Raw genomic sequence first — 72,089 nt, 5'->3', positions numbered from 1 at the left:
TAAAAGAGAATTTAACATCATTCTTAAACAGAATTCTGCTTTTTGTCAAAGTCATACAATCTGCATATATGATTATTTGACTCATTGCACTTTACAGAAGTGTTTGCATCCGGATAAGGTGTTTGATTTTCAAAAAACCTAAAAAGTAGCTCAAAATTAGTTTAAGGAAACATAGGCTGAGACTTTTCACCTTGAACATCTCAACATCACACTCTTTCCATATGATTTTCTACCAGTAAATGAATTTTTCCAATTATTTAAAAAATTAATTATTGTCTAATTGACAGCTAAGTATTGCTTGTTTACATCAACACTAAGGCGTTTTGGAATGAAAGATATCACATACAAAATTAATAAGTGAGTGACTTAATAGGAAATTTGTGTAACATCAAAAACTAAAGTCAAAGGATTAATACTACAATATACAAGGAAATCAAGCAAATCAACAAGAAAAAGAAAGGAGAAATAGGAAAATGGGCAATTTGTATGAAAAAGAAAGACACAGAAAGAGAATTCTAAATGGGCAAACAAGAATAAGAAGACATGCTCAACCTCAGATAATGCAAAGTAAAACAGCAATACACCTTTATTCTCATTTTATTGTCAAAAAATAAGTCTGAAAATTCCAAGTATTTGTGAAAAGGTGAGGAAATCGAAACGCATGCACTACTGGCATGCAGTAGACTGGTGCAGTTATTGTGGACAAAAGCATTGGTATCCTAAGAGAAATTATGCAAATCCCCAATGAGCTGGCAATCCCACTCCTCTATATATGTGATAACACCCTCACACACACTTGTAATTGCATATGAATAAACTTATTCATTGGAGCATTGTTGCCATCCATCACTAGGGAAATGGATAAATGAAATGCATACTATTCAGGAATTAGGAGCAATTGCATTGTGGAAAGATCTTAAAAATGCACTCTCAAGTTAAAAAAAAAAAGAAATATGATATCTACAAGACAATACCATTATATGAATTTAAATACATACATTTTATAGTTTGCAAAAATGTATATATGTCAAAGGAGATATAACAGATATGTTCAAGTGGGTTTCTGGTTTGAGTGGAAATGGAGCCACAGGGCTGCTAACTGGTGATGAAAGAAAATAAAAGAAAGCAAAACAAGAGAGTGACTATGTACCACCCTGTGGTGACAGTATTTCCCCCAGTCTAGGGAAAGAAAGGACTCAAATTCTGTATCTGGAATTCAATAAAAAGTGATTAATTTTTTTCTGTTTTTGTTATCAGCCTTCATTCTTATTGAACTCTTTTATTCGTACCTGTAATTATTCATTGTAATGTCTTAACTTTTAAGATAATATGCATGTTAATTGGGGTTAACTTTGTTTCCGTTCCCTCTTTTCATATATAACTTACTTTCCCTGTCTCATTAAATAGCCTTGCACTTTCATAATGTTTTAAAATATTTACATTGTGAGGGAACAAAAATTCTGTGCTAAAGAATTTTCTTTTGTGCTGCCATTAACCTTTTCAGTATAAATTCTACTATCACAGGCTACATAGGAGATAACAGAGTTTTAACTTAAAACCCATTGTAAACACATTGTATTGATGACATAGACTTCACACTATGTGTGTCTATTAAATGAGTCCATAAACTTCACTAACAGAATTGCAGGATGTTTAAGTTTGAAGATACTGCTTGATCCATCGTTTCACAGAGAAAGAAGCTGAGGTTCAGAGGAGGTAATTGGCCTGCCTGACGACATACAGCTCTAGTTTTAGAGCCCAGACTAGAGCCATCTAATGCCCTTCACATCTAACTTCCTTAGAGATGCATTTACCATGAAGCCACTAAAGCTTAAGCTTCAGGCCCCTCAATTGCAGAGGCCTCTTCCATGCCCCTGGCAGAACATGAGCAATGTGTTGTCATGGCCATATAGGTTTTGTAAAATCTGAAAAAGAAAGATATTTTAAACAGGATCAGTTAAGAACACTCTCTTTCCATTCTGACTTCTCCATCACACTTCCCCTCATGTAAAGGAGCATTGGAGTGGCCAAGGATATTGAACGTGTATAACTTCATATTACTTTTCCAAAAGAAGTCCCTACAAAACCTGGATCCACCTCACCTGCATTTATAATGTTAATAATACATGTTATTTATTATTCCATGACCATCCATGAACCTGCTATTTAATGCAGAAATTTGAACATACCAAAAACTTATTTTAACTCTGTATTCTGCCCCTCTCCCATCCTGCCTCTCCCTCAGAGATAGCCACTATATTAATATTGTGTTTATTGTCCCATTGTCTTTTTGTTTTGTTTGGACACGTGTCATAAGCTTTAATATAAATACATGTTTTGACTTGCACTGAACTTTGTGAAAGAATATTGTACTTGGTCTTCACTCAACATATTGTTGCAAGTAGTTGTGGTTCCATCATTTTCACTGCTGTTTAATATTCCATTGTGTGAATGTATCATAATTAGTTTACCCATTCTCCTGTCATGGGCATTTGGGTTGTTTCAAAAAGTTTTGCTATTTTGAAAGGTGCTGATATAAACATTTTTGTATATATTTTTGAATAACCATGTGCAAGAGTTTCCTTTGGGTATATACCTGGCAGTAGAATTGCTGTTTCACAGAGTTTAAAACTGTTCAACTTTATGATATAATGTTATGTTGTTTTCCAAATCATTTGGAACAATATACAATGTATGAGCGATACATTACATAAGAGACCTATTGCTTCATCTCCTTTTCAATACTTGATATTGTCAGGCTTCCTATTTTCCCAATTGTATGGGTGTAGAATGGTATGTCTTTGCAGTCTGGCTTTCTGTTTCTTTAATTACTAGTTAAGTTGTGCATCTCCTCATGTCATTTGCAATTCTTACGACACTCTTGTAAGTTAGGGATTATCATCACAATGTGATAGATACAGAAAATATGACCCAGAGAGGTTAAGTAACATATCCAAAGTTACCCAGCTAGTAAGTGGCAGACCAAGGATTCATACCTAGTGTAAGCAAAGTTCTCACAACAATTCTGTTACATTAACCACCTTATTTCTTTGCTACATATAGTATGGAATAAAGAATCTTGGAGAAGTTGCTGGTCCAGGTCTTGCAAGATTGAAAACCTAATCATTAGTAAGGCTTTCTTTCCACAACATTGAATTAGTAGCCATTAATCCACCATTAATGAAATGACCTAATCTGTGTAGTTCTCTGGGTTTGTGAAGTGGGAACATCATTCTGTTTGCTTCATGATGAATTCTTGAACTAATACTTAAATCATTCCACAAATATAGAGTGAGGCTGAGGAACCAGGAGACACAGAGCTAAGAAAAAGTTGGCTTTTAATATTCTCTGAACCATTAATCTGTCAGGAAAGATGAAAAGATGTCATATTTTATTACAAAGGTGCCTAGAATATTCGATTAATCTAGTTACTACAGTTATTATTATTTTTTTAAAAATCAGTGCTTCCTATGCCCTGGGCTCCATAATCCCTCCAGCCCATGAAGTGACTTAACTGGGGAGAGTGGTATTGGATCACCAGCCCTATCTGTTTCTACCCTGGAATGTTCCCAAGAAGCCACAGTCCAATCAAGGTGTCTGTGAGACACCTTGAAAGAAAGGGAGCTGTGTGGGACTACCAATTTTTATTTGCCTACCTCTCCGCTCTGCCTCAGGGATATAGGAACAGAGTAAACAAATGCTATAAATTCCTGCCGTAGGCACTGATTTTTGAAGGAATTGAAAAGACAAACAACAACTGCAACCCTGTAATTTTGGATGCAAAACAGTCATAGCTTCAAGGTGTCCTGTGTATCCTCAGTCCAGATGCTTTCAATAAGCAGCCAAGAGATAAAGAATGGGTTCCTTTGTGGGAAGTTTGAAAATAAATATGTCTGCATCTTCACTTTGTAATCTCTGGAAAGGGATGCTCACAGGTATTTAAACAAGCTGGCTCTGGGCAGCTGAAAAGGCAGGGAGAAAAGCCCACTTCATTTTTTTAAAAAAATAGCTTTAATGATAATTCATATGCTATAAAATTTACCTTTTGGAAATATATCTGTGATTTTTAGTATATTCACAGAATTGTGCAACCGGCATCACTATCTAATTTTAAAACACCCCAATCACCTCAAAAAGAAACCTTGTGCTGGTTAGCAGTCACTTGTATATTTTACATGGAAGTCCCTTATCAGATAAATGATTTGCAAATATTTTCCCCATTCTGTGGGTTGTCTTTTCACTTTCTTGATATTATTTTGAAGCACAAAAGTTTTTAATTTTGATAAGGTTCCATTTGTCTCTTTTTTCTATTGTCACTTATGCTTTTGGTGTCATATCTAATAAACCGTCATCTAATCATAGGTCAGGATTTACTTCTACGTTTTCTTTTAAGAGTTTTATAGTTTTATCTCTTATTTTTAGGTCTATAATCCATTTGGAGTTATTTTTGTATATGAAGTGAGTTAGGACTCCAAATTTAGTCTTTTGCGTGTAGATATCTAGTTGACCCAGCACCATTTGTTGAAAAGACTATTATTTCCCCATTTAATTTTCTTGGTATTCTTGTTGAAATGAATTGACCACAAATATAATGGTTAATTTCTAGACTCTCAATTCTGCTCCATTGATCTATATGTCTATTCATATGTGAGTATTACACTATTTTGATTACTGTAGCTTTGTAGTAAGTTTTGAAATCAAGAAATATTACTTTTCCATCTTTGTGCTTTTTCAGATTTTTTTTTTTTCTATTCTGAGTCCCTCGTACTTAAGGAAAATTGGCAATTGCCTTCAAACAGGCAATTTGGATTTTGATAGGGATTGCATTGAATCTGTAAGATCAATTTGGGGAGTATCGCCATCTTAACAATATTAAGCCTTTCGATCCATAAACATGGTCTGTCTTTTATTTACATTCTTTCAGTGATGTTCTGTAGTTTTCGGCATACAAGTCTTGTGTTTCCTTTGTTAAATTTATTCCCAAGTATTTTATTCTTTTCGATGCTATTATAAATGGAGTGGTATTCTTAATTTCCTTTTTGGATTGTTTATAGCTAGTGTATAGAAATAAAATTGATTGCTGCATATTGATCTTGTATCCTGATCAAGTATCCTAATTACTGAACTCATGTATTAGTTCTAATAATTTTTTGTGGATCCCTTAGGATTTTCTATATACAAGATTATATCATCTGCTAATAGAGATAGCTTTACATCTTCCTTTTCAAACCGATGCCTTTATTTCTTTTCTTTGCCTAACTTCTCTGGCTAGAACCTCCACTACAAGGTTGACTAGAAGTAGCAAGAGCAGATATTCTTGTATTGTTTCTCATCTTAAGCAGAAACTTTCACCATCAAATATGATTTAACTGTCAGTTTTTTATAAGCGCCCTTCATTTGCCTGAGGAAGTTCTCTTCTATTCCTGGTTTGTTAAGTGTGTTTATTTAATTTTTAAAAAGTGTTAGATTTTGTCATGCTTTTTCTTTTGCTTGTTTGTTTGTTTGTTTTGTTTTGAGACAAGTTTTCACTCTGTCGCCCAGGCTGGAGTGCAGTGGTGCAATCTTGGCTCACTTCAACCTCTGCTTCCCAGGTTCAAGTGATTCTCCTATCTCAGCCTCCCGAGTAACTGGAATTACAGACACGCGCCACCACACCTGGCTAATTTTTGTGTTTCTAGTAGAGATGGAGTTTTGCCATTTTGGCAGGGCTTGTCTCAAACTCATGAATCAAGTGATCTACCTGCCTCGGCCTCCCAAAGTGCTGGGATTACAGGCATGAGCCACCACGCCCAGCTTTTTTTAAAAAGAATTATTTTTTATTTTTTTACTTTAAGTTCTGGGATACATGTGCAGAACATGCAGGTTTTGTTACACAGGTATACGTGTGCCATGGTGGTTTGCTGCATCTATCAACCAGTCATCTAGGTTTTAAGGCCTGCGTGCATTAGCTATTGATGCTGATGCTCTCCCTCCCCTCACCCCCCTCCCGCTGACAGGCCCCGGTGTGTGATGTTCCCCTCCCTGTGTCCATGTGTTCTCATTGTTCAACTCCCACTTATGAGTGAGAACAAGTAGGAATGCTTTTACACTGTTGGTGGAATGTAAATTAGTTCAAACATTATGGAAGGCAGTGTGGCGATTCCTCAAGGATCTAGAACCAGAAATACCATTTGACCCAGTAATTCAATTACTGGGTGTATACCCAAAAGAATATAAATCATTCTACTATTAAGACACATGCACACGTATGTTTATTGCAGAACTATTTACAATAGCAAAGACATGGGACCAACCCAAATGCCCATCAATGATAGACTGGATAAAGAAAATGTGGTACATATACACCATGGAATATTATTCAGCCATAAAAAGGAATGAGATCATGTCTTTTGCAGGGGCATGGATGAAACTGGAAGCCATCATCCTCAGCAAACTAACACAGGAACAGAAAGTCAAATGCTTTCTATGCATCTATGAAGATGATCATGTGGATTTTGTCCTTCAGTCTATGAATATAATGTCTTAAATTAATTTACACATGTTAAGCCAAGTTTGCATTCCTGGAATAGGTTAGATTTGGTCATGGTGTATAGTCCTTTTTGTATGTTGCTGGATTTAGTTTGCTAGTATTTTGTTGGGATTTTTTTTGTGTCTATATTCATTTGGGATATGGGTCTATAGTTTTATTTTTCTTTTCTTGTGATATCTTGTTCGGGTTTTAGTGTCAGGACCTCATAGAATGAGTTGTGAAGTGTTCCTTCTTCTGTTTTTTTTTTTTTTTTTTGGAAGGGTTTATGAATAGTTGGCATTACTTTTTCTTCAAATGTTTGGTAGTATTTACCAGTGAAGACATTTGAGCTTGAGCTTTTTCTTTGTAGACAGTTTTTATTATTATTATTTCAATCTCTTTCTCCTACTTAATAGGTCTATTAAGTTTTCAGTCATTTCTGGAGTTAGTTATGACAGTTTTTGTCTTTTTAGTATTGGTCCATTTTATCTAGGCTATGCTAATATGTTGGCACATAATTGTTCAATTGTTCATAGAATATACTTATAATTTTTTTTTATTTCTGTAAGGTTAGTGATGATGTCCCTTTTTTTCATTCCTGGTTTTAGAGTATTCTCCTTATTTCTCTTGGTCTGTATAGCTAAAGGTTTGTCAGTTTCATTGATCTTCTTAAATAACCCACTTTTGGTTTCATTGATTTTCTTTATTGTTTTTCTATTCTCTCTCTCATCTATTTCTGTTCTAATCTTTATTATTTCCTTCCTTCTGCTTGCTTTGAGATTAGCTTGCTCTTCTTTTGATAATTTTTGAGGTGGAAGATTAGGTTATTAACTTGAGATTGTCCTTTCTTAATATAAGCCTTTACAACTGTAAATTTCTGAGTACTGCTTTAGCGGTATCTCGTAAGTTTTTGTATGTTGTATTTCCGTTCTCATTCACCTCAAAATATTTTCTAATTTCTATTGTGATTGTTTTCTTTGACCTACTGGTTATTTAGGAGTATGTTATTTAGTTCTTACAAGTGTATGAATTTCCTAAATTTCCTTCTGTTAATTGATTTCTAATTTCCTTTCACTGTGTTTGGAGAATGTACTTTGTATAATTTTTAGTTTTAAAAAATTTATTGAGATGTGTTTTTGTGGCCCAACATATGGTCTGTTTTTGACAATGCTCCATGTGCACTTGACATGAACATGTATTCTGATTTCGTTGGATGAGGTATGTTAGGTCTAGTTTGTTTACAGTGTTGCTTGAACTTTTTATGTAGAAGTGAATTTTCAGATGTTCTTATACCACCATTCTGGAAGTGGTTTTTCACTACAGTTAACAGAAAATAGCTTTAATGTGATGTCCTTAAATAAAGAACAAGGATTTTCCTTAGGTTGACAATGTAGGCAATAATAAAATAACTTACTTAGCTTGCACTTATCAGTTGTTCAGGAGGTGCCTGGTTAAGATGTAACCTTGTCATTGATCATTTCTGTTAAATGCTGTGGTATTTTCTTTGACAACTTCTCAAACTATACTTATTAGTTGAAGAAGTCAAACTATTTTCCTGGCAGTATCTAATGCCAAAAGCTATGATCAAATCTTTAAGAAACCCCTGAATATAAAAAATCAAAGACTGAACGTGTGATTTTGCCATCCAGAATACATTTGGCCATGTCTGGAGATATTTTTGGTTATCAGAACTGGAGAGTGGTACAAGCATCTAATCAGTAGAGGCCAGGGATGCTGCTGAACAACCTATGATGCACAGGGCAGTCCCCCATGACAAAGAATGATCTGGTTCAAAATATCAATAGTGGCAAGATTGAGAAACCTTGGTCAAAGATTAAATCTAATCTGTGAGATCAAAATGAAAGAAATTTTAAAATTTTGTTACCAAAACCATCAATCATATACTAGGTGTCTTTATTTTGTTTCATTGAGGAAAGGAATTCAGAGGCACAAGATAGAAATATGTTTTTGAAGGTGATAGATGACAAACTTGAGATTCAGGGTGTATTACCAAAATCAGCAAGAGATTAGCATAGGACAAACAGTGTTAATAGAAATAGTCTCTCTCTTTTTTTTTAGTGGTCACCATAATTTTATTTCTTTTTTAAAAAATACAATTTCAACTTTTACTTCACCTTCAGGGGGTACATGTACAGGTTTATTACATGGGTATGTTGCATGATGCTGAAGTTTGGGGTATGAATAATCCCATCACCCAGGTGGTGAGCATAGTACCCAATAGGTAGTTTTTCAGCCTTTGCTCGCTGCCCCCCGCCCCCGCCCCCCGCAGTAGTTCCTGGTATCTATTGATCCCATCTTTATGTCCATGTGTACTCAGTGCTTAGCTCCCACTTATAAGTGAGAACATGTGGTATTTGCTTTTCTTTTCCTGCATTAGTTCGCTAGGATAATGGCCTTCAGCTGCATCCATATTGCTGCAAAAGACATGATTTTGTTCTTTTATATGGCTGCTTAGTATTCCATAGTGTATATGTACCACATTTTCTTTATCCAATCCACTGTTGATGGGCACCTAGGCTGATTCCATATCTTTTCTACTGTGAATAGTGCTGTGATGAACATATAAGTGCATGTGTCTTTTTTGTAGAATGATTTATTTTCCTTTGGGTGTATATCCAGTAATGGGATTGCTGGGTCGAATGGTAGTTCTGTTTTAAGTTCTTTGAGAAATTTCAAAACTGCTCTTTCCACGGTGGCTGAACTAATTTGCATTCCCACTAACAGTGTGAAAGTGTTCCCTTTTCTCCACAGCCTTGCCAGCATCTGTTATTTTTTGACTTTTTAATAATCGCCATTCTGACTAGTATGAGAAGGTATCTCATAATGGTTTTGATTTGCATTTCTCTGATGATTAGTGATGAAGAGCATTTTTTTCATATGTTTCTTGGCCACTTGTATGTCTTTTTTTTTTTTTGAGAAACATCTGTTCACATCCTTTGCCCATTTTTAATAATTATTTTTATTTTATTTTATTTCATTTTAAGTTCCGGGGTGCATGTGCAGGATGTGCAGGTTTGTTACATAGGTAAATGTGTGCCATGGTGGTTTGCTGCACCTATCAACCCATCATCTAGGTATTAAGCCCCACGTGCATTAGCTATTGATCCTAATGCTCTCCCTCCCCCCACCCCCTGACAGTCCCCAGTGTTTGTTGTTCCCTTCCCTGTGTCCACGTGTTCTCATTGTTCAGCTCCCACTTATAAGTGAGAACATGTGGTGTGTTTGGTTTTCTGTTCCTTTGTTAGCTTGCTGAGGATAATGGCTTCCAGTTCCATCCATATCCCTACAAAGGACATGATCTTATTCCTTTTTTATGGTCACATAGTATTCCGTGGTATATATGTACCACATTTGCTTTCTTTTTTTTTTTTTTTTGAGACGGAGTCTCACTCTGTCACCCAGGCTGGAGTGCAATGGCATGATCTCAGCTCACTACAACCTCCACCTCCCAGGTTCAAGCGATTCTAACCACCTCAGTCTCCCAAGAAACTGGGATTACAGGCATGCACCACCATGCCTGGCTAATTTTTGTATTATTAGTAGAGATGGGGTTTCACCATGTTGGCCAGGCTGGTCTCAAACTGCTCACCTCAAGTGTTCCACCCACCACAGCCTCCCAAAGTGCTGGGATTACAGGCATGAGCCACCATGGCATTTTCTTTATCCGATCTATCATTGATGGGCATTTGGGTTGATTCCATGTCTTTGCTATTGTGAATAGTGCTACAATGAACATACGAGTGTATGTATCTTTATGATAGAGTGATTTATATTCCTTTGGGTATATACCCAGTAATGGGATTGCTGGGTCAAATGGTATTTCTGGTTCTGTGTCTTTGACGAATTGCCACACTACCTTCCACAATGGTTGAACTAATTTACATTCCCACCAACAGTGTAAAAAGCGTTCCTATTTCTCCACAGCCTCACCAGCATCTGTTGTTTTTTGACTTTTTAATAATCGCCATTCTGACTGGCATGAGATGGTATCTCACTGGGGTTTTGATTTGCATTTCTCTAACGATCAGTGATGTTGAGCTTTTTTTTCATATATTTGTTGGCCGCATGAATGTATTCTTTTGAGAAGTGTCCTTTCATGTCCTTTGCCCATTTTTAATGGGGTTATTTGCTTTTTTCTTTTAAATTTGTTTAAGCTTCTGTGGATTCTGGGTATTAGACCTTTGTCAGATGGATAGATTGCAAAAATATTCTCCCATTCTGTAGGTTGTCTGTTCACTCTGATGATAGCTTCTTTTGCTGTGCAGAATCTCTTTAGTTTAACTAGATCCCATTTGTCAATTTTTGCTTTTGTTGCAATTGCTTTTGACGTTTCCATCATGAAATCTTTGCCCATGCCTCCTGAATGGTATTGCCTAGATTTTCTTCTAGGGATTTTATAGTTTTGGGTTTTACATTTAAGTCTTTAATCCATCTTGAGTTAATTTTTGTATAAGGTGTAAAGAAGGGGTCCAGTTTCAATTCTCTGCATATGGCTAGCCAATTTTCCCAGCACCATTTATTAAATGGGAAATCATTTCCCCATTGCTTGTTTTGTCGTATTTGTCAAAGATCAGATGGTTGTAGATGTGAAGTCTTATTTCTGAGATCTCTATTCTGTTCCATTGGTCTATGTGTCTATTTTTATACCAGTTCCATGCTATTTTGGTTACTGTAGCCTTGTAGAATAGTTTGAAGTCAGGTAGCGTGATGCCTCCAGCTTTGTTCTTTTTGCTTAGGATTGTCTTGGCTATACGCTTTGCCCATTTTTTAATGGGGTTGTTTATTGCTTGTTGATTTGTTTAAGTTCCTTATAGATTCTAAATATTAGATCTTTGTCTGATGCATATTTTGTGAATATTTTCTCCCATTCTGTAGGTTGCCTGCTTACTCTGCTGATCATTTCTTATGTTGTGCAGAAGCTCTTTTGTTTAATTAGGTCCCACTTGTCAATTTTTGTTTTTGTTGCAATTGCTTTTGGGGACTTAGCCATAAATTATTTGCCAAAGCCTATATCAAGAAGGTATTTCCTAGGTTTTCTTCTAGGATTTTTGTAGTTTGAGGTATTACATTCAAATCTTTAGTTCATGTTAAGTTAATTTTTGCATATGGTAAAAGGTAGGGGTCTAGTTTCATTCTTCTGCATATGGCTAGCCAGTTATGCTAGCACCATTTATTGACTAGGTAGTCCTTTTCCCCATGGCTTGTTTCTGTTAGCACTGTCAAAGATCAGATGATAGTAGCTGTGCAGCTTTATATCTGAGTTTTCTATTCTTTTTCTTGGTCTTCTTGTCTGTTTTTGTACCAATACCATGCTGTTTTGGTTATTGTGGCCTTATAGTGTAGTTTGAAGTCAGGTAACGTGATGCCTCCGGCTTTGTTTCATTTACTTAGGATTGCTTTGACTATTCAGGTTCTTTTTTGGTTCTATATGAATTTTAGAATAGTTTTTTTCTAATTCTGTGAAAAATGACATTGATATTTTGATAAGAATACTGTTGAATGTGTATAATGCTTTGAACATTGTGGCCATTTATTGATTCTTCCAATCCATGAGCATGGAATGTTTTTCTATTTGTTTGTGTCATCTATGCTTTCTTTCAGCAGTGTTTTGTAATTCTCCTTGTTGGGAGCTTTCACTTCCGTGGTTAGATGTATTTCTAGGTATTTTATTTGTGTGTGTGTGTGTGTGTGTGTCTGTGTGTGTGGCTATTGTAAATGGGATTGTGTTCTGTAGGGACTACAGACGTGAGCCACCATGCCCAGCTAATTTTTTTATTTTTAGTAGAGATGGGATTTTGCAATGTTGGCCTGGTTGGTCTGGAACTCCTGTCCTCCAGTAATCTGCCTGCCTCAGCCTCCCAGAGTGCTGGGATTACAGGCGTGAGCCACCATGCCCGGCCTATAAATGCTTATTTTTTTATGCCACTGAGTTTAAGGATGGGTTGTTACTCAGCATTATTATGGCAATAGCTAACTGATATTCTTTCTTCATCTTTTACAGTGATTTTATCTTTTTGTTCTTGTCATCTAGAAGATATATTTAGAGACATTGTCTTTGAATATTATAAAAGTTAAAATAATCCTTTGGTCTCTTGATTTTGCTTATGGCATTTTGTTGCCATGAAAATATTTTTGCATGTATTTGTCTTTTTAAAGTGGTGCATTACTTATAATGGCTTTATGCACTATATATTTTTTTAAAGGACTCTGTTTTTTTCTAGTATTTTTGTAGTACCAAGTTTTTTGTTTAAAAGTTTAGTGCATGTTTATATTTATTTATATTTGCATGTTGCATGGCATTTATTTACATACATGTTCTGTCATATTTATTTATGTTTGAATAGTGCACATTCATATTTACTTATATTTGTGAGATATGCTGTAAAGAACCGAGATGGAGTCTCACCCTGTTGCCCAGGCTGGAGTACATTGGTGTGACCTCGGATCACTACAACCTCCGCCTCCCGGGTTCAAGCGATTCTCTTGCCTCAGCCTCCTGAGTAGCTGGGATTATGGGTGCGTGCCACCATGCCTGGCTGTACAGACGAGGTTTCACCATGTTGGCCAGGCTGGTCTCGAACTCCTGACCTCGTGATCCGCCCATCTCAGCCTCTCAAAGTGCTGAGATTACAGGCATGAGCCACGGCGCCCGGCCCCAAAATACATTTTTAAAGATACTACCCTGTTGTTCCAGCATCGTTTATTAGTCAATCCATCTTTTCCACACTGATTTAAAATGTTGTCTTTATCATCTACTAAATTATCATGTGTACTTAGATTTATTTCTGAAATTTCTCATGTGTTCAACTGATCCCTATACTCATGCATTACTTTTAATACTTTTATACTTTTACAACATTTTAATATCTGATAGACCTAGTCCCCCCATTAGAACTTTTACATTTCAGAGATTTACTGGGTTTTCTTGCTTGTTAATTTTTTCATAAAAACTTTAGATTCGACTTCTATATTTTCCCCAAAAGTCCATAGAATTTTTATTGAGGATCTGCTAAATTTATAGATTAATTTAGAGAGAACCAACATTTTTATGATATTGAGTCATTCTATCCAAGGATATAGTATATATTTCTTTTATCCCTCAAGATCCTTTAAACATTTTCTTTATATACATTTTGTATATTTCTTATTATTTCCAGGCATTTCATTTTTTTGGCTATTGTGGCTATTGTAAGTAGGGTCTTCTCCAGTATATATATTTAGAGATGGGGTCTTGCTACATTGTCCAGGCTGGACTCAAACTCATGGGATCAAGCAATCCTCCTGCCTCAGCCTCTGGAGTAGCTGGGACTACCATGTGTGCCACTGTGCCTGGCTTCTCCAGTACATCTTGTGATTAGTTGTTGTTTATTTGTGTGAAAGCTATTGTTTTCTGTATATTAACTTTATACCTAGAAACGTACTCAAATTTCCTATTATTTGTAACTTTTTTTAGTTCATTCTATTAGGTTTTCTAGCAAAACAAAATCTTTTATCCATAAGAAATGACAACTTGACTCACTCCTTTCCAGTTTTTACGACTTTTGATTTATTTTTCTGTCTAATTGTTTTGGCTAAAATTTGTTCTAAAAGTTAAACAGCAACGGTAATAAAAACTATCCTTGTCCTCGTTTTAATAGGGATGTTGCTAGCATTTTCTCATAAATCATAATGCCGACTCTTTGGATATATTTCATTATGATAAGAAAGTAAATTCATCAATTCTTATTTTATTTATGTATTTATTTATTGAAACAGAGTCTCGTTCTGTCGCCCAGGCTGGAATGCAGTGGTGTGATCTCAGCTCACTGCAAGTTCTGCCTCCCCAATTCAAGTGATTCTCGTGCCTCAGCCACTCAAGTAGCTGGGATTACTCTCTAATGACAGTGAAGATTTTTGTGTATTAACTCTCTCATTCCCCTGAGGCAGGCTAACTTGAAATGCCCTCCTACTGAGGGACTGGCAGTGTCCCAAGTTCCCAGCCTGCCCTGTCCCAGGGCATTTATAGTAGGGGAGGGGCAATGGGGGGAGGATCCTATCTTGAATCTCCTCCCTCCTCTCCAGTCCCTTGATTGCCCCGTAGGTATTCCAATGTGTCTCTTCCGCCCCGCCCCCCAACCCCACCGTGTTCCTAATAGGAGAGCTGCTCTCAGATTCTAAAATATCATTGTGAGGGGCTGAGTCTTCTTTGTCTGTGCTTTCCCAGAACTAGCATGAAGACTCTCAAAGAGCAGATGTTCAATTCATGTTTGGTGAATGATATAATTCGGATGTTTGTCCCCTCCAAATGTCAGGTTGAGATGTAATTCCCAGTGTTGGAGGTGGGGCCCAGTGGGAGGTATTTGGACCATTAAGGAGGGTCCCTCATGGCATGGTGGTGCCCTGGCCATAGTGAGTGACTTCTTACAAGATCTGGTCATTTGAAAGCATGTGGCACCTCCCATACCCGCTCTGCTTGGCTGTCTTCCACCCACTGTTGCCACGTGACATGCCTGCACCTTCTTCCCCTCCTGGCATGAGAAAAAGCTCCCCAAGGCCTCCCCAGAAGCAGTTGCTGGTGCCATGCTCATACAGCCTGGTGAACCGTGAGCGAAGTCAACCTCTTTTCTTTAGAAATTACCCAGTCTCAGGTATGCCTTTAGAGCAACACAAGAACTGCCTAGCACAAGGAACAAAAGAGCCAGTGAACAAGTGTTCTCCTTTATGATGATTTAACTTCTCCAACATTCTTGAATACACATAGCAACTGTGAGTATATAGCTTTTTATTTGATCACAACAAAAGACTTAAAGAAATAAGATTTTTAAATGTCAAAGGTTGCCAATCAAGTGACACTTTTTTCCCACCATCTTCTAATCCCAACTGATGCAGCGTTTGGTTGTTTCACAGTTTAAAGCCAATCCCTATTCCATTGCTATTTCTTCTTGCACTAGATCACAATCTAATAAGTAAAAATTTCCAATTCATTTTACAAAATACAAGAACATCACTCTTCAATGTGATAAACAGCAATAATTTTGTGAGGCACCTAATTCACGAATTTAGATTCTGAATCAAAGTCAATCTCTTTCAAAGGAACACACGGTAGACATAGAAGAAAAAGAGGGAATCTACAAGTGGCTTGCAAATAACCAGAACACGAGAAAGACACATGTCTTGGGCTCCCTCTAGCCCCACCTCACCCCCAAATACTGAGATGGTGGACAGCCCTTTTCAAGCTCTTAGTGAGGATTGCCTGAGACTTCACTACGGCTGAGAGGACCTGCTAACCCTGGCCCTGGCGCTAGCCCTGGCTGCTGCTCTGGCTCTGGCTTGTTCTTCCTCCTCTCTCAGAGCCTCCTCATACTGGGACTTGTAGGTACTGGCAACGGTATCATTGAGCTTGGCCACAAACTCCAGGACTTTCATTTTGCTGGTTTCAGCATGGGCCCTGGGACCCCACAGGAACTCACAGCGTGGAGGATCACTGCTGGGCACCTGCCGGTACTCCAGGTACCCCTCTCGCACCAAATCTTTGGTGACAAGCTCCTGGGGCTCCCCATAGATGAAGTGCTTCCTACCCTTATACATCCCCAATGCATTCAGGCATTCCCACATCTCTTCCTCAGTGGCACGGTTGCCATGCATGAAGATGGTGCTCAGGAGAACCATCAGGAGCCCGCTCTGGGGAAAACCCCCATCATCGCCCAAGCTTCCTTGATCGGGAAAGTCCAGCTTGCTGACAAGCACATAGGACTGACGGCTGGGGTCCATTTCCTTCAGGTAGAGGCCAAAGACCACCTCTATGTTCTCAGTGCTTCTCCGGAGAATCTCAGGGAAGTGCTGCTTGTATGTTCTGTTGATAACCTTCAGCATGGCTTCCCTCGTAATGGGCTCTTTCCTTATATACTTGTTGAGCAGGAACTGCACCAATTCGCCCGTCTTCCTGTTCAGAAGATCTCTTCCTGTGCTCTCAGAGGAGGACGGGCCATGGAAGGAGTTGGGACTTTCCCCCTTTTGGCCCTTGGCACCTTCCTCAGAACTTGTGAGTGACACAGCTGCAGCAGGAGAGCTGGGGTCGCTGGCTCTCTGGGACTCCTGAGGAATGCCTGCAGCGGGGAAGCTCTGGGGAGCACTCTGGCATGCAGGCGAGGAGGAGGATGGCAGCTTTTCCTTCTCTGCTGCAGTGGCTTGAGCACCCCTGAGACATCGGTCTTCACCTCGAGCCTGGCGGCGTTTTTCACGGGCACGGCGCTTACTCTCCTGACCACGAGGCATGATGACTGTGCTCAGGGGCAGCAGGCAAGAGGGTGCAGGAGGTGGGCACCTGGAGCAGGAGGAACAGAGGGCGTGAGCCCCTCAGTGGGGAGATATCACCTTAAGGAGGCCCCCATGCAGGTGTCCTTGAGGACTCTGCTCCACAGCCCCACCTGGCTCCTGTTCTCCAGGGCAGCCTGTCCCCTGGGGACCCTGGGGAAGAAGTTACAGTGCTCCTTGCCCTGCAGCCTGCCAGCCCTGCCTGGGACCAAGATCCTCACTTCTCTGTTTCCTCTGAGGGGAAACTGAGGCATCTGGGCTTGACATCCCTGTCTGGGGCCTCAAACCTCTGACATAGGGAGGGATCCTGAGGTCCTCTTACTAATTTGGGGCCAGTGGCTCCACACTCCTCAGGGTCCTCACTATCTGAGGCCCTTCCCTTCAGGTCAAGGCCCTCACCTTCCTGAGACCCCGCCCCCACCCCAAGGGGAAAGAAAGCATGAGTCCCCTCCAGCCACCTCTGTTCATGGCCTTTCTGGACTGGTAGCAGGGTCTGGACTCTCAGAGCCTCTGATGTTCTGGGCTCGGTGGGCCTGTTAGTCCTCACTTAGGCAGGATATGAGACATGTCCCTCAGCCCACCAGATTCCTCCAGCCTCAGCCCCAGGCCCTGTCCACCCTGAGCCCCCATGGGCTAGAAGTGAGGGGCCCTCTATTCGACTCCCTCTCCCGGGGTTTCCCAGGCCTGAGAGGGAAGCCAGACTTTGTGGTGCTCCCAGATCCAGGTGAGTGCTCTCCTCAGCCTTCACTCAGAGTCTTAACCCTGACTCCCATCACTACCTGGAAAACACTCCTGTCTTAACCTGAGACTTATTCCCTCATACCAGCCCCTCCATTCTGAAATACCCCTAGGAAGTAGTGACGGTCACCTCAGCTGGCCACAAATGCTCATCATTTCCCAAGACTGGGAGCAGCGGAGATTTTCTGTGTTGGCCCCGCAGTTACACATGGGTGGTCCCCTCGGTCCTCAGGGTCCTCACCTTGACTCCTGGCAACAGCTTAACAACCTCCAGCAGCTGTCTTGAGGCTGTCCCTTTTACCCAGGCTCTTCACCTCCCTGAGATGCCCTGGGAGGAAATGCCACTCACCACGCCAACGTGCTTGGGTCTCCCAGGGGTGAGGGTAGGGGTGGTGCTCTATGTGGTCTACTTCTCCCTGGGAGGGGCTCCCTCTTCTCATTCAGTGTTCTCCCCTTGACTCCCACCAGGGACTAAGTCCTCCTTCCTATCCTGCCATGAATGGGGCCTCGCCCATTGGTGCAAAAGAGCCACTTCTCTGAGACACCACCCCGACTCCTTCAGGACACCAGGATCACCAAATGCTAATGGCTCTGCCCATGGTTTCCCAGGGCGCACAGCAGAGCTGAGACTTTATGTCCTCTCCTGTGTTTTGGAGTGGTCATTTTCCTCCCTCCTCATGCAGGATTTTTTTTTACCTTCACTCCCCACAGAGACTGGGACTCCTTTCTCTGCTGACCTGGGGCAGCCAGTCTTGCAACCAAAGCCCTCCTCTGCTGACACCCTCTGTGCAGCCCTGTCTACTGAGGGCTCAGGATCTTCACCTTGCTACTTGACCAGTCCTGGGACTCCATCCTCAGCTCATCACAGGCAGCACCCTTCACAGCAAGGTCCTTGCTTCAATGGGACATCAGATTTGTACATTCAGGGTAAGCCACATCCTCTCAAGGCTGTTTAGGGCCTTCAAGGCGTGATAGCTGGGGTGGGACTCTAGGGGACCCCACTGCTCTACCTCAGGGTTCTGAACTTGCCTCAGGGTGGGACCTCCAACTCTTTGGGACGCGACTCAGGTCGCTTCACTGACCTAAGTCAGCCAGGTCCAGGCCCAAGGTCTCACGTCCCAAAGTTGCTAAAGGGAAAGTCAGGGCATGCCCAGTCTGGCTATGTCTGCACGGGGTCTCCCAGAGCTGACAACAGGGCAGCAGAAACCTGGCTCTCGGGCTCTCCCTGGCTCTCTTGCTTTTTTCTTTTTTTTTTTTTCTTTGTGACAGACACGGGGTCTCTGTCTGTCGCCACGTTCATGGCGTGACCATGGCTCACTGCAGCTTCGATCTGCTAGGCTCTCGCGATCCTCCCGCGTCAGCCTCCCGAGTCGCTGGGACCACAGGCGCCGGCCACCATGTCCCGCTAGTTTTTATTCTTTTCTTTCTTGGAGAAAGAGGGTCTTGCTTTGTTGCTCAGGCTGGTCTGGAACTGCTAGGCTAAGGTAATCCTCCCGCCTCAGCTTCCCAAAGCACTGGAATCACAGGTGTGCGCTACCACGCCCACCTCGTGGGCCTCCTGTGTTTGGGAGAGGTCTCCTCATCAGCATCAGGGGCCTCATTTCGATTAGGGCCTAGGTGTCCATCCCTCTGCAGAATCGGAGCCTCACCCTCACACCAAACCCTCCCCTCCCTGGTACCCTCTCAGAAATCAGCGCCACAGCCTGACTGGAGCCTCCCGCGGCTGAGGGAGGTGGGTGCCCGGGGGCGGAGGTTGGGGGACACAGGGTGGTCACCTTGGCTGCGTGCAGGTGGGCCTTTCAGTCCACGATCGGGGTCCTTACCTTGATACCCAACCAGTCCTGGGGTTCTGGTAGCCTGAGGTGGCGTCCCTCAGATGAAGATCTTCACCTTCCGGCAGCTTCCCTGGCGCGCGGAAGTCGGAGTGAGCCACATCCAACCAAGTCCCTGCGGGGTCGCCCAGGGGCGGGGCTCTGCTTAGGGCCCCTTTTTGCATAGAAGTCCTCTCCAGTGTACTCAGTGTCCTCTCCGGGACTCCAGTGAGTGTCCAGTTCTCCTCCCTCAGCTGAACTGTGCTTTTGCCTTTAGACAGAGTCACTACCCTCGTTAGAGCATCTAAGCAGAAAAAAGGGGATCCTCAGCTGAGGTCTTTGTTATGACTGACAAGATTAAGCATTTTTTTACTTTTGTTTTTATTTTTTGCTGATAACCATTCCCTTATGTCACTCAGGGTCCTCACCTTGATTCGAGTCAGTTTCTGGGGCTCCACTATGCACAGCTGGGGCTGCCCCCACCAGACCAAGCTTCTCCCTTCCCTGAGACCCTCCAGGCTGAAATGACAGCCACCTAAACCTGACAGCTATTCCTGGGCATCCCAAGTCACAGGAGAGGTAAGGATGGGGTGGCAGGAGTGGGGATGGGATGGTGTGGCGGCGGCAGTGCGGGAAAGGGGAGATGTGGGTTGGTGGAGGTAAGAGTTTTTGTGTCTTCCTCTGTTCTAGTGTGGATGTGTGGTTTTCTAATTCCTCCCTGAAATTCCTCACCTTGACACCTGACTAGTCCTGGAACTTGATCCTCATGGGACTTGAGGCTGCTCACCTCTGATCAAGGTTCTCACCTTCCTGAGACTACAGAGTTGTAATCAGGATGAGCCAAATTCACCAACGACTATTCCAGAATGACAAGGGCTGTCAGCCAGGGCAGGACTCTATGGGACCCCACTGTTCTGGCTTGTTCCTTCCTTTATTCTTCATTCAGGGTCATCACCTCGGTATCTATCAGAAGCTCACAGTCCTTCTTCTACTGACCTGAGTTTGTCTTCCTGAAGTCTCTCATGCTTCTGAGAACGTTGAAGGATAATTGTGGAGACGCTCAGTCTCAGCCCTGCCTGTGACCCTCTAAGTCTGAGAGCAGCCACAGGCTGGTCTCTGTTGGACCTCCAATATTCTGGGATGATGGTATCCTCAGCCCTCCTACATGGGGCTTCACATCTTGGTTCCTGTCTTGTTAATTGAAGGCTTCCTGGGAAATGCCAAAATCCCTGCAATCTCTTGAACAGTTTTTCTTCCGCAGACTTTGTGGAGAATGGCTCCTTGCCCTGAAGTGATGAGAGATCAGGAAGCTGTAGCTCAAGGCAGGGGGCCCAGGACAAGTGGTGGGCGGTCCAAATAAAGCCAGTTGGTCTATTCCATTTCTTCACCAGCCAGACTTAGCCTCTGCTGTAACTTCGGTTCTAATAGATTGGCTTTCTCCAAGGAAGGGTGGGGGCCACATGATTTTGTGAGTCCCTGATCTTTTCAGGTGATCTGACATCACATATGTAGATGATCATGTGGTCACTGAGTATTGTCTCTTTCTTTTCCTTATTCTTAGCTCTCATTTATTTTTGTATTCTTATTGCTCTGGCTATGTATTCCAAACCAGTAGTTTGTACACAATATTTTTCTTCTTATTACTTGATATGCAATTTGGAGTAGGGAGAAGAAAAGTGAATTAAGATACACAAGGTCTGTCTCAGGCTGAGATGAGTGTGACAGTATGGGAATAGTTTTATTTTAAATAAGCAATACTTGCTGAGTGTAGTCTCTCAAGCCTGTAATCCCAACACTTTGGGAGGCTGAGGTGGGTGGATCACCTGAGGTCAGGAGTTCGAGACCAGCTTGGTCAACATGGCGAAACCTTGTCTCTACTGAAAAAATACAAAAATTAGCTGGACATGGTGATGGGTGCCTGTAATCCCAGCTTCTCGGGAGGTTGAGGCAGGAGGATTGCTTGAACCCAGGAAGTGGAGGTTGCAGTGAGCCGAGATTGTGCCATTGCACTCCAGAATGGGCGATAGAGTGAGACTCCATCTCAAGAAAAAAAAAAAAAAAAAGCAATACTTGCAGATGGTTAGCAAGAAAGTTTATTTTTTTCTTTCCATGGCATTCCCCAACATGTTTCCTAATTAATATGAGCCCCTATGACAAGTTTGACCACTCACAGTGATGTACAGTAAGTTCTCAGAACGTTCCCCTGCCTTTGACTACAGGCCAGAGAGTCATGGTTCCTTTACTTCTTGTCTGGAGTGGACACCATTTTTAATAATGGTGAATTAAATCAGTGTTAGTTGGTACTGCTAATCTGTGCACCACAAATGACAGTTGTTTATTTGGTGGTCCTATTGGGCATGACAAGTAAGGTAAGTACTAATAGTTGCCTAAAAGGCAGAATTTATTAACTCTGACACTTCCTTCCTCATTTGGCTATTCATGCTCTGGGTCTGTGGTTGTGAGAAACTGATCACATAGAGCTCTACAAAGGGAATTTTGTGGTTTTCTCTAATTGGTTCAGACAATGGAATGAGAGATGGCAAGACAGAGAGAGAGAAAAAAAAATAAAGAGAGGGAGACAGAGAGAGAGGGAGGGAGGGAGGGAGAGAGAGAGAGAGACAGAGAGAGAGAGAGAAAGAAAAAAAGAAAGAAAGAAAAAGAAGAGAGAGGGGGGGGGGAAAAGGAAAGAAAAGAAAAGAAAGAAAGAAGAGAGAGAAAGAAAGAGAGAAAGAGAGGGGTGGAGGAAGAGGAAGGAAGGAAGGAAAGAAGAAAGAAAGGAAGAAAGAAAGAGAAAGAAAGGAAAAGAAAGAAAGAAAGAAAGAGAAAGAAAAGAAAAGAAAAGGAGGGAAGGAGGGAGGGAGGGAAGGAAGGGAGAGAGAAAGGGGGAGGGAAAAGAAAAGGAAGAAATGAAGGAAAGAAGGAAGGAAGGGATGGAGGGAAGGAGAAAGGAAGGAAGAAGGAAGGAAGGAAAGAAAGCTTTATAGAGAAGAAAAGGTCCCTGGCCCTAAGAAGCTTTATTAGTCCAATGCAGGAGTCAGCAAATGACAGCTTTCAGGCCAAATCTAGCTCACCATCTGTTTTTGCAAATGCAGATTTATTAGAACACAATCACACTCACTCATTTACATGTTATCTGTGACCGCTTTCATACTACAAAGGCAGAATCTAGTAATCGTGACAGACGCTGTATGTCATGCAATGCCTAAAATATTTATTCTCTGGCCCTTTACAGAAAATGTTTGTCAATTCCTGATTTAGTGGGATAGATCAGCATTTACACAAATAAGTATAATTCAAAGCAGGATATGATTAAAAAAAAATAGGACCCATGTAGAAAGTACTGTGTGAGTACAGGAGCATGGTTGGGCTTCATGGAGACAGAACACTGCAGCTGGGCTTTGGTGAATGGGTTGGATTCAGGCCAGCTGAGAGACAAGAGGACATTTTAGGTGAGGTGGTCCTCAACCCTGTCTGCTTATTGCAATCGCTTGGAGAGTTTTGAAATAGAGATGTCTGGGTTCCCCTTCCTTGAGATTCTGACTCTGCTGTTCAGGGACAGGGCCTGGGCATCAGGATTTTTTTTTTTCAGACAGAGTCTTGCTCTGGAATGCAGTGGCCCGATCTCAGTTCACTGCAGCCTCTGCCTCCCGGATTCAAGTGATCCTCCCACCTCAGTCCCCAGAGTAACTGGGACTACAGGTGCGTATCACCATGCCTGACTAATTTTTGTATTTTTTTTTTTATAGGGATGAAGGTTTCACCAGGTTGCTCAGGCTGGTCTCAAACTCCTAGGCTCAAGTGATCTTCCTGCCTTGGCCTCCCAAAGTGCTGGGCTTATAGGTGTGAACCACTGCACCTGGTGGGCATCAGGATTTTTAAAAACTCCACAGGTTATTCTAAGGGCAGCCCAGGTTGAAAAACACTGGGCCAAAGAAGTGTCAGGGAACAATTAGGAGCAAGGTGTGAATGGAGGGAGTCTCTGGGTGCAGAGGGAAGGGATAGTGCAGTGGGAAATAAGCCTGGGAAGTAGGGAGTCAAATCAAGGTCAGAGAAATTAGATTTTGTCCTGGGAAATGGGGACAATAACAAAATGAGGACAATGTGGGCATGACAGCAACATGATCAGAGGCATGTATAAGGAAGCATAATCTAGAAAAAAACCTAAAGAATAAAAATAAGAGCCTGTTAGGGGTTTTTTGCAAGAGTTTAAGCAAAACAAGGAGCATATCTTGTTTAGGGCAGTGACATGGTATGATTTGGCTGTGTCCCCACCCAAATCTCATCTTGAATTGTAGTTCCCATAATACCCACGTGTCGTGGGAAGGACCCAGTCGAAGGTAATTGAATCAACGGGGTGGCTACCCTCTTGCTGCCCTCATGATAGTGAGTGAGTTCTTATGAGATCTGATGTTTTTAGAAGGGGCTTTTCCCCCTTCGGCACTTCTCCTTCCTGCCATCACGTGGAGGATGTGTTTGCTTCCCCTTCCACCATAATTGTGAGTTTCCTGAGGCCTCCCCAGACCTGCAGAATTGTGAGTCAGTTAAACCTCTTTTCTTTATAAATTACCCAGTCTTGGGTATGTCTTTATTAGCAGCATAAGAACAGACTAATACAGTAAATTGGTACCCGCAGAGACTGGGGTGCTACTATAAAGATACTTGAAAATGTGGAAGTGAATTTGGCTTCCAGGCAGAGGTTGGAACAATTTGGAGGGCTCAGAAGGCAGGAAGATGTGGGAAAGTTTGGAACTTCCTAGAGACTTGTTGAATGGCTTTGACCAAAATGCTGATAGTGATATGGACAATGAAATCCAGGCTGAGGTGGTGGTCTCAGATGGAGATGAGGAACTTTTTGGGAACTTGAATAAAGGTGACTCTTGCTATGCAAAGAGACTGGTGGCATTTGGCCCCGTCCTAGAGATCTGTGGAACTTTGAACTTGAAAGAGATGATTTAAGGTATCTGGCTGAATAAATTTCTAAACAGCAAAGTGTTAAAGGGGAAGCAAAGCATAAAAGTTTGGAAAATTTGCACCTTGAGGATACAATAGAAAAGAAAAACCCATTTTCTGGGGAGAAATTCAAGCCTTCTGCAGAAATTTGCATAAGTAACAAAGAACCAAATGATAATCACCAAGACAATGGGGAAAGTGTCTCCAGGGCATGTCAGAGACCTTTGTAGTAGCCCCTCCCATCACAGGACCCGCCTGCTGTGTGCAGCCTAGGGACTTGGTGCCCTGTGTCCCAGCCACTCCAGCCATGGCTAAAAGGGGCCAAGGTACAGCTCAGGCCCTGGCTTCGGAGGGTGCAAGCCCCAAGGCTTGGCAGCTTCTACATGATGTTAAGCCTGGGGGTGCACAGAAGTCAAGAATTGAAGTTTGAGAACCTCTGCCTAGATTTCAGAAGCTGTATGGAAACCCCTGGATGTCCAGGCAGAAGTTTTCTGCAGGGGCAGGGCCCTCATGGAGAACCTCTGCTACTGAAAAGGGAGGAGAATTCCCTCATCCCCCTCACAGGGCATGCAACAGGGATGTGGCTCACTTCTTCAGTGCTCTGCTACTCAAACCCCTAGGAAGAGCATACAGATGGGCAGGTCATGGGGAGTGTTTTGGGGGTCCAACCCCATGGCAGTGTCTAGGGTTGTTTACAGCTCCTGAAATCCCAGTGGGCATGTGTTACAGTATACTCTTTCAGTTGTGTGTTAATCAGCTCAATTAGACCCTCTGCCTTATCAAAAGGATAGAGGGCTTTCTGTATCCTGGGTTCTTGCCCTGCTGTACCAGAAAAATCAGATCACATGTGGGCTTGCAGAATGAGTGCAGGGTTTTATTGAGTGGTGGACATAGCTCTCAGTAGATGGATGGGGAGCCAGAAGGGGGATGGAGTGGGAAGGTGGTCTTCCCCTGGAGTCAGGCCACCCAGTAACCAGATCCTCCTCTGACTGCCCTGGTCGAATTCCCCTTGGTGTCCACATTGTTCCACCACTGATGGCCTGCTGGCATCTGCTGGTGCCTGTTGGTGTATTCTCCTGCTGGTGTGTTGCTCTTGACATCCAGCCACTTTGTGTCTCTCAAGTTTATATAGGCACGGGATGGGGGCATAGTGGCCAGAGTGATCTTGGAAAATGCAACATTTGGATCCAAAAACAGGAGTGCCTGTTCTCACTTAGGTCTGCGGGCACATGCCTGAGGGTGGAGCTCTTAGCAGGGACCATGGCCTTCTCTACCCAGCACTTCCCTGCCCTGCTCCCATATTACTAGGGCAGTGCAGAAGGGAAATGTGGAGTTGGATCCCCCACACAGAATCCCCACTGGGGCACTGCCTAGTGAAGCTGTGAGAAGAGGGCCATAGTCCTCCAGACCCCAGAATGGTATATCCACTGACAGCTTGCACTGTGCAACTGGAAAAGCCAGAGTCCCTCAACATCAGCCTGTGAAAGCAGCCAGGAGGGGGCTGTACCCTGCAAAGCCACAGAGGCAGAGCTGCCCAAGGCTGTGGGAGCCCACCTCTTGCATCAGTGTGACCTGGATGTAAGACATGAAGTCAAAGGAGATCATTTTGGAACTTTAAGGTGTAATGACTGCCCCATTAGATTTCAGACTTGCCTGGAGCCTGTAGCCCCTTTGTTTTGGCCAATTTCTCCCATTTGGAACCAGTGTATTTTTACCCAATGCCTCCAGCCCCAGTGTATCTAAGAAGTAATTAACTTGCTTTTGATTTTACAGGCTCATAGGCAGAAGAGACTTGCCTTGTCTCAGATGATACTTTGAACTTGGACTTTTGGGTTAATGCTAGAATGAGTTAAGACTTTGGAGGACTGTTGGGAAGGCATTATTGTGTTTTCAAATGTGAGGACATGAGATTTGGGAGGGTCCAGGGGTGGAATGATATGGTTTGGTTGTGTCCCCACCCAAACCTCATCCTGAATTGTAGTTCCCACAATCCCCAAGTGTTGTGGGAGGGACCTGGTGGGAGGTAATTGAATCATGTGGTTGGCTACCTCCATACTGTTCTCATGATAGTGAGTTCTCATGAGATCTGATGGTTTTATAAGGGGCTTTTCCCCACTTCGCTTTGCACTTCTCCTTGCTGCCACCATGTGAAGAAGGATGTGTTTGCTTCCCCTGTCACCATGATTGTAAGTTTCCTGAGGCCTCCCCAGCCATGCTGAACTGCGAGTCAATTAAACCTCTTTCCTTTATAAATTACCCAGTCTCAGGTATGTCTTTATTAGCAGCATGCGAATGGACTAATACAACATGTGACTTGGCAGATTCAGGAGTGAGGGTTAAAATTACAACAATTTAGGCATGGTATGGGCACCAATCCATGAGAATGGCCCCTACTATCCAGTCCTGGAGGTCCCTGCTCTGGAGGCGTTACCCTTTTGTTTCTGAATCATGGAGAAATATGGAGTCCTGGAGGAAAAGTTGAGGCTACAAGGAGGCACTTGGCCACTTGCATTAGCAACTATTTCCTTAATACAGCCCTTGGGAGATGGTCTCTTATACCCAAGACATTTTGGAAAGACTTTTACAGACCTTGGGGTCTAGTTGGAAGTGAGTGAGCTGAGTAGAAGGAGCCAGAGATGATGGTAAGGTTTTGAATTTAGACAATTGAGGGAATTTTTACAGCCATTAGAAGGCAAGAGGGACACAAAAAGATCTTGGGAAAGAATTGATCTCCTCCCTCTGATAAATGGGGCCTCACCCATTAGTGCAAGGAATCCACCTCCCTGAGACAGCACTCCCCCTTCAGGAAATGACTTCTGCTCCAAGAAAGGGGGTATGGTTTTAGAAATTCATTTGTTTTATATGAAAAAAAGCTCAACATCACTAATCATTAGAGAAATGCAAATCAAACCACAATGAGATACCATCTCATGCCAGTTAGAATGGTGATCATTAAAAAGTCAGGAAACAACAGATGCTGGCGAGGCTGTGGAGAAATAGAAACACTTTTACACTGTTGATGGGAGTGTAAATTGGTTCAACCATTGTGGAAGACAGTGTGGTGATTCCTCAAAGATCTAGAGGCAGAAATACCATTTTACCCGGCATTCCCATTACTGGGTATATGCCCAAAGGAATATAAATCACTCTATTATAAAGATACATGCACTCACATGTTCATTGCAGCACTATTCACAATAGCAAAGACATGGAATCAACCCAAATGCCAATGAATGATAGACTGGATAAAGAAAATGTGGTATATATACACTGTGGAATACTATGCAATCATAAAAAGGAATGAGATCATGTCCTTTGCAGGGACATGGATGGAGTTGGAAGCTGTTATCCTCAGCAAACTAATACAGGAACAGAAAACCAAACATGACATGTTCTCACTTATGAGTGGGAGCTGAATGATGAGAACACATGGGCACGTTATGGGGAACAACACACATTGGAGCCTGTTGAGGGGATGTGGGGAGGGAGAGCATCAGGAAGAATAGCCAATGAATTCTTGGCTTAATACCTAGGTGATGGGATGATATGTGCAGCAAACCACCATGGCACACTTTTACCTACATAACAAACCTGCACATCCTGCACATGTACCCTGGAACTTAAAAGTTGAAGAAAAAAAAGAAATTCATTTGTTTTCGTGTTGAACATGAATTTAGTCCATATTCAAGGGACAGGAGTCCTGCTTTTATGTCATTTTCTTGACAAGTTGTTAGCTTATCTCTTTTGTATTAGACTCATTGCTTGTCAATGTTGAGCCCAATGAACGGGAATGGTCTCTGCCTGTTGTGTTACAACATAGTCCTGCATGGATTTGCCTTCCCTCTAGTGGAAGTGACTGATGAATCTGCTCACCTTATCCACATCTTCTCCAAGTCACTAAGTTTTCATTTCTTCAAACTCCTATGACTGTGTGGAGATACAAATCATAGCACTTTTCTTTAACTTCCTTATTTGTGAAATGAGGAGGTGTGTCTGGGCATTCTCTGCAGTGGCTTCCAACTCCAATAATTCATGCTTTTAAGAGAATATGAAATTCTCTATATTACAGTGTTTGTATTAATAAAGCTTTCTTTTCTGACGTGGTAGGCAGCATGCTTACAAAGAGAGAATCCAGGCTTTCTTTTTTTTTTTTTTTTTCAAGATGGAGTCTCGCTCTGTCACCCAGGCTGGAGTGCAGTGGCGTGATCTCGGCTCACTGCAACTTCCGCCCCTCCAGGTTTAAGCAGTTCCCTGCCTCAGCCTCTGGAGTAGCTGGGATTACAGGCGTGTGCCACCACGCCCAGCTAATTTTTTGTATTTTTAATAGAGACAGGGTTTCACCATCTTGGCCAGGCTGGTCTTGAACTCCTGACCTTGTGATCGACCCGCCTCTGCTTCCCAAAGTGCTGGGATTACAGGCTTGAACCACCGAGCCCAGCTGAATCCAGGCTTTCTAACAGTAAAAAGTCATCTGGACTTTGGATAGAGCTCTGAGCAATTAACCTTGACCAACCTTAATTGTCAATTTGGCCTTTTATGGCTTGAATATCTCAAAGATTTTTGTCTACTTATCTTCCCATCTAATCCAGGAAAACTAGAGATACAGGGTGTACGTCAGACACGGTTGTGAATGATCTCCTTTATCTATTTGAAGCATTGACACTTTCAGAAAGCATTTACAATTTAATCATGGGCTGTATATGCCACACTTCGAGAGGGTGGGGTACATGGCAGAAGTGGTAAGATATCTGGGAAACAGAGGACTTTCTCCCAAGATGATTTCATGGTGGTGACTGCACGCTCAGGAGCTCCCTTGGCATGGCTGTCAGTGTGCCTCTCAAGGGGTTTTGTGACTGCATCTCATAGACATCTCTGGTGTTACCTCTTCTCACCTGGAGTACAGGGAACTTGGACAGCCCTAATTTGCATCCACTGTAGCTATGTCATTCCTTTGTCATCAGCTTATTTTGTTCACAGCTTTGAGATTGTGGTATTTCTCATGCTGCCTTATGTTTGCTGTTGAGTATTTTAAATATTCCCAGAGACTTGATCACTGGCTTAGTCATTGGGCAGACTTCAAATAAGTGGAATTGGTGACAAAGGGAGAAAGAATTTGCTTCCTGACAACTGATCCTGCAGGAATGGATAAATGAACTAAATGCCAACTCTCCTCACTGTCTCTGGAAAGCTAACCTTATAATCAAGTACTCTTTCTTCACAATAAGCAGAATCCAAGATGGAAAGAAAAGTAGGCTTCAGGTAGGCAGTAGGCTAAACATCTGGAACTTTCAGCTAGACTTCCTCACTTTGATTTATAATTTGTACAAGCTTTCCTGCTCTCTGATGCCTACGATTATCCCAGGAAACAGACACTCCCAAACTTTAGTGTTCAAGTCCTCAAGAGAGCAATTTAGAATAACTGTCAGTATTATAAAAGCATATGCTCTTTGTTTCTGCAGTTCTACATTTAAGAATTTTTCCTACAGCAACACTTGCTCATGCATGAAATTGTGTATGTTATTCATTGCAAGCTGGTTGATAATAGCCAAATATTGGAAACAACCTGAAAGTTCATCAACGGGGGACTAGGTAAATAAATTAGGGGCTACTATGCAGGTGTAAGAAATAATCAGGAAGTGCTTTATACAATAGTTCCCCCTTATCTGTGGAGGATAATGTTCCAAGACCCCCAGTGGATGCCTGAAACCACAAATAGTACTGAGCCCTATAGATACTATCTTTGTTTCCTAAACATACATATTTATGATGTTTAATTTATAAATTAGGAAAGGTAGCAAAATAACAACAAAAACTAACAAGAAAATCAAACAATTATAACAACATACTGTAGTAAAAGTTATGTGAATGTGGTCTTTTTCTCTTAAAATATCTTATTGTACTGTACTTACCTTTTTTTGGACTGCAGTTGTCTGTGGGTAGCTGACATGGCAGAAAGTGAAACTGTGGATGAGGGGAGACTACTGTTTACTGATATGGAAAGATCTCTAAGATATGGTATTTAGTGAAGTAAACAAGGGGCAAACAATGTAGATGCTACCATTTCTGTAAAACGGTGGTGGGCTTCAGGAAAACACAGATTTGTATTTATTTGCATGTGTGTAAAAAGTGTCCAGTAGTATATACAAGTAAGAAACTAATAACAGCATAACAATGGTCAGTCCTTGGAAGGGTTTGGTAATGGGTGCAAAAACTGTACAGAGGGGACAATGGTAGCTGAGTAAGTTTTCACTGGATTCCTTTCTAGGCTTTTGGTTTTGGACCATGAGAATGGCTTACATATTCAAAAGGTAAATACATATTTTAAAAATTTAATGAAACACCACACACCCAGCCTAAACACTGACATTGTTCCAGGTCAATAGAGGGTTGGGGAATCTGCATTTTGCAACAAGCAGCCTGGCCGATTCTGATGTAGACGGTCCAAGGAACCAAGGAACTGTGGGACACATAGCCACAGACTACATTCATGCAACAACTATTTTTTATTGAACGTTGGATACATGTATCTGTCCATTTCACAAATTATGCTTTATTATATTAAAGAATAAACCTCATTTCTTCTACAACTTGAACATCCAGCTTACTATACACGGGATTTGACTTAATGTCATACAGACCACTTACAACGTGATAGAAGCATTGGAAGCATTTCTTGAAAAATAACAATTCCACTCAAAGCACACTTTATAGATAGAGTTTTACATGGTCACAGAGTTAAGTTTGCACATTTAAAGGGAGCTGAATCATTCATATTACTATTGTGCATTTCTTATAAATAATGCATTTGTTCAAGGAGTCCAGGCAAAGCTAAGCCATGACATTATTTACACTAAGTACCACACCTGGAACTTGTTCTGAGTTATTTAACACAGAGTACATTTTTCAATGCAATAAATATTTACAGTTAATAGTAGCAAGTACAATTATAATTTATGAAATATGAGTCTAATATTTAAAACAAAACATAAAATTACATTAAAGAAGTTTGTGCCATTTATTTTTACAACTCACCAAATTGACTGTTTTATGAATTTTATTACCCAAAACCCTACCGACTTAAATGCAAGAAATGTCATGTTTGAATCAGTAAAGCCCAGATTGCAGGAAAAAAAAAACTTTTTTTTTTTGTTTGTTTGTTTTTTTGAGACAGAGTCTCGCTCTGTCGCCCAGGCTGGAGTGCAGTGGCGCAAAAAAAAAACTTTTTAGAAGATAATGAGTTTTACTTTCTTAATGTTGTGTATGTATTATTCATGTTATTAGCTAAAATGGAAGCAAAGTGATGAAAATCTGGATTCACAATATGCTCAAATTATATAGTGTACCTTCAACATTGAAGTTCTGAGTTATGCCAACATTTTTAAGCTTGTCTGGGAGTTAATGAGGCCTTGAATGTATGAGGTTTTACTGTCCGTTAAAATGATTCTTTTAAAATGTCATAAAATTATGTGAGTCCTTTCATGTCATTATATGACTCTGTGAGTGAATTTCAAATTTGGGGGAAAAAGGCAAATAATCTTATCTTCTAGAAATGTGAGTTCAGAGAGGGCAGAGAGACAGTGGTGTCTGTACTTAGAACAGGGCACCTAGGGCTAGGCACTCAGATACCTAAGTCCATATCTGAGTTTCTTATCTGTCCCCTTAGTCCAGGAGATGCTTTTCTGTTAGAGGCTATTTACGTAGCCTGGGTCCCCAGACTCCAGGAAACCAACCATTGTCATATCTTACTCTATTTTGGGGAAAGTAGGGGCGTAGGTGGTTCTACCTCTACCTGACACTTTTTCTCCAACGAATTCTGATTCAGAGAAGGATGGCTAGATTCGCTGTTCTCATTTGGGTCTTCTCTCTAACTTGGTCCTCAACAAGTTTTTTCTCTCAGACACTGAACCAGGTGGGAAATTCTTCCCAGGGCTTCCAGTTGCAACTGAATTGTGTCTCTGAGTAGGGGAGAAGGAGGATGCAAACAACTGACGTAAGGGACTTTCCTACTCACCCACTCTGTGCTGCATTTCAGCCTCTGCCCTCAACAATGCCTTAAACTGTGTGCCTCAATGCTCTTTGCATACATTCTTTGACGCTATCATTAGTTCAGGTCTCTGGACAAAACCTAGAATAAGGAGTGGAGTTTTCTACTAAGTACTGTGAACTTAATTTTTCACACAGGTGGGATTTGGGAAGCAATGCTAAGCAGTGGAATGGACATTGACATAGAGAGATCAGCTCCACACTTATACTCTGCAACTCCACTTCCCCATGTGACTTGAGGATCAGTAAGTAATCTTCCTGCCACGGCTTCATGTGTCCAGCACTGGACTTGGCACATTGTCATGTTTGGTGAAGATGAGCCCCTTCCTTTCCAGCACTTACAGAGCCACAGCACTCCATTCAGGTTTTGGTCAAATTTGATGTGTTTCTTGGCCAGTGTCTTTGCTCCCAAGAATCTCACCCTTCTTTGTCTTAGCCTTCCATTTCATTGCGGCCTTGAATGTTGTGCCCACCAATATGTCTCTCCTGGGGCAGCCAACAATGACCCTGTCCACTCCCTTGTGCCAAATTAAACAGGTTCACTTTGGGGACAAGAGAATATCCTGTAAAGTGGGGAAGTGGTGATCAGCACTGCTCTTCAATATCACTGAATAGCCCATGGGAATGAAGTACAGTTAGTTCACCTCGAAACAATATGAAATCAGATTAAGCTGAACCAGATTAAATTGCCTTTTTGTAGTTCAAAAATGGCCCAGTCTTAACAGTTTCATGTTTCAGCCTCATAGTTCCATGGGCCTTTTAATGTAATGGTAGGTGGTCACATTTCCACAGTAAAGGATGTAAAAGCAGCTCTTTGGCCAGCAGGGAAGGCTTGGATGAAATGAGGTAATGAGTATAAAAGCACTTTATAGACCATGAACACTAGGTAAATGCAAAGTTTTAAAAAAATTAGTCATGGACATGATTCCACAGTAATATTCTAACCCAGGGGTCCTTAAATTTAACATATGTGCAACATTGAAGCTTTTTAAAAATTTAGATAAATTCTACTGAATGAATTTCTAATGTGAAGTCACATAAGAGAAAAGTCTGTTCTCAGTGTGTTATTTGTTGATTGCTCTGAATATATTCAGCTGTACTTAAGGCTTGGCCCCCCTGCAACCTAACAAAGGGTGTCTCTGAAGGCCAAAGTTACAGTAAGAGATTGTGAGATAGTGAAATTGTTGTGTGTGTTTGGGAAGTGTGTGTCTGGGTGTGGGCTAGGAGAAATGACCATCCAGATAAAGAATAAAGTAGAGCTTGGTAAGCCTTGGTTTCATTGAACAGTGTGCACAAAACCTAGGCCCATGAAAGCCTAGGCCCAAGAAAGATTCTTTAATCCCTTTGTTTTCAGCTGTTAATCCATTTCATGAAAATATAGCCAAAAATTAGACAAATGTACAAAAGGTGCTCCATCCCCCCAGAAACCCAGAGGTAATTCTAAGCTACTCTCTAACAATAGCTACCTCCTGTTGTGGATGTGAAGAGCACAAATGGCAAGAAAGTTTGCACCCTTCCCATCTCACCATGATACAAGTGGATGGCTCTTCCTTCAGCTCCCATACAGTCAGCTTCCCAGGGCGATGGTTTCTAGCTGGCTTCCAGGAACAGTGACTTAGCCACCTTTTAGTCCACAGATGATGCCATTCAATGTGTACTCCCCAAACAAAGTTAATTTCTATGACCAGAAGCTACTTGATGCATGAAGACACTCTGAAACCAATAACCAACTGCTACTTTTGACATAAATGAAGACTTTACAATGCAAGGATGCTCATGTGCTATCATCAAGTTCGTTTATTTCTGTTCAGTGTTCATTTTCATAACAAGATGAGCTTCGTTCATCTGCAGCAGCCCCTAAACAGTTTATTTACCTAAGGGTTCTCCATCCTTCCAGATGAAACCAAATTCTTTGTGGACAAAGAGGGAAATCCAGAGCTTGTTAATGAGGCAGAAGGCAGGTTCAGTGCGAGAGTGAAGGCAGTCCAAAAACCAGGGTTCAGCCATCCACATTTATGGAGAGTCATCAAATCAACAACAGGGAGGGGCCCTGTCTTCACTAAGCAGGGAGTATCATCTTGCTAAAGAATATCACTCCCAGTAGCAGCTGCACCTTCCCTGCCAGCAGCAGCCGTTGGTGGGAAGACTGCTTTGTTTATTGCTTAATCTATCACTGTTGAGCTGCCTGCCTCAGGGAGGCTCAATTTAAGATAGATTGAAAGGTAGTGTCTGTCAATTGAATAAACACAGATGGTTTTCCACAGCAAAAATTGATTTTTTTTTCTTGCCAAAGACATAAGTGCTAAACGTGATTATCTTTGGAAGCCAGGCGTGAAATGTCTCAGCTCCAGCCCCTGCCACACTCTGCTTTGGCAGAGAAGTGATACACGTGGGGACTTGGGTCTCTCTCACGTAATTTTAGGTTCTTGAGGTGGAATAAAATAATAAAATTTTGACTTCCCTAGAGAAGGGCCCAACTATGTCCTTCCTGGTAAGAAGGTCTAAATCAATCCATTAGTTGATTCACAAAATTGTTTTACCAGTCCTTGGTCACTGGCTGGCAAAGGCCTCCTTCAATCCTTTCATTTAAGAGTCTCAAAGAAGTAGTAAGATTCGGCCGGGCACGGTGCCTGTAATCCCAGCACTTTGGGAAGCCAAGGCAGGCGGATCACCTGAGGTCAGGAGTTCGAGACCAGCCTGACCAACATGGAGAAACCCCGTCTCTACTTAAAAAATACAAAATTAGCCGGGCATGGTGGCGCATGCCTGAAATCCCAGCTACTCAGGAGGCTGAGGCAGGAGACTCCCTTGAACCCAGAAGGTGAAGGTTGCAGTGAGCCCAGATAGTGCCATTGCACTCCAGTCTGGGCAACAAGAGTGAAACTCCATCTCAAAAAAAAAAAAAAAAAAGAGGCCGGGCGCGGTGGCTCAAGCCTGTAATCCCAGCACTTTGGGAGGCCGAGACGGGTGGATCACGAGGTCAGGAGATCGAGACCATCCTGGCTAACACGGTGAAACCCCGTCTCTACTAAGAAATACAAAAAACTAGCCGGGCGAGGTGGCGGGCGCCTGTAGTCCCAGCTACTCGGGAGGCTGAGGCTGGAGAATGGCGTGAACCCGGGAGGCGGAGCTTGCAGTGAGCTGAGATCCGGCCACTGCACTCTAGCCTGGGCTACAGAGCGAGACTCCGTCTCAAAAAAAAAAAAAAAAAAAAAAAAAAAAAAGGTAATAAGATTTGCCTAAGGACACACAGCTACACCTAGACCTCCATCTCCTCACTCTTTGTCCAGAAGCTAGGAAGGAGACCACACACAATCTATGCCATGATGTTAACTGAAGGAGACATGAAGATGAGTTCTACTCCCAAAATGTCCCTGGAAGCAGGTGGATCAGAGATGCCTGAACAAGTTATGCTAGGTATTCAAAAGGCTATACATGTTAGCAACTAACTAAGTGTAGAGTCATTTATAATCAAGGGTTTTGAAGAAAGCCAAGGGCAAATTGTGGAACACTAGTTCAAGATAACAGATGCATGGAGGTTGAAGAAGGGAGAATAGGAAGAGTACCCTTTGTATAATGAGAAGACTCAGCAATATGTTTTCTTATGTCTCTTTTGGCTCTAACTCCAAAACATAGCAAGCTTGCGGAACATCATTCATGCAAAGTATTCCAAGGGGCCCCTTGAAGCAACAGAATGGCCTGTCTCCTTTCATACCACTAATGTGAACACGAATATAGAATAGTGGTTGAAGGATTTCCAAAGAGTTGTTGTTGCAAGGGTAGCAGAAGTGAGGCTACTGTGACTAAGTGGGCTACAGAAATGCTGCAGAGACAGAACTGGAGATGATGAAGAGACTCAGAATTTTAGCGATAGACAAGACCTTAGCACTGTCTTCTCAGTCTAGAGATGAAAACATGAGTCTAGACAAGTGAAATTGATAGCTAGAGTGATATAGCTAGAGGCAGAGTTGGACTGTCAAGCTAGAAATCTTGATTCTTTAAGCTGTACTATCTGTCTTGTTTTCAAACTGTTCTATGTAATTATGGACTACCAGGAAAGCAGGCGTGTACAATACAAAAGAGCACGTAGCAAGCAGAATTGACGAAGTTTCACCCCGTCTTGGTCCTAACTCCTAAAGCTCAAATAGACAGTGGGCACTTCTTCATATCAAGAGACAAGAATCTTTTCATATGTGCCATGTGAAAATGAGAGCCAACTGTTTGTGTCTCATCTGGATAGAGAAAACCTAAATTAAAATTGTCTTAGGATTTTAATGTGTAAGGGCACATTTGTAAAATTTGAATTTATTTGAAAGTGGGTTAATATGTTTGCAACCTGTCAAAATTGCCCTCTCTTTGAGTGAAGAAAAACTTCATTCAGAGTTTCTAAAGTAAGGGAATCAAATCTTTTTAAAGCCAACTACATTCACTTAGAAAAAGAAAAATATTTCAGCCAAGTCTTTTTCTGCACATGGGCTCTTTCATAAATACTCTTCTTAAGTAGAAACAAGTCTGTAGCTGTTTTTCAATCAGTTCTTAAAGACCCCTGTGACTTTCTTATACATATTCAGACAAAAAATACTTGTTACTGAAATTTTATTCACTTCCTCCCACAAACGTTAGCAGAACCATACACTAAATATAAACGTGTTCCTATTTCTACTCAGATACAATCCCTTCTTTCTTTTTATTTTATTTTTTATTATTTATTTATTTATTTATTTTTGAGACTGAGTCTCACTCTGTTGTCCAGGCTGGAGTGCAGTGGCGCTATCTCAGCTCACTGCAAGCTCTGCCTCCCGGGTTCATGCCATTCTCTTGCCTCAGCCTCCCGAGTAGCTGGGACTACAGGTGGCCCGCCACCACGCCCGGCTATTTTTGTATTTTTAGTAGAGACAGGGTTTCACCATGTTAGCCAGGATGGTCTCGATCTCCTGACCTCGTGATCTGCTCAATCCCTTCTTTCTTAGAGTGAAACTACTGATTCAGTATAGCAGTCAAAGACAAATCTAAGTAAATACACTTGACTCAAAACCTATGTATCAAGAATAAATACTGTACTTTATGCATTTATAGATATTTGATTAATTAATAGCATGATTAATTTTTTTCCTAAAAGTATTTCTCTTCTATGGTGGAATGGCACCCTGGATGATTAAAACTGTAGCAGCAAACAAGACCTCCATCAAGTAAGAATTCAGAGTGTGAAATATCACACATAGCCACATGTGGATCTTTATATATGTGTCAATGTGTTTGGTTGTATTTTTGCTTTAAAAGTATGTATTTAGCATTTCTCCTAGGTCCTCAGTAACATCTTTTTTTTAAAAATAAATGCTTAGAGAATTGTTTTATATTAAGCTAGCTTCCATTGTTAGCAACTTGGAGAGTGTCCCTCATACGTGGAGCTCTTTCACAGGATTGACTTTTCATATTAGGAGTGCAAATGAAAGTTATTCCTTGGTTTATATATTACAGATATTCCTGAAAACAAAGTCAAGTCATATTTCTAAAGTACTAGCGTCGGCTTAAAGAAATGACAAGGTGAAGTCTTTCACAAAGTAAGAATTCAATGTATGATTTCTCTGCTATATAAATCTGGTTGCTCATACAGTTTCTATGACATAATTGGTCACAGCGGTTTAACAGGGCTTGATGCTTAAAAAATAATTTTCTACTTGTTCCCTTTTCTAAAAAGGGAAGGTTTGCTTCACATCAGAAGAAACGTTCACAAGTTGAAATGAAAAACTTAAGACTTGATGGCTTCTTTCGAAATATAATGGTGATCCATCACTTGGGTCTCCCCACCCCTACCCCCACCTACACCACTCACGAGCATTCTGAAGGGTCTTTGGAGGGCACAGACACAACAATGGATGCAAGGGTTACTGTCTAGCCATAAAGCAAAACCGTCCTTCAGGGCGCGAAGTCAAGGGTCAATCTAGACATACCGCTCGTGACAGATGTTTCCATTGATGAGGCTAAAGGTGGCCACGGAGGGGTTGGTGCTCTTGAGGGAGGTCATGCAGGTTGTACTCCTTCCAGTGCTGTGAGACCGGATGATCAGACCAGGCTGGCAACAGAGGAGCTGAGTGTTGAACTGTTTCCTGAAACTCTTGCTCAGCAGATAGAGGGCAAAGGGGTTCACGCAGGAGTTGGTGAAGGCCAGGAGGCGGGCACAGATGCTGGTGACAAAGTGGAGCATGGAGGTGTCCACCTCAGAGTAGTGGTAGGAGCGGTACAGGTAAATGACGTGATTGGGGAGCCAGCAGAAGGCAAACAGGCCCACAAACACCAGCACTGTCTTGGCAAGTCGCTTCCGGGATTCAATCTAAGGAGAGAGTCACATGGAGAGAGAAGCAGCAAGGGACAGTGTCAGAAGAATGCAGAGAGACAAAGATTCAGGCAGAGAAAGAGACAGGGAAAAACAATTAGGGCAATAGATGAATTCACAAAGCCACAGAAAAAGAGTTCAATAGGAGAGGGCAAGAGAGAATCCAGTAAAATGAGAGAAAGGCAACAGAAACAGACAGAAAAGGAAAAAAAAAAAAAAAAAAAAAAGAGTCAGAAACACAGAAATGGATGAGCCAGGAAGCAGAAACCCATGAGGAAGAATAGAGTTAGAACACACCACTGAGAAGAGATCTTTAAACAAAGTTGATTACATATTTGACTGGATTGCAACATGAAATTCTAATAACTGCCCCCTTTTTCCTCAGGAGAGCATTGGTGCAGTTTATCAGCCCTATGACTTCATGTCTTTCTTTTCTCCACAGTTAATAATTTTTTATTCCCTCTGATGCTCAAAAAGAGCAGCCAGCTTTGTTCTTCTTCATTGGCTAAACCAAGATAACTCTCTATTATGATTTTAAAATCTTGAGTTATCTCTGGACTATAGTCTATAGAAAGGGACTGTGGCAAAGAGGGATGGGCATCTCCTTTTTCTCCCAACTCCATCCACTACCTCAAGGGGAAACATGTTTCTCCATAAAGAGTTTGGGGTACAATGGATGTTGGCTAATGAGAGGTTTTTCAAGTAGGAAGGTAGTTTCATTGGAAATTGCCACTCTTCCCCCACAATTGAGACAAATACATAAGTAATGAACTTTAAAGGGTAAGGTCTTTAAGTGAGTCAGCTGTTCACTGAAATGGAGTGGGGAGTGTTTCTGCTTTTCCATCATAGATGCTACATGATCTACACCTGGGCTAGAAGGCAAGCCCTGACAAAGAGGAGGAAGCCAGAGCCCTTGCTTTCTACCATTTGTTTGTACCTCAAGGATGAAATTATGGGGTGTTACAGGGAATAAGAGAGAGAGTCTAATCATATGGAGGGCATCTTGCATGCTGGGCACTATAGGCCTTACATATACTCTCTCTTGTAATCTTCCAATAGTTCTACAATGTAGGGATTATCAGCCTATTTGATAGGTAAGAAAACTAAGTCCCAGAGAGGCTGAGTACATCATGAAGCTTGGACTTGAGCCCAAATCAGTGTGAGCCCATCCTAATCAAACTACTTCTTTTTCTTCAACTGACCTCACTTTCCAGCCTCCTCTGCTTTGTCTCCATGTGGTAATCCTCTTTCTAGGCAAACAATGTGACTGGAGTTTAAAGAAGTCACATCCCATGAGCCTCAAAGCTTTATTTATTTATTTTTAAAATACAACTCTTTTTCAGATTATTTCTCAAAAAGAAACCCACACTGGAAATCTTTCAGGTTCACAACACCTCCCTAGCTTAGGTCTTTAACAGGAGAATAAGATTATAAAGAACATCTTGGGTTTCCATGGCCAGGCGTTTCCATTTAGCATCTGGCCGCACATCACCCACCTCATCTAATTGCAGATTCAAGTGTCATGGCTTGTCAGTGGGGTCCAAAAGAAATGCAAGGGATTATATCCCCAAGAAGGAAATGAATCAATCCTAAGCACCTACCTGCTTCTTGACATGTATATTCCCTTCCACGGGAAGATTGTAAGCACTCTGGATCAGATTTTTAGCAATGAAGTAGTAGTAAACAGAGATGATTGACAGTGGGATGACGTAGAAGACCAGAAAGGAAGCCATGGAGTGGATTTTGGGGTGAAGCTCATTAGAGTGTGGGTATGGGGCACAGCTAATGAAGGTCTGGTTGGTGCTTTCCTCATGGAAGGGATGGAGGTCAGAAAACACAGCCTCTGGAATGGCCAGCAGCATGGAGATGATCCAGATAAAGGCAGCTTTGAGGCAGATCTTCATCAGGGCATGAGAGGCCTGGATATCCATTGGCCGGACAATGGCTTTGTATCTAGGGCAGGAAAGAAGGATCTCCATCAGTTGCATAATATTATTCTGAATACCAGAGCCAGGACTAAGTTGAGGCAAGCGAGACACCCAGGGTGCAATATTTAAGGAGGTGCTCACTTTCAGGTCCTGAGGGTGCTGATATTGAGCTCTATGACCCTAAGAATGAGTGCCTCCTTAAATTTTGTACTCCAAATAACCACTTGCCTCACTCTAAACTAGCCCTGAAGGATGCCTTCTCCTCTCTCCAGAAGTACCATTCCGCTGATATTCTCTTTTCATGTTAATTTAATTTTTAAAAATTAACATAAATTGTATATATTTACTGTATATATACACAACATGATGTTTTAAAATATGTATACATTGTGGAATGACTAGATTGAGCTGATTAACATACACATTACCTCACATACTTATCTTTTAAAAATGAGAACAGTTAAAATCTACTCTTAACAATTTTCGAGTGTGCAATACATTGTTATTAACTATAGTCACCATTTTGTACAATTCACACTCTCTCTTGATTTTAAGAATACCTCTTAGAAAAGCTGAAATTCCCTTTGTTTTTCTTCTTAAATCATAGAAATTAATAACAAGGCATGTTGTTGCTTAAAGGACACAGAGACAAGGAGGCTGGTTTTTTTTTTTTGTTTTTTTGTTTTTTTGTTTTTTGCAAAACCTTCATTTTGAGTATTCAGATCCACTTCAGGGAACCTTAAGTCATTGAGTATTTTAAATATTCCTCTTTTCTTTTTCAAAGTATGCATAATAAATGGTCCCCTGAAAAAGTAATACCCAGGAGAATCCCTGTAATTTTCACATTGATTTTTCCCTTGCCTTCCTAATCTCAACTTTATCTTCTCTTGAAGTATTTAGGTTCTTCCTGGTTTGTGAGCTATTTGTGCCCATGTCTTGGGTTGAGTATTCTGGGAAGCAGACACTGAGATGAAGTAAGAAATGAAAGTTTTATTGAGGAGCAGTACCTGTGAAAGGAAAAAGGGGAGGAAGTAGGATAGGAAGAGGGAGCTTGTCAGGTCTATACCAGCGAGGATGACTAAACATCTTGGTTTGCCTGGAAATTTTCCAGTTTTAGCATGGCAAATCCCACATCCTGGGAAATCTCTCAGTCCAAGCAAACTGGGATAGCCGGTCATTCTACGCCAGCCCAACAGGAAGCTTAGGAGCAAAGATTACCCAATGGGGAAGTCCTGCTTTGGGTGGAAATTGCCAGGCCCATGTATAATCACCTTGCTTAGTCATTGCATGGGGTCACCCCAAGAAGAATGTGATCTCAGTTACTACCTGGCTCAGTCACTGGGCAGGAATCACTCAAGAGAACATGACCACAGCTTGAAAGCTGAAGTGGGCCCTGAAAGAACAGGTAGTTGGAGGTTTCAGCTAACCGCAACCCCCGCAGCTGGGCAAGTCTCTTCTTCAAGGGAGGTCTGAGCAGCACATCTCCATGTCTGCACACTCCCCATACGGTCTCTAGCACAGTGGGTGACAAGACAAGGGCACAGTTATCTTGTGTACACCTGTCTGAGAACCCACTAGAGCATGAGCCTTTGGTGGGCAAAGAGTATGTCTTTTTCCATCTTGGAATCTGCCAGCACTGTGATTTGCACGCTCCACACAAGTTTGTTCAGTTGAACATGAGCTACTATAATGTGGAAGTTGATATGAGTTGAGACCAACTACATGTGAGGGTGTTTATTGCTGAAAATGCTGTGTTTAGGCCGGGTGCGGTGGCTCAAGCCTGTAATCCCAGCACTTTGGGAGGCCGAGGCGGGCGGATCACGAGGTCAGGAGATCGAGACCATCCTGTCTAACATGGTGAAACCCCGTCTCTACTAAAAATACAAAAAACTAGCCGGGCGTGGTGGCGGGCGCCTGTAGTCCCAGCTACTCGGAGGCTGAGGCAGGAGAATGGCCTGAACCTGGGAGGCGGAGCTTGCAGTGAGCCGAGATCGCGCCACTGCACTCCAGCCTGGGTGACACAGCGCGAGACTCCGTCTCAAAAAAAAAAAAAAAAAGAAAATGCTGTGTTTAAACTGGGTTCTACCTATGATACTCTTTTATATCATGGACTTCAGGGAAGGGGAATACTTATTTCCACTTGTTTTCATGTTGATTAGGCCTCCATTGGTTTACCACTCTTGGCTGCACCCTGACTCCTCACTTACTTTCCTCCTACCAGGGAAGGGGGAATGAATTATTCGGTGGCGAGTTTCGGAAAAAGAACCTGGCTTGTGCATTGGGCTCAGGGAGGACTATGGTTGTTTAACCGGCCCTGTCTAGAGGAATGGCAAGTGTAATATAGAAGATAAGAGAGTGTCTGCAAGTTCATTATTGCTATAGACCTGAGTTACATTCTCCAAACTGCTTTATCAGACATAGATGCAACTATTTTTTATCATAGTCTCTCTGATTTCTTTATCTGGCTTTCTGTTCTCAAATTAGGTAAGGAAGAGAGGGCTATAATTTATTAGACACCCCAAACCCCAAAATTCCAGAACAGTACTACAGTCCTGCTTCAATGTACCTGTGTTTGCTTTATTTTTAAACAAATACAAATAAAAGTTTAAAAGAAAGTTCTATTTTCTTCTAATATCTTCTTTATTCATTAGCCATTTTAAACATTTTCCTAGCTTAGAATGTAGGCAAGAAATTGGTATCTTTAATTAAAGGTATGTGAACATCTTCAGCCAAAGATGCATATGGCTAAAGATATCGCTAATACATTTGTTAGAAATAAAATGATAACTAAGACTTCTGTCTGCATTTTCTGGCAGATAGTGGTCATAATTACCACTAACTCTCTGAGTAAAGGTGATTCACTTAGTCAGAAACCAGAGTAAATGGCTTACTTCCTTCTCTTTTAGGAATCTTGTCTTCCTAGATGCAAAATACCCTGGGAACTATGCTCTTTTAAATTCACAACCTTTAAAATATAAAACATTAATAGTTTTACCAGAAAATTAATTTGAATCTAAATCTAATTAAGCCTCTAGACTTATGTGCCAGTCTTCAGGAAATAGTGATAGAAGAACCTGCTAAATGATGCTATAAGGATACAATCAGCCAAATTCTGAATTGGAAAATCCAGGAATAATTACCCCTTTCTTTTCAACAAATATATGGCATAGAAAATGAGGGAGAATGGTTATAGACTGAAATGTATAAGACATATCAACCAAATGCAATGTGTAGACTCCTTTTGGGTTTTGAATCAAACCAAACAATGATAAAAAGATATTTGTGAAATCAATATTGAAGAAAATCAAATATAAATGTATTTTTGGTGATATCAAGGAATTATTTTGAATGTATTGAGTGTGATAACGGTATTGTGGCTGTGTGTTTCTTAAAAGACCTTGTTTATAAAAGACATATGCTGAAATAGTTACCAGTGAAATAATATAACATCTAGTATTTGCTTTAAAGTATTGACATATTCATATATCACTTGTGCAATTAAAAATAAGTTAAAATGCATTGCAAACAATTTTCTGTTACGGTATGTTCCGAACATAGCAAATAAATGAAAGAAATCCCATTTACTAAGCTCTTGCCTTTTTCCAAGCAGAGAATAGAATCTATATTATCTCATTTATATTCCAGACAGCTCCAATAGGTAGACATTATTATCTCCATTCTGCAGATGGGAAATTGAAGCTCAGTTTAAGAGGTGGTAGAGTCAACATTCAATTTAGAACCAATGTTTTTTAGAACCCATAGTTCTTTCAGAAGAGAGCTTTGGGTAAATTCTTCCTAGAGGGAGAGAAATAGACCAGATGTTTCTCAAATGTATATAGAACATACAAAATGTTTCCTGCAAGTCTAATGGTTCTGTATAGCATGAAGCATATCAGTCTATATCCTATTCTGGCCTAGATTGCTCTGCCCAGAGCTCCCAATGCAGGGAGACACCACTGGGTAGTTCCTGTTTAGGAGAGATGGCTGGTTGGATTGGAGTGGATACCCGATCTAAACCAGTCAATGAACTGCCTGGCTAGCTACTAAAGAGTTTCTCTTTCTCTTTCTCTTAAACATTTAAACAGAAAAATAGAGAGAATATAGTTAGTAATAGATGCTGGAAATACAAGATTTTGATGTCAAGGAAAAGATCAGGGCAGCCGTATTTAAACATGTAGAAGATGAATAAGCTGAGTAAAGGGACTGAGAGAAAAAGAATGAAGCAGACATAAGAGGAGAAGCTGAGATAATGTGGCCCTAAGTCGTATAGAGGGTATGGTTTCTGGCTTATGTACTAGTTTTGAATGTACAAGAGATCTCCTGTTATAATTTTACAATACTACCATCCCCTTTTTACTTGAGTTAGTTTGAGTGGCTTCTGTTCTTTGCCAACAAAAAGCCTTATCTAAAACAATTAGATGTGATAACTCTTTAAAGTTATCACCAGACTTAGTTCCAAGATCATTTTGCATAGATCATTCCCCATTTGCTACCCTCTGAAAGAACAAGCTGTCAACTTTCCATTGTACTCAAGAGATAGACTAGTCTATGCCTCATTCCTAAATTTTCCATTACTTTCCTGTTTCCCTCCTTCTGTCATGCCCAATTCCAGATTCTTGATTCATTTAAATCCAATCCTTCCAAATTTCACTTTAAGTATCATCTTGATGAAACTTGTGCTGACCAATCTAGGCCTTAATAGTTCCCATTCTTTCTCCCAACCTGTCTGACTTTTATGACAAGATTATCAACTCCTCTCATTTTCTGCTTATTATGCACTATCTTGAATTGTTTGCTAGTTTTCTATGGGTATGTCTTTTCCTTCTTTTTTTATGTTTAATTTTTGTAGGTACGTGGTAGGAATATATACTTATGGGGTACATGAGATGTTTTGGTACAAGCATGCCATGCATAATAATCACATCCTGTAGCATGGGGTATCCATCCTCTCAAGCATTTATCCTTGGTGTTAAAAGCAATCCAATTATACTCTTTAGTTATTTTAAAATGTACAATTAAGTTATTATTGACTACAGTCATCCTGTTGTGCTGACAAATAGTAGGTTTTATTCATTCTTTCTAACTACTTTTTGTACCGATTAACCACCACTGCCTCCCCCTATCCCACTACCCTTCCCAGCCTCTGGTGGCCATCCTTCTACTCTCCATGTCCATAATTCAATTGTTTTGATTTTTAGATCTCCCAAATAAGTGAGAGCATGCAATGTTTGTCTTTCTGTGTCTGACTTATTTCACTTAACATAATGATCTTCAGTTCCATCCATGTTGTTGCAAATGACAGGATGTCATTCTTTTTATGGCTGAATAGTACTCCACTGTGTATATGTACCACATTTTCTTTATCCAATCATCTGCTGATAGACATTTAGTGTGCTTCCTAATCTTGGCTATTGTGAACAGTGCTGCAACAAACATGGGAGTGCAGATATCTCTTAGATATACTGATTTCCTTTCTTTTGGATATATACCCAGCAGGATTGCTTGATCATATGTTAGCTCTGTTTTTAGCTTTTTGAGGAACCTCCAAACGGTTCATGGTGATTATACTATTTTACATTCTGTGGGTATGTCTTTTCTACCTGACTTTGTCTTAAGTTTCCTGAGGTCAGAAGCTTACATCCTCTCCTCTTCTCTTTTTCCTGTCTCCCTAAAAATGTTCCAGGTTCCTTGCTCTGCTAATCACTTATTTCAAAGTAGGGACTCGGCAAATACTTGCTAATTAGTTGATGAATAGTATGTGACTTGCCGATGTGTCTCTTATTTCCAGCTTCTCACAAATGAGTGAGAGAAGTTTCCCTTTTACACATTAAGTCAGTAAAAATCATTCTTCAATAGACTGACAAATTTGCTCCTCTGACAATATGGGGCTCAAACAATTGTTTCCCACTTCTGAAAACGTCTGTGCTTCATTTTTCTTACGCAAACATTGGAAAGGTCACAAAATGTTCTCTGTGGCAAGATTAATGTGTCAAAGAGATTCTTGGCAAGTAGAAGTAGCTGGCTCCCACACTCAGGGTTGGAAACCTTTGCCCACAGAAAGGTATGTCTTTTATTCAAATATGGGCAGTTTGTTTATTTTTAAGGATCCAGCATTTCAGCCCTTATTTGTCCATAATTACCTACGGAAGTCTGTAGGAATTGTTGCATTACAATATTTTTAAACCTCCACTTCAATCCTAATGTATACTATGTGGAAAATACTGAGGTAAAGAAGATAATTAAATGAACCAAATGGTCACTAGGGTAACTGACACATTGCCTGCCTTAAAATTAGAATTCTACCTGATGAGATTTGACAAAACTATTAAACATCAACTTTATTTTCTCCTGAGAAGAGCACCAAGAATTTTTCTGTACAACTGAGGCAATTATTAACTGGCTTGTGTGATGATTATAACCCAGAGCAATGGAATCTTATCTCTCTGAGCTATTACTCCACAAATGGAGAACTTACTGGTCTTTGGTGCCCATCCAACTGTTATCTTTAAGTATGTAACAGATTGCAGTTATGCTTTTCTGTTTTCTCCAGGATAAATATCTCCAATGCTCCTTTTCACCTCTTCTTAATATACTCTAGTTTCCTCTGGGTGTCAATGCAGACCTAGGATCAAGAGATGTAGTTCCTAATGGTGATTCTACCAACTAGTTGTATGGTCTTGGATGAATCGTAGACTTTGCACTTCAGTATTCTCATCCTTGAACAGGAGATAATTCTTTACTGACAGGGAGCTCATGGGGATATGTTAACAAAATAGCTAGAAAGAACCCTCCAGAAATTAGGTATTACATTCCCCATTACTTTAAGAACTGAGGTGCTACACTGAATGAACAAACAGAACTCATATCCCACTTCGCTATTCTACCCTCCGCAAGGGACTTGCGATTCTTAGCCTCAAGCTTTTGAGGAACCTATAAAGAAAGGAGTAAGGAGTCTTTATGGTCATTTCAAGTAATATTGACAACATCGATGAGGGAAGACTGGGGAGAAGTGGAGTAAAGTCACATCCTGTTAGAGAAGCTAAGGAAGAGTCAGAAGGTATTCCTCCAATAGGAACAAACAAAGGAAGGAGAACGGGGAGGTTCTAGAACTTTGGGTGGCTTGTTGCATTTGGGGAGTATTAATGTTTGGGGATCTTCATGTTGATTGTTTACTCCGGCATTCCTCCATCTTTTGGCTCCTTTTCTTCATTGCTTTAATTTGTGTGTGAGCACCAACTTCTTGCAAAACCTCTATGATTCAGAGAGACTGAAGAAGCTAAACTGGGGAAAAGAAATGTCTTGGGATTTGCTTTTGGCTCAACAGGGAGAGGTAAAGTGTTGGAGAGGGGTGAAACTCTAGTTTGTCCCACCAGGATGGGTAAAAAAGAGCAGTAATAGAGGGCAGGAGAGAACTTCTGTCCCTGCATGGAGGGAACAAGCTTTCAGCTTTGGAGCTCACAGGACTGAGTGTGTGATTAACAGGGCATGGAGGGGTGAAGAGCTCCAGCAAAAGGGCAATTAAATAAATAATTCCTCAACTTTTCTGCTGTCAGACATGGGCAGGAATGCCTGAGGGACTAAAAGAAAAAGAGCAGAATCACTGGGGAAATCAGGGGATGGAAGGAGGGGAAGAGAAAAAAAGGAACAAGAGAAAAAGAAAGGAAATTGGAGGATAGGAGAGAAGGAGGCAAGGGAGAGGAGGAGAGGAGAGGAAAGGGGAGAAGACAGAAGAGATGGAGAAGAGAAGAAAAGAACAAAAGTTATATTCCATCTAGCAACACAAGTTGGGCCAGTTCCCTGCAGAAAACATTCATCTGGACCTTGTCAGTCTACTCTGATGCCCAAGAAGAAGCTGGAGTAAGGGTGGTGGGAGGTTGGAGGGGAAGTGGGGGCACTTAGGGAAGTATACCAACTCCCATTCTTTAAAAATCCTTTAAGAACAGAGCTTTAAGAAAGTAATAACAAATTGAACATACAACTACATTGTATGTATGTTAATGTATAAATTATATATATGTACTGCTGTACTAATATATTAGGTACAATTTCATTCTACGTTACCAGGAATTATTGTTAATTTCATTCGATGTGATGGTGGCATTGGGTTGTGTAGAAGACTACCCTTGTTCTCAGGAAATATACACTGAAATACTTAGGGGTGAAAGGTGAGGATGTGTGCACCCTACTTTCCAAAGCTCAGCAAAACAAAACACAACAATATCCACACAGAAAGAAAGAGAGAAAAAAATCTAGAAAATGGTAATTGCTGAATGTGGGTGGGTATTATACAAGAGTTCATAAACAAGTCAGGGAGAAAACATATGCTAAAATGTAGAATTTTTAAAAGATGAGCTAACAGTAAAATAAAATTTTAAAGACTACTTTAAATATTTTTTGTTAAATATTTTATCCCAGTTTATTGACAGTGAACCTTTTGCCATCAGAAAAGCTTATTAAAACTATGATGTGATTGAATGTGTCATATCTGATTAGAGCCTATACCAGGAATGAGGAAAGTGTCTTCTCTGTCATATTCATATTATTCTCTTAGGCTTGCAATTTTAATATCATCTACAATCTGTGGGGTTTTGTTTTGTTCTATTTTGTTTCAGCAGGAATATTTTTAAGCCACTTGCCCATCTGAGGAGGTTAGTTTAATTAAAACTAGATTATGCACAACACACATCAGTCGGCAATGCCTTCTCTTAAGCTAAAAGTGCAAAGAGTAATGGTGTCCTATCTGAGCCTTCTAGATAGTGGGCCACTCACTCCTGCTGCCTGAGCCACACATGGTAAGGAATCCTGTGATGTGGGTGAGCCTCAATTTGGATACTACATATTACTCATGTTTAATTCATCCTTATATTAAAATAAAAATCAATATAAATAGAGGCTTTGGTACTTTCCTCCCTTACCTGTCAGATCAGGCCACATCTTTCCCGGAGCATGTGAAGTTCACTTTGGGGTTCATTGTCCCAGAAGACACTTTCCAGAAAATTTGGCTAAGGCCTCAAGGATTCTCTTCACCCCCATATACACGCCTTGCAGTTCCCTATGGCCTGAGGCCTAGAGTAGTTTCTGGGCTCTTTAAAATATTCAGAGGCCTCAGGGCCAGCAGGGTTCATCTGAGTGAGACCTTGATCTTAGAGCCAAGGTGAAAAATGGCACCAGTGAAGGACTAGAAACCAGAGGCTGGAACAAGGCTAGAGAAAGAGCTACTGACAGTGGGAAGGTACTGATCCTGGGATAGGAGGGATGTAGAAGCTTAGGGATAAAATGGAAAGAGAGATGCAATTAGTTGTTGGACATCTTATGGCACTTTCTCATAAGGAGTTGGGTAACTATTGACCCTTGGGCCAAAAATTAGTTTCAGCAGAGTGATCCAATTTCAGAGCTCGATGCTAACCCTGTAAGGGAGCCCATCAGAAGGGTATATGAAGGATGAAATACTACAGTTGCCAGTGGATATGTTTAAAATGACAAAGGAAAGTAGTAATCCATTTAATTTCAGTAGGTGTTCAAACATCCTGGCACACATTGTTCATTCCTCAAAAATGTTAGGGACGAAGATACATTTATAACTTGTTAAAATTTTATGAGCCAAAATGTTTGAAAAACATTTCGAAATCCCATTTGCAAATTGTAGTTAGACAGAGCCTGCAATTACTCTACTGTGTAGCAAAGAAGCTACACAGAGAACGGGAAAAAACATCACAAAGACAAAGAAAAATCAACCGTGCTCTAGGTGGAAGGGATAATAGATTCAGGGTCATAAATTGCCTTTGTAAATTGTCATTCACCCCCAAACAGACCCCAAGGCAAGGATTTAGGTGCAAGTAATTATTTGGAAGAAGATGCCAGGAAGCACGGGGAGGTAGAAAAAACCAGTAAAGGGTACCACAATGGGCAACTGGGGCACATTCTTGCTGGGAATCCCCTGAGAGACCACTGTGCCACCAAAGGATGAGGTGGGTGGGGTGTTTACCCACCAACTCTCCTCTCTGGTTGAGAATTGTCTGTTGGTGGCAATTCTGGGGCACTTCAGCCTACCTCAAACCTTTCCTTGGCCAGAGATCACCCTTGGTCAGAGAAACACAGGAAGCCTAGGCCTGTAAGTGACTTCTGAGTTGTGCCAGGGGATATGGATACCACCGCTCTGTACATTTTTTCTCCTGATCCAGTCAATTTATCAAACACGTATATAGAAAATGAAATATCAGAGATAGTTTTCAGTTTTTAAATATATTTCAAATCATTAAGGATAAAAATAGAATTTCTAAATTATCACAATAAAATGCACTATCATTTTTTTTCCAAAATAAGAATCATTACAGCTCAAAAATACCATCATGGCATATGAGTCACTGTGTCTAATTATAAAAATTTTACAGCACTAGATTTAAATAAATGTTTGGGGAAGGTTTTATAAATGGTGAAATAGTGACCCAGCTTTGTAGCTTACTGGGACCACTGGCCCAGGAGGTTGATCCTGGCAGTGTTGGGGAGGCATCTCCGTATGGTGCAGGAGTCCAAGACGGGGAGAGAGGGACTGGAGGAAGACTGGGAACCCTGCATTCTAGTCCCACTTCTATGTTTAACTATTTTTGTGACAACATGTTGTCTCCGTTTCTTTTTATTTTTTGTTATTTAACAAAAACTTATGTAGTACTCACTGTGTGCCTAGCACAAAGTTCTCAACACTTTTCAAGAATTAGAGGAAGCTGGCCAGGTGCGGTGGCTCACGCCTGTAATCTCAGCACTTTGGGAGGCCGAGACGGGCAGATCACGAGGTCAGGAGATCGAGACCACCCTGGCTAACACGGTGAAACCCCGTCTCTACTAAAAATACAAAAATTAGCCGGGTGCGTGGCGGGCGCCTGTAGTCCCAGCTACACGGGAGGCTGAGGCAGGAGAATGGCGTGAACCCGGGAGGCGGAGCTTACAGTGAGTGGCGATCGCACCACTGCACTCCAGCCTGGGTGACAGAGCCAGACTCTGTCTCAAAAAAAAAAAAGAATTAGAGGAAGCTTTTCCTCTATCCCTACATAATAATACTAGAAGATATGTATTACTATTGTCATCTTTTTTTAAAAAAAAAAAAACACATAAAGAAACGAAGGCACTGAGAGGTTAAGTAACTTGTCCACGGTCACACAGCTAGCAAGTGAAAGAGCTGGGGTTTAAACAGAGACCGTCTAGCTTCTGAGTCCATACTTTAAACCACAAGATTTTGATGCCTCCATTTTCTTCATGTGTGAAACAGAACTAAAGATACTGATCTTACTTACTATGATGAGGAGTTAAATGAGCTAAATTTTTCAAACACACTTTGAAAAACAGCATTATTTAAATCAGTGGTGCCCAATCTTTTAGCTTCCCTGAGCCACACTGGAAGAAGAATTGTCTTGGGCTACATATAAAATACACTAATGATAGCTGATAAGTTAAAAAAAAAAATCTCATAATGTTTTAAGAAAGTTTACAGATTTGTGTTGGGCCATATTCAAAGCCGTCCTGGGCCGCAGGTGGTCCGCAGGCTGCGGGTTGGAAAAGTTTGATTTAATAAAAGGTTATTATTGTATTTCCTGAAAAGGAAAGAGAGTCCACTAGAATGTCAACTGGTCAAGATTTCTACGACAACCTCTTGGCTCCCTTATGAACATAAATAGCAGTCATGCTAATGGTGCACTCACTCTTTTGACTAGGAATTGTAACATGTCATAAAGAAGTCAACATATATTATTTAATTACAACATTACAAAAATTACAACAGTCCTATGATATATTAAACATAGATGATCCTCTCCCCATTTTAAAGATCAGGAAACTGAAGCTTCTAAAGTGATTTGCCCAAAGTCACATACATAGCTGACAACTGGAAGAACCAGGGCTCAAACTCAGACATTTCTTCAAATTTAATGCTTTTGAATTTATCTCCACTATGAATAATAGTGATGTACTAAATGTGATCCCCCAAAATTAATAAATAAAACAAAAGAAAGCAAACAAAGGAAAATGACAAAAATAAGGGGACTTATTGCTTAACGGGCATAGAGCTTCAGTTTGGGAAGATGAAGAAAGTTCTGGAGATGAATGACGGTGATAGTTGCACAGCACTGTGAATGTCCTTACTGCCACTGAACTGTACACTTAAAAATGGTTAAAAGGGCAAATTTTGTTATGTATATTTTACCCCAATACAATTTTTAAAAGAAAAAAAACAAAACAGCAAAAAAGAAGAAAGGGAAGAAAGATGAAATAGTTTTTAAGCTTGTTATCATGCAACTTCAGGGGTATCTTAAGAACTAACTGAAATAGTTGCTTTGAGTCAGCAAAAGTATCAACAAGGCAGTTAAGAGGCATTTAGCTATTTTGAAGGACATTTTTCATTCAAAAAAAGTTATTATCAAACTACAAAGAGCTTATTGTGAAAACTTAGTAGAGAATTCTAAAAACAAACAAAAATCATCTGTAAGTTTTGCATGTCATGTTTTGATATATTTCCTTCCAATTTTTCCTTTTGTCTTTTGTACAGAATTGAGAGTATACAATTCTGTATCTTTTCTTAATGATCTGTAGCATAAACATCTCCCAGTTTCACACAGATGCCCAAGACCCTGCTAGCCAACAGGCAGTGCCCTGCCCTTGCTTCTGGGCACCATGACTTTTCAAAGAACCCTGGTGCTCGCTAGAGGGCAACGTCCCTGCTTTCACAGGTTGTTCCTACAATTAGCTTCAGTGCAACACATCATGCTAAAATGACACAAAGCACCCCCTACTTGCCAAAAAGTAATACCTCTAGTATATACAAATCCAAATACAAAGCATATCTTAAGCAGCTACTTTTGCATGGTCCTATACTAGGTACACGAGAGTTCAAACAAAGCACAAGCCCTGGACACTCAGTGATACTTTTGCTCTTTCCATTTTGGAAATTAAGAAGGTTGATGTACCCTGAGTAACAGGAGTATCAGTTTCTGAAGAGTAGGGTCTAGGTCTTGTTCATTTTCTGCCTACTTTGTTTATGAATTAAATAAATGACTAAAACTAAAAATCTACAACTATTCATCCAATTTGTCTGGCCTATAATGTCTTCCTTTCAGATAAGGAAATGGGTTCAAGATGCTCAAGATAATCCATTCCTCCCCTGGCATGCTCCTAGTCACACACACTCTTCTCACGCCCTCTTACCCAAAATCACTGTGAATACCAACTTATTAGCCTTTTCCCAAGAGATCTCTAGAGCCAAAACACTTGATATTTCTCTCATCATTTCAAGACTAGAAAAATCACTGGGGGTAAACAAAGAAGTGATTCTCCCAAACTCAATTTCTCTTTTTGACAATTTTAAGGCAACTTGCTCACATGAGCCTATAATGAACAGACCTTAGAGAAAGCAGCACTTTGCATGATGGAGAAACATTAAAAGGAGGTGGTGAGAAGCATCTGTTTACACCTTTACTTCCCCAGTGAACAATTTACAAGGCCCTGCCCTCATGTCCGCCACCCATGGAAATTGGAATCCAGCTAAACCTCCATTTAAAACCCTCTTATTTGTTTCATTTAAACAACTGTTAGCATCACACAGGACCCAGGTCACGCTGGAAAAAACACTTGGCTTAAAGACTTCGGTTTGGGGCCGGGCGCGGTGGCTCAAGCCTGTAATCCCAGCACTTTGGGAGGCCGAGACGGGCGGATCACGAGGTCAGGAGATCGAGACCATCCTGGCTAACATGGTGAAACCCCGTCTCTACTAAAAAATACAAAAAACTAGCCGGGCGCGGTGGCGGGCGCCTGTAGTCCCAGCTACTCGGAAGGCTGAGGCAGGAGAATGGCGTGAACCCGGGAGGCGGAGCTTGCAGTGAGCAGAGATCCGGCCACTGCACTCCAGCCTGGGCGGCAGAGCGAGACTCCGTCTCAAAAAAAAAAAAAAAAAAAGACTTCGGTTTGATTCTCAATTTCACTGTTTGCTAATCGTGTGATGTAGAACCCTCATTTCACCATCTAAAAACAGGGATAATGATAAGGATTCCAAATGATCTAAAAAGTTAATGTTCATGATATCACGGTGCCTCAAAACCCTGAAGCATCACACAGATGTATGCCTCTTCTTCACAGTATTCCTTAGGAAGTCTGTCCTGGCTAACTGGAAAGGGGTCGTGGATTCCCCGAGGTCCTACTCCATTCATATAGGAAATTCTCACTGCTAAATAACCACCCCAGAAAGCATGCACACTCTACATCAGGGACAGTTAACTAAGACCCACTGACCAAGTATGGTCTACTGCCTGTTTTTATATGGCCCGTGAGCTAAAAATGGTTTTCACATTTTAAATGGTTGAGAAAAAAAATCAAAAGAAGAACATTTTGAGATGTAAAAATTTCATAAAATTCAAATTTCAAGGTACATAAATAATGCTTTATTGTAGCATCACCATGTATATTTGTTTACACATTGTGGCAGATTCCACCCTACAAGGGTAGAATTGAGCAGTTGCAATGGAGACCGTATGGTTCACAAAGCCTAATATGTTGCAGAAAAAGTTTGCCAAAAGTTTTACTGTTTCTGTTATTCTCTGACTGTCCACACCAGAGCTGTTGGTTCCTTCTTTAAACAGAGGTAAGCTCATTTTCCATCTCACACAGCACTGTCTGTTAGACTTACTATTTTGTGATAATGAAGATAATAGGCCACTGACCCCTGTCGTTGGTCTTCCAGTACTAAGCACTCATCGCTCAGGATGCTTCGTCTAACAGCACAGTTAAGCACTAATTTGGCATCTCAGGCTCTGCTTGGCACTATGGATATAATAGTTCCTGGCCATTGAGGGTTTAAAATCTAAATGGGGAAGCAAGATACATCTAGGAAAAGCCCTTAATGAACCGTATAAGAATACTGACATACGCCTTTATGAAGAGCTCTTAGACTAGATGCTGCTAGCTCAGCATGTAAAGTGCTGCTATCCTGGTACAGACAAATGAGTCTATGTCTAATTACAAATCTGTTTTATATGTAACTATGGAATATAGAACTTAGAGGTCATGGAAGAGGAGACAGACCAGAGACTGAGGCCCAGAGAGGTCCCACAGCCAGTTAGCTGAGAACCAAGACTAGACCTGGGTTTCTTGATGCCCAGGTCAGCAGAGATGTTTATGTTTACCTATAGCACTTTAGATGCGCAGGTCTTTTTAAAGCACAAGTGAAGAATACTTAAAACTAGATATTGACTGTACTTGTCTTCATCCCACAGTACATGTATTCCTTAAATCATCATTTTAAACTTCAATTTCACTTCTGTTCACATCTAGGAAAGAAACGATGCCAAATTCTGATTTTTCTGGTTTTCTATGATGTTCCCAATCATTGAAAGTGTAAAGGGAGAAGAAAAGATAATAATGAAATTCTTAGAAATCTGTTCTGATCACCATTTATTTAAAAAGAAATAAGCATTTCCCATATGTACTCATGGGGTAACTACTGTGATTTTGTTTTTTACATAATTTTCTATTGTTTTAAGATCATATTTAAAGTATTTCTCATAACAGAGGCCTGTGGCTAGTATGAAACAGCCTGACTCAATTAAAAAATAACCACCACCAAAGGGAAAAAAGAAACCTTGAAAACCTTGAAGCTGATCTGTAGTTATTCTATTTATATGTAGACAGCATGAAGAAAGAAGTGAGTCACATACTGTGACATTATTGTCACAGTAAATTCTCCTCACACTGGAAAATAAATTCTTTATGTGACAAATTTTGCATTTTCCCCCTACTTCTTTCCCATGTAATCTTTAGCTATCACCGCTGGCCAGCTGGCCTGAGTACAATACAAAAACAATATTAAAAAAAAGAAAGAAGACAAAGAAAGAAAGAAAAAGTAATAAAGATGTGAAGTTTAAAGAAATGTACCTTAGGAACATTCTGGCTTTTTCCTTCCCATGAAATTTTAGCTGTTATCAATCACTGAATAGCGAAATGTCATCTGTAGCTCCTGCTTATTGGGGCTAAAAGTCCTGGCTTAGTTTAAAGATCCCAGAGGCTTTGATGTACCTACATGCTTGGCAGTGTCCACTGCTGCAGGCATCAGTTGAGATTCCTGACTTACTCACTTTGAGGTTAGCCAGAACTCGCTTCTCTCACTCAGAATTGCTGAGATAATTTGAGGCTGTGAATGTTGATCCCACAGGCCTGAATAGGTAGCTACGAATGCCTCTTTAAAGAAACTGGGTTGTGTGTCGTTTTGAGGGCAGCAGATCAGGTCTTTAAGGGAGGTAGTAGTAGGGGATGTTCTCTTTTTGATAATGGCAAACTGGTTTGTTGCTGACCAACTCTCCTGGAAGGAGAAGTTTTAAAAATCTATTTGAAAACATCAGAGAAATACCGAGGTCATAGGGATTTGACAGTCCAAAATCCTGGAGAGAAATGATGTGCAAAAACATGAAGTTGTTATTCAGCATCATTTCCCCCTTAAGGCATTAACCAAATGTCAAGCAGCAGCAGAGAAAGTGAGAGCTGAGCCCAACTTCCAGGAGTTTTAGGATGAAGGGGGACGATAAGTAGAATCCAGGGCCCACCGAGGAGAGAAGCCCAGGATAACACCTCAGGCTTTTAGTTGAGATGCCCGAAAGGGTAAGCCTCGGTGACGGGGGAAAACTAGAAATAGACCAACTCTCACAAAGACCAAAGTCCACCCTCCAATCTGTTCAATCCCTGACTGCATCAGAGGTAATGCCACTTCCTAATTACCTTCAAGAAGCAAGAGCTAATCTCTTCTGGAAGAGAGCACCATCTAGAGCTTCAAATGATCTACAATTCTTTCTACATAAATTTATAGAGGTCCTACATGTTAACAGTTACCAGAAAGGTATTTTAAAATGTATTCGGACTAATTAGAGAAATGAGACTACAAGATGGAACGAAATGAAAATTTTCGAATTGCAATATATAATAACTGAAATGAAGAATTAAATGGAAGCTTCAGAAGCAGCCTACACACAACTGAAGAAAGGATTAGAGAACTGAAAATGGCCAGACTGAAGTACGGTGAGAAACAAAAGATGGCAAATACAGGAAAGAGAGTAGGAAATTTATGGGACATGGCAAAACGGTGAAATGAAATTGTGCTTAAAACACTTCTCAGTAATAGAGGTCTGACTCTAGTATGAAATTGCCTGCCTTAGTAAAAGCAAAGATAACCAAAGGGGAAAACACTTTAAAAGCTTAAAGTTAACCTGTAGTTATTCTACTTATGTGTAGCCAGGACGAAGAAGAAGAAGAAAGAGATAATAAGATAGAAGCAATATTTGAAGTGTAATGGTTGAGAATTTTCCAAAACTAACTAAAATGTTCGGGCCACAGATTTAAGAAATGCTATGAACTCCAAGCAGCAGAAATAAAGGAAACCATGCCTAAGTGCATCATAGTAATGCTGCTGAAAATCAGAAATAAAGAGAAAAATCTTAAAATTAGTCCAAGAGAAAAAATCAATACTGTTAAAGGAGCAACAATAAAACTGACATATGACTGTCAGATACAGTAAGAGGACAATGAATGGCAACTTCAATGTGCTGAAAGATAAGAACTGCCAACCTAGATTTCTACGTCCACTGAAAATATCCTCCAAAAGTACATGAAACAAAGACACTTTCAGACAAACAAAGACTGAGAAAATGTGTACACTAAATGAAATACTGAAGGGAGATTTTCAGGGAGAAGTAAAGTGATCTCAGATGAAGCCACAGAGATGCCAGAAAAAATGGAGAACAACAGGAAAGGTAAATAAGTGGAATCTAAATCTAAATCTAAAGGTAAACGTGTGAGTATATGTAAAGTATGTACCGACAATAAAAATAATGTAGGTTTTTAAATCTAGAGAGAATTAAACTAGAGAATCACAATAACCAACAAAAAGGCAAGAGGGAATTTTAAATGAAGTTAAAAGTGTCCTATTATTTTTGCATCTTCCAGGAAGTAGGAAAGTTCCAATTTATAGTAGATTCTAATAAGTCAGGGATACATGCTGTTGTAAACTCTAGGGAAGCCCCTAAAAGAAATTAAGAAGAGTTTGTATAATTAACAAACTCAGAGACAAGGGAAATAGAATAATTAAAATATCTAATTTAAAAGAAAGCAAGAAGGGAAGGAAAAAATATTATGAAACAGGTGAGACCAATGGAAACCAAACAATTAGATGGCAGATTTAAATCCAAATATATGAGTACAATTGAATTTATGAGTGTCTGTGTTTATAGGGCAGAAACATGTAGCCAAATTACAAACAACAAATATATTTGTGTAAAGTCACAGATGTTGTGCATACTCACAAAATACTGACATTGATGGAGATAGCACAAAACTCATAATGTGAAGACATCCATGATAAATAGGTTACTAGGAGTCATCAATTGAATAAGTATTTAAGATTACTCAAAACACAAGAAAACTTGAAATGCTTTGGGTTTTTACAGTCCAGATGAGAAAAAAACTTGATAATGGCTTTTCCAAGTTTGATGTTAATCCTAAACATATATATGACACTACCAATAATGAGATATGAAGCTGAAAGAAAGTTTTTCTAATCTCTCGTTAATAAAAAGCCAATTTTAATAAACCATGCTAGAAGACTGACCTCCTCTTTCTATTTTCTCTATAGAAATGGATTTTACCAAATAATGTCATTTTAAAGGGAGACAAATGAGGATGAAGCCAAAATATTTAAGAAAACAAGTATGACAGAAGTGTGTCAGGCAGTTATTTAATAGATATTATGTTCTTTTTCTGGATTTTATGATGATGGTGAAATTTACCAGCTTATTTAAACTTGTGATTTATTATGATTTCTAAATCTAATGTGTGATTTCTAAAGGTTTAAAAATATCCACTTCTCTTCCTAATTTTGTAGTCATAATTTTATTTGTTTTTTTCTTTTAAAATGCCCCCACCCCAAGAGTCCCCGTAAAATCTGGATAAACTCTTGTCATCTAGGGTTGGAACCATTGTTCTCCTGCAATCACTCTGTTAATCATGAAAAGAAAGGAGCAATGTGATTTACAGACCATAATCCAGTATTCTGGGTTTACCCAGTAGGACCTACTAGAATTCATTCATTCCTTTATTCCTCTCTTCATGCATCCATCCATTCATCAATTCAACAAATGTTTATCAAGCACCTACTACAGGTTAGGGACTATTCTAGTATCAGAGAATACACCAAAGAATGAGATGGCCTCCCACTTTTTTGGAGCTAACATTCCAGTGGTGGCAGACAGACAGTAAACAAACAAATGAACAAAATAATTCTCAAGAAAATAATAATGGATGATATTTACCCAAGAGAAATGAAGACATATATCCATACAAAAACTGTACAAGAATGTTTATGGTAGATTTATTCATAATCACCCAAACCAAAAACAACCCTAATGCTCATTAACTGGAGAATGGATAAACAAAATGTGGAATATCTATACAATGGAATCCTTCTCAGCAATAAAAAGGAATGGATCACTGATACGTGCAAAAAAGTGAGTTAAAAGAAGCCAGACTTAAAACAGCCACATACTATGTGATATCATTCACATGACATTCTGGAAAAGATCAGTGGTTGCCAGGATCTGTAGGTGGAAGAAGGAGATAGATTACAAAGGGGCATGAGAGAATTGGGGGGTGACGAAAATATCCTCTATCTTGACTGTGCTGGTGGTGGTAGTGATGTGACTGTATGTTTGTCAAAATTCATACGAGTGTAAAAAATTTATTGTATATAAACTACACCTCAGTAGACCTGAAAAAAAGAAATTGGATTATGGGATAGTACTGGTGATTTCTTCAGATCGAGAGGTCAAGGAAGACCTCCTATAGGAAATGATGTGTAATATGTGAAATGAACTTGTTCAAAATCCGTTGTTCTATTATTACTAGGAAATAAAAAGAAGAAATGGAGAAATTTTTTTTCTTTTATTCTGAAAAATATGTGTTTTAAGTGAGAGAGAATTTATGCAAACCCCACCCATAGGAGGACTTACAAGTTCAAAAATGTAAATTTAGCCTGTTTTCAAAGGATGTTATTGACAGGCACAGTTCAAAAAACCTCAGCAGGGAGCCCTTTCCGGCTATACTCTATGTTTCATGATGAAGCTTGTGCTTTCCTTTTTGCCTCTGTGCATATTAAGTTGCCAGAAATGATACTTAATTAGTCACATAAAAGCCTAACACTTTAAAAGATAACATGTGAGAGACAAGGTCAAAGTTCTTTGCTGCCCTTCTCTCCCGATCCACTTGAAAGAGCCTTGCTGGGAAACCTCACTTCAACAGCACCTGCCCTCTCATCACTCCCAGAGGCTGCTGGCAGCTGTGGTAGTTCCATTGCCGTGGAGAGACATGAGTTGAGTTTCCTTCCAGAGAGGGGCAGCATGTGTTTCAGAAAAATCAAACTATACAGAAGTTATGAACTGGCAGCTCATGTAAACTGGTTCCAACAGAAGGACTTTCTTGTAAAGCATTTCTAGAAGGATGCTTTACAAGAAATGAAATTAAGTAAGTCTTCGCTTGTGAGAAAGGGGCCAATCTCCTTGAAATCAATGAAGCTGGGCCTCTAGAGTGGTAGAGGAGCCTTTAGAATTACTGGGGTGACCCCATTAGAAGGGGATTACCCTGGAGTCACTCAGGGTATTTTCCTTCAGAAGGGTAGGTTTTGGCATCAGTAGTTCCCACTGTCCAGAAAAGGGAAATGGAATCAGACTCTGTGTCTGATGGTTTCTGAAGAAAAGTTTCCAGTTCCCCTGAAGGAATTAAGACTTGGAATGAGGATGAAAGGGTTCTTTCTAATCTGACTCCATTCTGAATTTGTTGTGACAAAGTTAAATCCCATCACCTCTTTTGGGCTCTGTGTCAAACAAGGGTGTGAACTTCAAGATGACTTTTACTTCTAGCTGCTGGACTTTATCCTTTTGTCACTGCTCAAACATCACCCAAGGTGTCGTTATTGTACTCTTACTGAATGCAGAGTGGGCCTGGCTACTGTAGAAGACACAGATCCCTCTGAACTACCCCATATGATTAAGGAAGTATAAAACAAATCTCTAACAAAGACCTAGTAGTACAGGATAGACTAGGCATTTAATGAACAATACAGGCAGAAACATCTTGGGAAGGGAAAAAAATCAATGAAAGCAAAAGATCAGGGAATGCTTCATAGAAGAGAAAGGACTTGAACTATCCCTTGAAGGACTGATAGGATTTGGGTAGATGGAAAGCACAGGGCCCAGCCATCAGAGAAGGGGAAATGAAGTTAGAGAGGGGAGAAGTCTGGCGGCACACGTGGGAGGCAGTGAGAAGAGTTTGGCTAGAGCAGTGTTTGTTCTGGCAAGTCTTGGGACAGGAGGATATAAAAGAGAGACTGGCAGCTGGAAGAGGACCTACAAGAGAGAATGGAAAGATCAGACACAAGTTCACAGTGGAGACCTGGAAAGCTGACCCCTCATGTCTTTGGAAAGTCTCAAAACCTCATCAGTGGGATGCCTAAATTCCCCAACCCTGTGACTGCAGATGATATGGGGTTGCTTCATTTCTTCCCTCTTCACTTGTGTGTGTCTTCCAACAGAAGATATTTCCCAGCCAGAAAGAGCCTGTGCAGCTGGGAGGCATTTGATATTTGCCTATCTGAGGAATTCCTGATACCCTCTGTGAGAGAGGGGAGTAAGCGTGTATCCTGGGGAAGAAAATTGGACCCCAAAGCATATAGCAAACTGTTTTCTAAACTGTCCAATAGCGCCCTCTGCAATGACTGAAATGTTCTGTATCTCCACTGTCCAACAGAGTAGCCACTAGCCACATGTGGCTACTGAGCACTTGATGTGTGGCTGGTGTGATGAGGAAATGAAATTTTCCATTTCATTTAAATTAAATGCAAATTGAAATAGCCACTTGTGGTTAGTGGCTACCAAGTTAGACCATACAGCTCTAGATGTTGGGAAAGCTACAAACCATGTTATCACATACATTCCTTGCAGAAAATTCAAAGAATCTGTACTTCAAGAAGCTTGCAGAAATATCACACCTTCCTGTTTCTTTCCACATTCCAAGTAACAAAGAAACTTATAACCAGTCTTTCCATAGAATCAAACAAGAATCATGTTACAGTGGAACCGCCATATCCATCTGTCCTTAGAATCCATTCTGCCAGCCGCATTCTAGTAAAAATAACACTGAATAATAGCACTGAAGCAGGCTTAATATAAGTTGGGCATTGTATATGTTGTCAACATGAAATTCAGCTTTAAACCTTCTTGGAAAAGAAAACACAAACCACTCTCATCCTTTTTCTATTGAGGGTCCAATTCAGATCTCAAATTTCATTTACATAATAATGAGGCACCTAGCACAAAGGTGGACATCTAATAGGAAGGACCAATATGTAAAAAATATCTCCATCTATCCAACCATTCATCCATCTATCCACCCATCTGTCCACTCATACATGTAACCCACCCAACCAGCCAGCCAGCTGTCTATCCATCCATCCACCCATCTATTTATCCCCTGAATCTATTTACTGACTCACAAAAAATAGTTTTTCTCTCATCTACCCAGATGAGAGCTTAATAGAGAACAGATGAGCAGATGACTATGTGATACATTATTATTATTCTTATTATTATTATTATTATTATTATTATTATTATTATTTTGAGATGGAGTCTTGCTCTGCAACCAGGTTGCTCACTGCAACTTCTGCCTCCTGGGTTCAAGCAATTCTCCTGCCTCAGCCTCCCATGTAACTGAGATTATAGGCACCTGCCACCACACCCAGCTAATTTTTGTATTTTTAGTAGAGACAGGTTTTCACCATGTTGTCCAGGCTGGTCTCAAACTCCTGACCTCAAGTGATCCAGCCACCTCGGCCACCCAAAGTGCTGGGATTACAGGCGTGAGCCACTGCACCCGGCCAATACATTATGTTTCAGAGTATGCTTTCAGATTAATCCTCAAAATAGAATGAAGAATAAGAATGAGGAAAATTGTATGCATTAACTAAACATAATTTTAATTAGTCGGTATTTATTGATCACCCATTTGGTACAAGAAAACTTGTGGGGCACTATGGAAGATTTAAGAATATATTAAAAATCTCTTCCCTCTCACATTCTTAATAATCTACCTAAAAATGTAAAGCAATGAATATGTGAGAGGCTAAAATAAACAGACAAACAAAACAGTTCAAAACAGCAATATAAAAGGTGTCACAAGATAATTCATGTCTCAGATAATAAGTCTGATATTTCAAGGGGGTCAGGAAATTTGAGCTAGAATGGCTCAACTTAGGGTTTTAAGGAGGAGATTTGAATCAGATTCTGAATGATAGAGAAGAAGATAGAAAAAAAAAATCACAAGATTTTAGAACTTGAAGGGACCATAGAAATTGCCTAGCTCAACTCCATCATTTTATAGATGATTAAACTAAGGTCAGAGAGTTAAGTGACTTAGTCCCACTTTCTCATATGGGTAGTAAGGGCAGGAAAATGTCTAAAATACAGGTTTGTTGATACCCATTCCTAGCCCATACGCCACATGGGATGAGGAATACAGTCTGTATTTAGGAAAGGAGAAAGCATGCTGGAGAGTGGGTGGGACACAGCATAAGCCCAGAAACAAAGCCAGGAACACATCAGTGCAACCACTGTGTATGAGGATATCAGTGTGTGTGTAAGGACAGAAAGCATGGGAGGAGAGGGAGGATGGGGATCAATATTGAACGTGCTTGAATGCAAACCTGCAACTGCTCAGCTGTGCAAATCCCCAGAATTCTGGTTTCTGGGACTGCCTTGAAGTCTCCCTTTTACCCGGTGATGCCAGTACAAACTTTTCTAGAAACTTGATATTCTTTTCATATTGACAGACTCAAATTCACCCAGTGATGGGGGGAAAGGAAGCTGGAATGAGGACTGGCAATGCTGGGCAACGTATAGGGGGCAGGGATGGATGATTATCACTGTGTGCTCCACTCATGCCTCAGAACCCTGAATTTAGTAGATTTAGGACAGGGCCTAGGAATCTGTATGTTTTTAAAGCTCCCCTGTGATTCTGGTGACCATCTGGTTTGGAGGGTCTTCTGGTTCATTCACTCTTTCACCAATCTACCTAATACAGACTACCACCTTGAAAACTGGCAATATTTAGTAAATATAGGCCCCTATAACCCAGCAGTTTCACTCGCAGACATATACCCAAGAGAAATAAACACTTATGTTCCCCCAAAGACAAGAATAAGAATGTCCAGAGCAGGTTATCGCCATCCCCCAAACAAAAAACAACCCAGTGTCCATCGGTATTAGAACAACTAAATAAACCAAAGTATATTCATACAATGGAACACCACACACAATGAAAAAGAATAAACCACTGTTACACGTATCAATATGGGTGACTATCACAGAGATAATGATAAGCATAAGAAGATAGATGCAAAGGAGTACTTGCTATATGATTCCATTTATATGAGATTAAAGAACCGGCAAAAATAACCCATGGTGATTGAAATCAGAATAGTGATTGCCTCTGTATGGGGGTATTAACTAGGAAAGGGCATAAGAGAAACTCTGGAGGATGCTGGAACTGTTCTGTATCTCCATCTGGTTATGCAGTTCTATAGACATATGCAAAAATGTGTTGAGCTGTTACTTGTTCAGTTTACTGTGTATATAGATTACACCTTGTTGAGAAGAAAAAATATAGAATTTATATTCACCCTGCCAACGTCATGAGATATAAGATAGAAGAATCCCATTGCTTTCAAAAATGAGATGAATAGAAAAGTACAGTCTTAATCATTTAGCTCAATACCTATTCTTTCTGTTGGAATTGGTTAGATGCACTGCCTGTGATTCAGGCAATCCATCAGTTTTTAAAAGACTTAGCAAAACACAAAAAGTTAGCTATATGGGAGCTTCTAGTAATTTCTGAACTTGGCAAAGACAGGCAGTAACTACAAACTTACTGGGAACACACTGGAGCTGCGAAGGAGTGCAACCCGGCTTTTGAAAGAGCTTTCCCTTTCTGTTGATGGTGGACTTGGTCTGCTTTGAAACTCCAGAGTTCCCTGCAGCTGCATCTTTACATTCCATGCCCTCACTTTCCTTTCTGTTTTTCTCTCCAAGAAGAGAGTAAACACCATCTGTACCACTGCACTCCCCAACCCGGAAACCAAAATCTCTCCTTCCCATTACGAAAATTACCCTCATCCTGAAGAGCCCTCGGCCATTGGTAACAAGCCACAGCCCTTCTGCCACCTCCAGAGTTTGCCAGCCATGAATCAGTACATGAAACTGTCTGTGGTCATTGGTATCTGTGGGCAGATGTGCAGGGTAAGAGCAAGCCAAAGGGGAATGGAGGGGATGGAGAAACGCTGTCGAGTCGGTACAATGTGAAAACCTTACATCTATGCTATTACTTTTCAGTCGTTGAAAATGTCGTGTGCTGGGCAGTGTGCTTCAGGTAGCTAAGCATAAACACATGTCCATAAATACTGATAACACTATCTTTATTTGTCCATTACTCAACAAAGCCAGATCACCTGAGGACTGTTTGTTCCTCTACAAAATGAAAATCCAGCACCACATGTATTAACATGTGGCACATTTTCTTCAGACTATAAACTTTCAAGAGCAGCGTCTATGTCTTTTCTGGAACACTCTCAAATCCTTCTGTATCTTTAACACATAACATACAGTTGATTATAAGTGAAAACTTTATAGTCTCAGGTTCATTGCAGCAGTTTTTCTGGGTTTGACCATATGGCCTATGCTGTGTCTGAAAGTCTATTCATTACTATGTCCAATTTCCAGAACACAGAAGCGCATAAAGTATGTTATTTGTGTGAACAATCTGCAGCTATTTCTTGACTTGTTAGTTCAGGCAAGTGTTTTTTTACATGCTAGAAACTTGATAAATGTTCAAAGAATGAATATAAAGTTTTAAGACTGAATAAATGTAAACTTTTATGCAATGTGCTCACACAAGAAATGCAATTTGCAAATATGTATATTTCCCAGAATAAAAAACTGTAGTGAACTCCCTCTTTCTCCCCACAATAAGCCCCAAAAACATGGTATATGGAAGTATTGTCAATAAAGATATTAAAATTAGAAATCAACCTTAAATAGAGTTTTCTCCAGAAAATTTTAAGAACTCAAATAATGCTTGATTTAAGAGAGACTTAGAAAAAACGGCACACAATTGTTCTATCACAGAGAGTCAAATACAAAACCAGCTGTGAGGAAAGTTAAACTGTCTGAGGAAAATGAATTTCAGAGAAATGAGGCTTATTTTCTCCTCTTGGTTATTTCTGAAAGAACGTTTTGAAGAAATCCAGTGGAACTTTCCTGTTCTCTGAGGGGTTTGAATTGCTTCGAAAAAACATTTGCCTGAGGTGTAAACTCTGTTGGGCGTGATTGTCTTTCTCACTGGTCAATTAATTTTGCAAGGAGGGAGAAGTTAGGTAAAGGCAATGCTAAATAGATATGTCTCCAGAAAAAGACACCTCAGTTTTCTGCTTAGAGGTTTTATTTTTCTCATCTGTCTCCTTCTGTCGCCATCATTCACTTACTTTTCTTTCTTAAACCAATATGTTACACTCCAGAAGTCATCCCCACAACAAAAACCTGCCTGGAAGGGAATCCGTGTTGGAGTAAAACTTCCCTTGTGCAATCAGCTCCCTGTCCCGACATGGTAGGTCGTTTACCCAGGCGTCTACCTCCCTTGGAGAGCATGTAACTTTCAGCCGGTACTTACCTGTCTGCCGAGAGCGCCGTGAGTGTGAAGACAGACACCCCAACAGAGGTAAGCTGTATAAAGGGGATCAGTTTGCAGCCAATCCTGCCAAATAGCCATCTGTCAGCCAGGTACCTGCTGGCATCCACTGGAGCACACGTTATTAGGAGGAGCAGGTCTCCCAAAGCCAGACTGGAAATGAACAGGTTTGGAACGTTTCGCATGGACTTGACTGTACAGAAGATCTTGATCAAAGTGATGTTGCCAATGAGGCCTATCAGAATGATAACCCCATAAACTGCAGGGATGACATAGAGGATCCCCGGGTGGGACCAGTCGTCGTTCACGGGGAGTTCCACACTGTGATTGGAGATGTTGCAGTGCACGAAATGGTCCACTTCCAAGTTCAGAAGGAAACAGTCATTTAGAGCCATCTCTAGATTTTTTTTCCACCTGAAAGTTCCCTTAGATGCTATTTCTTAACTATTGATTTTGCAACCGTGAAGATGAAGATGAGATCTGTGCTGGGCTCTTTGTCTTCTTTAATAAAAATACTCTGAGTGCATATATACTAACTATGGTATTCAAAACTCTCTGTCACTATTTTGACACTGGTGCTGCTCTGGCTTTCACATGACCGGTGCAATACAACTCTAAATTCAGTAAGTTAACAACAACAAAAACTTAGCCACAGAAAGGCTTAGAATTAAACCCACTCTGCGTCAGTTATTTCTACCTCCATTCTAGTCTGAGTCTCCCTGGCTACAGTTTACTAAGAACTTTTGGCCTGCTATTTTCCCACAGCGTCTTTCCTGATATTTAGAATCTGGAGGTTTAAAGTGGGTAGAAAAAAACTGCACTGAGAAATCCTCAAATCCTATAGGCAGGATGCTTTGCACGTCACGGGCTTCACCAGCAAACAGCAGCTCCGCTGAGCCGAGGCTTTGAAGAGGAACCAGTGTTACTTATAGACAGAGAATGCCAGCCCCCTGCTGGACACTTCAATCACTGCCCAGTTGCCTGCTTTCTCCAGATGAGAAGCAACCAGCCGACTGCAGTTCCTACCTAGCTTAACAGATACCTTTGGCTTCTCATGTAAGCACATAGCACCCAGGGTAGGTATTTAATAAATGTTGCTAGCATTCTGCAAAGGCACTGGAAATCTTTCTGATACTATCCCCATGAATCCAGATGGGAATTTACATCTCATTTTCTCTAATTCATTAGAATGACATGTTAATATTGCTATCAAATGAGGTCTGTCTTTGAATTAAATGCACACTGATGCACAGGGTGTCCGTGTGTGACTTATCCCACTCAGTCTTCCCACTGCCTCTTTGAACAGGGACTGCTCCTCTGAAACACATGCACAGACTCACACCTTAAACCTTCAGCAACTGACATCCGGAAAAGCCAGAAGCACAATGCACACATGCTCTTTCCTGTAGATTTGCCAAGCCATTCCTATTCTGTTTACCAGGGAGAAATTAAATTGGGAACCAGCTGTATTCTTAACTCTCAAAGATTAATAGTCTTTTCCAGAAAAATGGGTCTTTTCTCATCTGATCTAAAAATTTTATGAATTGGCATTTTGATGCAGCTATTTGCATTTTTGAATTGAATGTTTGCCATGTTTTATAGCAAATATCCTCTTTATAGCCCTGTGTGGAAAATAAAGAACTATAAAAGAGTGATAGATACAATACTGAGGAATTGAGGGGGTGGTAAAAGAAGTAAGTTGTAGTTGAAGGAGTGCTAGAAAAAGCTTCATTGAGGGAGTACTATTAGAATCAGGCTTAGACCTTTAGCTAACGACTTCTAAATACATTATTAGAGTGCGTCTTTATGGCTTATGTGAAGCCAGCTCTTCCAGGTACACGGCGTGAAGCCAGTCACTAACAGGTAAAGTCTCGTTTTTCAGAACCCATAAGGAATGACAAAACTTGCACTTACCATGCCAGGGCCCACAAAGAAAGTCCCCCAAGTGTGTTGTTATGGACATTTCCAGTGGCAGGTTCCAACACTGAGGCTGCTGCCATGCTTCCTATGTAAATATGAAAGACTCAGCGCTCCTCTCTGCCGGCAGGAGGGAGACTGATGCTGCATGGCTAGAGGTGGAAGAGCTTCTCGGCAGAGATCAGTATCACCAATAATGAGCCGATAGCCATGAGCCCAGTGGTGTTGATTAGTTGCTAGCAATGTAGCTTAATGATACAGTACACAAGCCCTGCTTCAATCCTGGCTGCCTCATTTATAATCATGGCAAGTTACTTAGTGTCTTAAGCTCATCTCCTCATCTGCAGAGTGAGGAGAACTTGTGAAGTTAGATGAAATGATTCATGTTAAGACTGCATAGTATTTGCCACATAGTAAGTGCTCAATTAATGTTAGCACTTATTATTATTATCATTATTAGATTGAGGGGGAAAGGCTTACTTTGGAAAAGCCCAATGAGTTCAGAAGAGTGATTGACCTCGGATCAATGGGCAAGCACTCATACGAGTGAATTAGCAACTCCTCTATTCACTTGAAAAAAGTTGATCATACATCTACCAGTTGCCAGGCACTGAGCAAGAGGCTGAGAAAAATAGCATGAAGATGTGTACTCTCACAGCTCTTCAGACCTCAGCCCCTCTCTGGAGCGCAGCAACTACCTTTTCTCCAGAAAAGATGATACCTTTAAAGGTCAAGTGTTGACAGGGTCTTTTGAATGAAGAAAATCGTATGTGCCTAGGATCAAGGCATAAAGGAAAGAGCAGGGCATTGAGCAGAGGGACATCTATAAATCCAGAGGGTCACCCAGATTGGAAGACAGGGGTGGAAAAAGAACAGCGTGAAATGCAGCTAGAAGCAGGTTTGGGTGAGATTGTGATGGATCTTGTATTCTTGCTAAGAAGTTTGGTCTAAAGGGCATATTTTTGGTTCACAAAGATAACTTCTGGATGTTGTTTCCCTTTATTTCTTTAGACACCCCCGTGTCCTGAGTCAGCCTCACTACTTAAATCTAATTGGGTGGTTAGTGTTTCTTCCAATGTAAGTGAAGGGGATGCTGATAGATATTGATTTCTCATAGCTGGTGTTAGCATTATGTGTTCCACAGCACTATGGATTCTTCTAATGATATTTTAGGAGTAAAGGTATGTTGAAGTTTGACATCAAATATTTTCTGGAATCAAGGATGCTTTAAAAAGCTAATTCTGGCCGGGCGCGGTGGCTCACGCCTGTAATCCCAACACTTTGGGAGGCTGAGGCGGGCAGATCACGAGGTCAGGAGATCTAGACCATCCTGGCTAACACGGTGAAACTCCATCTCTACTAAAAATACAAAAAATTAGCCAAGCATGGTGGTGGGCACTTGTAGTCCCAGCTACTGGGGAGGCTGAGGCAGGAGAAAGGCGTGAACCCGGGAGGCGGAGCTTGCAGTGAGCCAAGATCGTGCCACTGCACTCCAGCCTGGGCGACAGAGTGAGACTCTGTCTCAAAAAAAAAAAAAAAAAAAGCTAACTCGATATTTTCTATGTCATTTCAACTAATTAACTATAATGACTCTTTCCATCCCTACCATTATGTGTCACCTTCTGGCAGAGCACCAAACATATTCAGACATTTGCTTAGCTTTTTATTTACTGGTCAGCATGAGATGCCTTTGACATGTGAACATGACATGGAACAAATGTAATATAAAATCTCTGTCCCCAGGGAGTCCAATTTCTGAATAGAATTGGAATATGACTCAGCATCTTTTCTTGTGTGTTGGGGCAGGGATGTCACTCTGACATGTGAACATGACATGGAACAAATGTAATATAAAATCTCTGTCCTCAGGGAGTCCAATTTCTGAATAGAATTGGAGTATGACTCAGCATCTTTTCTTATGTGTTGGGCCAGGCGTGTCACTTCTGTTTCTATTTCAGTCAATAGTCACCTTTTTCATCCTTCCAAAAGATTGGATTTTCTGTGGGGCTTTAATATGAGGTGGGCAACAGTGACTTGATAGAATTTAGGAGAACAGGTAGATTCAATGGGACCACGGAGTGTGGAGACAAAGCCTCTTCCCACTGGCTATGAGCAAGGTCAAAAGGGAAGCCACTCTGAAGGGAAAGGCTGAATTTGGCTTCAGGCATATTGAGTTTGCTAGATGAACAAGGGAATGTAAGAAAGCCAATGGAAAATGAGAGGTGAAGTCTGAAAGCATAGAAGTAAATAGTGAAGAGGACTGACTCAGGACTAGAACCCTGAACGCCAGATAGTTTAAATGTACAGTAAAAGAATCACAGAGAATCAAGTGAAGTTAGGCTTTGAGAGGAAGATTATGTGGTAAAAGTCAGTGAAGACTAAGGGTGATTTCAATATTAGATTTGTGACAGCACCATGGAGAAGTTGCTCAAAAGATTGCAGCAACTATTGCTTGAGAAGAATCAGAGATGTCAAATTTTAGTACTGCAGCAGCAACAAAAAAAGAGGCAGATGACTCTATCCAGATCCTGTAATGCTGGGATCATTTCAAGTTCCCTTTTCTTTTCTCAACATTCTGTGACTTTTTATGGGGCTTAAAAACTTAGAAGAAAGATGAAGGGAGTCTTCTGGAAGGAAAAAAAGAATCGGGTTTCGTTTTGAGTCACATGAAACTGCAGAAGTAAATGTAGATGCCAAAAGAAAGCCTAAAGAGGAAGACGAAATTCTCAGATACATGTGAG

General features: G+C 40.8%; 2 protein-coding genes across 2 annotated transcripts; both read right to left on the bottom strand.

Moving 5' to 3' along the window:
- Positions 1-14,613: 14,613 nt before the first annotated feature.
- Positions 14,614-19,670, bottom strand: MAGEB17 (MAGE family member B17). The gene is made up of 2 exons (XM_025373338.1): positions 19,384-19,670; positions 14,614-16,832 (listed from the first exon to the last, which is right to left on the bottom strand). Exons 1-2 carry the CDS (start codon positions 19,554-19,556, stop codon positions 15,773-15,775), a joined length of 1,233 nt encoding a protein of 410 aa, XP_025229123.1. The 5' UTR covers positions 19,557-19,670; the 3' UTR covers positions 14,614-15,772.
- Positions 19,671-37,427: 17,757 nt separating this feature from the next.
- GRPR (gastrin releasing peptide receptor) lies at positions 37,428-68,477 on the bottom strand. The gene is made up of 3 exons (XM_025373033.1): positions 67,414-68,477; positions 40,300-40,651; positions 37,428-38,695 (listed from the first exon to the last, which is right to left on the bottom strand). The coding sequence occupies exons 1-3, from the start codon at positions 67,824-67,826 to the stop codon at positions 38,306-38,308; spliced, it is 1,155 nt and encodes a 384-aa protein (XP_025228818.1). The 5' UTR covers positions 67,827-68,477; the 3' UTR covers positions 37,428-38,305.
- Between the last annotated feature and the right edge of the window lie 3,612 nt (positions 68,478-72,089).

The sequence above is a fragment of the Theropithecus gelada genome, chromosome X, assembly GCF_003255815.1.
Source record: "Theropithecus gelada isolate Dixy chromosome X, Tgel_1.0, whole genome shotgun sequence".
In the NCBI taxonomy this organism is placed as follows: Eukaryota; Metazoa; Chordata; class Mammalia; order Primates; family Cercopithecidae; genus Theropithecus; species Theropithecus gelada.
Note: the sequence above shows the minus strand (reverse complement) of the source record. Positions and strands in the feature narration are given on the sequence as shown.

What these genes read in the sequence shown, in the direction of transcription:
- GRPR (XM_025373033.1), bottom strand. Translation starts at nt 67,826, where the DNA reads ATGGCTCTAAATGACTGTTTCCTTCTGAACTTGGAAGTGGACCATTTC. An exon ending in ACGGCGCTCTCGGCAGACAG is followed by an intron (nt 40,652 to 67,413) that starts GTAAGTACCGGC and finishes TTCCTGCCCTAG; the next exon opens with ATACAAAGCCATTGTCCGGC. An exon ending in ATATACATGTCAAGAAGCAG is followed by an intron (nt 38,696 to 40,299) that starts GTAGGTGCTTAG and finishes CTCTCTCCTTAG; the next exon opens with ATTGAATCCCGGAAGCGACT.
- MAGEB17 (XM_025373338.1), bottom strand. Translation starts at nt 19,556, where the DNA reads ATGCAAAAAGGGGCCCTAAGCAGAGCCCCGCCCCTGGGCGACCCCGCA. An exon ending in AGGACTGGTTGGGTATCAAG is followed by an intron (nt 16,833 to 19,383) that starts GTAAGGACCCCG and finishes CTCCTGCTCCAG; the next exon opens with GTGCCCACCTCCTGCACCCT.